The sequence below is a fragment of the Trematomus bernacchii genome, unplaced genomic scaffold (genome assembly GCF_902827165.1).
Source record: "Trematomus bernacchii unplaced genomic scaffold, fTreBer1.1, whole genome shotgun sequence".
Taxonomy (NCBI): Eukaryota; Metazoa; Chordata; class Actinopteri; order Perciformes; family Nototheniidae; genus Trematomus; species Trematomus bernacchii.
In genome coordinates, this window is record NW_022987608.1 from 942,750 (window position 1) to 1,014,838 (window position 72,089).

Sequence of the window (72,089 nt, forward strand, 5' to 3'; positions counted from 1 at the left end):
AGAGAGAGAGAGAGAGAGGGAAAGAGAGAGAGAAAAAAAAGAGAGAGATGACAGAGTAGCTCACACATAACATAATAATAATAATAATAATAATAATAATATGTAATTAATATTATCATATTAAGAGAGAGATCATCAATGTTAATGACTTACTATTGCTATTATTGTTGTTGCTGTTGTTAAAATGACATATTACATACAACAGGAGGAAGGAATCCTGCTCACCTATGGCCAAGTGGAGTCTATGCCCGAAACACTGGAGCCTCATCCATCCATTGACCTCAGCCGGCAGCTTTATATTTGCGGCATTGTCCGTAGTCATACAGACGAGTTTATCCTCTTTTAACCCCCAAGCAGCCATCGCTTCCCTCAGTCCATGGGCGATGTTTTGCCCCGTGTGGTCTTCAGGGAAAAATGCGGTTTGGAGACACTTTGTCTTCAAATTGAAATCGGCATCGATATAATGAACTGTGAGGCTCATGTATGGCTCCATGGTGCGGCTAGACCATAGGTCCGTTGTGGTGGCAAAGTAGTCAGCTGAAGCCACATCTCTCTCAACTTCCCCACGGCATTTGTCATATAGCGCAGGCAGCGCAGACCATCGCGTAACGCTTGTCCAACGTGTTGACAAGTTGCTTAAAGCCCTGGTTGCTAACAGTGCTAACTGGGCACATATCTTTAGCGATGTGAAATGTAATGGCACCTGTAATATCTCTGTGTCTCTGCGAGCTCGTCGCGTAGGCCATTGCTCTGTGCAATGCGTCCTGAATCGATGACTGTGATGATGTTGTGGATGAAGTCGAGCGGGCATCTTTTTGGTCTGCTTTTTGTTGTATTATTGCCCCGTCGTATTGCACTTTGTGGTTGTATTTCAGATGATTAAAGAGATTGGTTGTGTTAGCGTGTGGTGCCAACACAACCTGGTAACAAATCCTGCACTGTACTTTGTTTTGCTCCACGTCGGACTCCTGAAAGCCAAAGTACTTCCAAATAGTGGAAATAGTTTTACCCTTCTTTTTAACGAGTTGCTGCTCTTGTTCTGACATCTTCGCTCGCGCTGAACACTCACACATGTCACTCCCACGTGGCCGAGTGGGCTTTTAGGGAGGGGCGAAAGCGCACCCAGCAAAATAATCGTATTTTGTCAATTATGCTGTTTTCATAATCGTCGCAAGCCATAATCGTAATCGCGATTAAAATACGATTAATTGCACAGCCCTATGCTGAGCCCTGCACTCCCCTGGCAGAATCCACCATCTGCACCACACCGGCATCGCTATTAATTGTGCCATTAATTGTGCCATTAATTCAACATTTATTTTTAAATGGAATTGGAAATGAAAAGGAAGAGAGCTCAAATCTGATACTTAATACGAGTAGCCTATGTGTAGCATTTTGCAATGCATAGAAGAGAAGACAAAGCTCAACATTTGTATGACAAATAAAACTCAGCTCAGGGGCAGTCATGGACGGTAGGTTTTCCTACAAAGAGAAGTAGTAAACTCAGCCTCCATTGATTTTCATATCAAATTAGCGTGTTAATAAAATAAGCTATCATGGCTTATACTTGCATATCTAAACAGAATCATGAAAGCATGTTGGTAGAGTCAGGCACACGAGTCCGTTTGAGTGTGTGTGCCGGTGTCTGAACGCTCACGCACTGGTAGCTAAGTAGCTAAGCTAACTGTCCCTGCTGTTAGGCTACTTAGATAGCATTGTTATGGATCTAAAGTTAGCAAAAGCTAACTTTCATAGCACAGCTTTGCTACAGCACAAACAACACAAATGATCAATACTTACATATATTTTCACTTGTATTATAATAATTGAAATGTTGGTTCTTCTGGGGGTTTTCTGTCCGTGCTCAGCTACCGCAGCTTCACTGTCCAATCGCTGGAGGACTGGGCTGTCACTCAAAAACGGAGTAGCCAATGGGGATGCACCCCTGAAAGTCCAGCCCACCTGGGGCGTTTGTGTCAGAATCAAAAACTAAAAATGAAGGAGCGCAAACGAGAAGAGCACCAGCGAGAGCAAAAGTCTGATCATTGAGAAAGAAGCAAAGACAACTGCAAACAAAAAGGTATGTTAAAACAAAGAAAAAAGAGTTATAGTTTACATGATTACACAAATGATTTGTTTGCAACTTATAGTTTTATTTTTTAAATTAAATTAATTTAGCTTGACTCAATTTTTTGTTCTCTTAAACTCTTAGTTTTGCTTGATTCTGAGAAAGTGTTGCTTTGTCTTTATGACACAAAACTAATCCCATACACCTTCCCTATCTCTGTACTGCGTTTGGGTCCTACTTTACTCAACACTGACAGTTCTGGAGCCTAGCGGCCCGTCCACACGGCAGCGTGCGTTGCTTCGACGGAGACGCTTCCCATTCACTTTGAATGGGGTGACGTCAGGCTTTGCCGAACTGCATTGTGGTTCTGTCGCGTTGCTTTGCCTCCATTGCTCGCTTCGAAAGTTGAGAAAAGTTCAACTTTTCAAGCTTCGACGGAAGCGTCAGCCAATCGGTGCACCCGAGCTGCTTGTTGATTCGGGGTGACACTCAGACCGAACCCCTCCTTTGTGCCCAAGAGCCTAAGGAGTGTGTTCAGGTCGAGGGCTATTCAGTTGGGGGGTTTTAGTCTTCCACCCCATGGTGGGGCGAGGGAGGCTAAATTTTACCTCCTCTGCCCGGTGCGCGCGTTAGCATGTTATGTAGAGAACAGCTGTTTGTGTGCTTCGGGGGTGGGGTAACGGGAAAAGCTCTGTCCAAGAAACGCCTGGCAGGCAGGCTCTGCGAGTGCATTGCACATGCCTACAGACAGGCGGGGAGAGCCTTCCCCACGGGGGTCCGTGCACACTCTACACAAGTTATGGCTGTGTCAACAGCCTTATTTAACGGCGTGAGTGTGGAGGACATATGCACGGCGGCATCTTGGTCAACACCAGGCCCCTTCAGAAAGTTTTATCTCTTGGACATGTCTGGCTCCTTTTCATCGTCTGTGCTTGCTGGGGCAACGCAGGACTGGTGAGGAGGGAGGGGGGCTGTGGGTCAGTGGGCATCTGACCCCCTCCCCAGACGTAATGCGCTTACGTTTTTCCCCGGGCCCCCGGCCCCGGGGGATGTGACGCGCACATGGGCCCATAGGGGCTGGAGGACTCTTTTCCCCCTGCTTTAGGGCAGGAGGGGGGAGTCCTCCACGTTATAGCACACCTCCGCCGGGTAAGCGCATCAGGGAGTGCTCTGTCAGCCGCAGCCTCTTTTCTCTCCACGGTTACGACCGAGGGAGAGGTGACTGAGGCGCAGCGGCTGCTAACCAGAAAGCCGGTCAGAAACAGTGAGATGGAACAGTGTTGTTGTGGGACAACAGCGCGTGTATACATCGGGAGCCTGTGAGAGATATAACGAGGGGTTACGTATGGTACAGAGGTTGCGCTAGACTTTTTCGCTGCCCGTCATTTTGACGGGCAGGATCGTAACATTTCCGTCAAAATCCAGTATTACCCGTCGGCCTTTACACAACTCTGACGAGGGGGGGAGAGAGAGCACGCTCGTGAACTGTCAACCGGGGGGGGGGAGAGCACGCTCGTGAACTGTCAACGGGGGGTGGGCGCACGCTCGTGAACTTTAGCGCCGTGTTATGCATGCCCACTGCACCTCGCGGGAGTGCGCACAGCGTAAAGCTAAAACTCGCAGACATTTCAATGATTTGTACGGCAAAGTTAGGTTTGGAAACTGTATTATTTCCTTTTTGACAGGCATGGGTTACACGGCATAACACCTGAGCCTCGCTGCAGGGAAGCTTTGGCGCTGTTCCGAGTTTGTTCTAATCTGTCAAAATGACGGAAAATATTCAGTTAACGCGACCACTGGTATGGTAACCCTTGTTATATAAACACAGGCGGAGCCCTCTACTCAGGGGCCCTGTCTGTCCTATGCTGCTTGCTGAAGAGAAGTAAATGATGGCAGTGAGGAGGCAAGGCCTCCTCTTATGCGGTGAGATCATAGACTGTATATATAAATGGACGTAGGGTCCGTGACGTCACCCATAGGATTCTGCAGAGTTGCCGAGAAGCCCTTAGTAGGCGGAGTCGGCCACTAACAGTGGCGTCAGAGTTCCACTCCCGCCTGCTCCAAATAAGGGCAAAGAGGCGGAGCCGAGGCGGGACCTGCTGCCACCGGGCTGGAAGTTCCAGAGCTAGCTGAAGCTACCAAGCTAGGCTAACATGCTCCCCATCTGCACACCGCCGTCGCATTTTACGTTTCTAAGGTAAGCGGACATGAGACTATTCAGCAAAACTATAAATAATAATCTAAGTTGAGTTTTTAGCATAATACTTCAGAATCTTAAAATCCCTGAACGTTTGTATGCAATTGTGCTAAATTAAACACTGGAATCAAGCAAATATTAATATGTTTGCATGACATTAGTTATTTATATTTTGCCATCACTTAATTATACGTTTAATACATTTAAGTTAAGCTAAGGTACATGTGATGGTAGCTAGTTAGTGCTCTTACCTGTGAGGCCTCCTCCAAACAGCATTATAACCAGACTGTATCATTAAAACTACAAGTACCAGTTCTAGATCCTTGACTTTAGACAAACAATTCAAAAGACAAAATGTATTTAAAGAACAATCTTTATTTGAAGGTGCCTCTTAACCTGGGATATTAGTTATACAGTAATAGTATTGACAATCTAACAAAACTGAGCAACTCAACAGTCAACTTTATATTTGTTATTGTCTAAAGCATTTATTATTTTCATTTTTCCCCTCTCATATTCAGGGTGGATGGATTGAGACAGCGTGGTGTCCAGAGAGCTGCAGAGACTTCAGGGAGAAACCTCCGTGTGATGGACGTCCTGTCTGTTGGTTTGGCCGGAGAGGACTGAGGGTCTTTCCTCTGTGAGGAGGACCAGGCCTGATGGAGGAGCCCATGCATAGCTGATACCACCTGATCAGGCCTAGTCTGTCACTTTATTTGACTAAATGTGTTTACTTATACATTTAATAGGTTTACATCTTCTGTCCATATGTGCTTTTTATTTAAAACATGTTTGATTAACTTTTGGTTCACATTTCAATAAATTGAATTTGTATTTGCACTCCTTTTGTCCATTATTCTTACTGAAAATGTTAGATTACACATTCACATCTGACTGAAGATTGGCCCCATTTATTTGCGTTGCAAACTCTGCGGTACAAGGTACATGTTGTGAAGCTCATAAAGTGAGGCAAATAGAAATAATCAGCTGATGGAGTGTAGATGTGGAAATAGGTGCATTCGATCAGCTGACTGTGTTTTCACAATAAAAATAGTTTCTTATGGCGCAGTTCCACTACAGCGCGGAGCTCGCTTTAAGCGTGCCGTGTCGTGCCGTTCCCGTTTCTGGTTGCGCTTCCACTAGGCCTAGTTACGGCCTGGCCCGGCCCGGCCCGGGGCCACTTTTTCACGTCTTTTCTGGCCCGAGAAAATTGTGGTTCTATCGAGGCCAACAAACAGGGCTGAGTCGGGCTGAGTATGCTAAACTAGAGAGAGGAGCGCTGGCAAGGGGGCTACAACTACAACAAGATGGACATATTTGACCGTGATTTAATTGTAATACACGTTTCAAAATGATGCCGAAGTAACAACATACTGATACCGGTTAGTAAAAACCATGAATTAATGCTTTGTCAAGTCTGCAGACAGACGGCAGGCGAAAAAACCTTTTAAAATTCGTGTTTTTCTAGATGGAGATTGGCTAAGCTAACGCAGTATATGCTCCGACCGTCCACACTCACAACAACGGCCTATACAGACATAAATAAAGCAGCGACTGTATTCACCATGACACAGGCAGTCTGTGGTGTGTACTTGTTTAACTTTTGTCGAGTTTCTGAACATATATAAGGAGCTGTGAGCTCTGAGTGCTAACAGCTAACGGCTGTGTTGTGTTTCTGGAGTTCTCATTGAAGATGACGTCACGGCTCCGCCTACACTGCGTTACTATAGTAACTACCCCAGTTCCTAAACTGTAATGGAAGCGCAGCATGAAGTGAGTCGGCCCTGTTAAGGCCAAGCCATACCGAGCGTGGCCGAGGCCGACCGTGTAGTGGAAATGTGCCATTAGTGAATGTCCTGTACTGGTCTTAACATCTCATAACATCAGCTTTTAATTTTTCTATTGGATGTTTTTCTTGACCCTCGGAGAAAGAGGAGATGCTGAGTCGTGTCTTTCAGGCATGTCCTTTCCTAACAAAAATTACAGGAAACATGAAACATATTATTGCAGAACAAGTGTGTTATTTATGAAAGAGGTGTGTTTGTGTTTATGGGCTGCAGATATAATTATTTTGTAATTGTAATGTTTTTTTTTATTTCAACAGTGAGCTACAAAGACAATCAGATTATGAATGAACAGTATGAAATTCATCAACATTGAAATGTATTTTATTATCAAAATAATATTTAACAGTTATCAAAACTTAGTGCAACTGTAGAAGCTTGCTCTGTTGTCTCACTGAAATAATCACTTTTACCACGTTTTTACAGACAATATTGAGAGATAAATAGCAGTTGTCACTATGCGTTAAATATCTTTGCCTTCAATACATTAAATTAGAAAGCTGACAGTCATATTGCTTGTTAACATCTAAATGTAACCCTTTGCATGGAAAAAAACCCTCAACTTCACTGATGTGTAGGTGATGTAGTATTTAGTATTGTTTAATGGAATGTATAGCAGTGTATTAAAGTCAATACTTCATTTATTTAAACCAATTTCTTGATTCTTTGTACATTATGAAAAAAGAGTATTTGTACCTGTGCTGAAGTTCACTGCTGTGAGTAGGGTGACCAGGTCCCAACAAACCAAATGTGGGACAAGGAGTATGTTTGTGTGGGACAATGTGGGACACCCTCTCAACACCCCCCCCCCGTTGAAAATGTACTAGCGGTGATTATTTGCGGTACCGAGGTGGGCCGGTCGAGAGTCCCGGGCTGATTTGTAGTCCCAGTCCGCCGCTGCCCACGGGTAAATGTCTTCCCAGTCTTTGTTGTATGTGCATCTTCTTCTTTTCTTAGCTGTAGTTTCAGTTTCCTCCATTTTCCATAACCTGCTGCGTCGCCTGCGTTATTGACTTTCATTGTTGTTGTTTGGCAGGGCCGCGGCGGTGTGTGTGAGTGAGTTACTCTCATTGGTTAACACTTGACCAGCACCCGCCGTGTCTTACAGTTTGATTGACAGCAAACACAGCTCCGTGATGATAGCCTTCCCTGCTTTCTCAACAGCCATTGGATAAATCTGATTTTAGAAAAGCGTTTTAGCCAATCAAAATGAAATATGCGGGACATCGTCTCAATTTGCGGCACGCACCAAAAGTCGTGAAAATGCTGTGCAGTCCCGCGCAAAGCGGGACATCTGGTCACCCTAGCTGTGAGGAGTCCAGTGCTGTCTCTCACTCTCTGGTCCAGCCTGTCTGCATCACCTGGACACTTTAAACAAACAGATATATATGTAAAGAACCATGTGTACAAACAATATAACTTATTATCTTCTGTTGAACATGTTGGATTGTGTATTGTCCGAGTCAGGGTCCTTTTTATTTTACTGTAACTTTGGAAGTTGTGTTACCAATGCTTACTGTTTATTTGATACCAATTTGGTAATGGAATTAATAAAAACAACAAGGTTTGGGTTCGTTCTTCAGGTGACTGTGATGTTAACGTGTAAGCTCAATAATGAACTCCAGCTCAACCAACCATATTGTAATATCTAAGTAATCATCTTGAAATATGACATTAATAATTGTAATATACACACATCTTATTGTGAGGTTGATTTCACATACACTACTTCGACGTTAGCTTGTCTACATACTTGAGCATAGCCAATTTAAATTAACATTAGCGATGCATACAGTTCCTACCTACATAATAAAATATCTCTCTAAGTTACAAGGATGACCTTATTTTATCAACCTCAAACAGAAGCCTTTTGTTCTACAGTATTATCCCACTTAACGCTTAACACTTGCCTATTTCGTTTTAACCTTTATATATACTATGGTTTTAAGTTAACTTGGAGGCTAAGATTAGCATCGTTAGCACCGATGTAGCTACCACTCGCTTACACGCTAACCCAAGCCTTAACATTCATTACGTAGCTGATTGAAATCATAAACACATAAATAAAGTACTCGAATTTCACTTACCGCAAAACGGCATTCATGCACCGTCTGTTTTAACCGCAGAGCGAGTCACAATAGTCCGATATATAAGCATGAAGAACAAACAAACACGGCCGGGGTCAAGTTGTGTTCCCTGGATGAACTGAGCAGGCAGAGTCCCTGTAGCTTCACGAAGACGGAGCAGCTAGCAGAGAGACAAGAAGCTAACAGCAGCAGTCACTTGACAGAGCTGTCACTCAATGTGACCACGCCCTAATTTATGCAAAAACTTTAAGACCTAATATAAATAAAAGGGTCATGTTAGAAAACAATTCACTCACAGATTCATAATCATGAAGGTGGAATCTAACTATATACATAATAATATTTATTGCATCCAGGGCTAGAACCTTTTTTTTTCTGCTGTGAAATTGGGCATTTTAACATGGGGGTCTATGGAAATTGCTCCTTTCTGCAGTCATCGCCTATCGGCCAATATATGAACTGCAGTTTGTGGCACTTCCGTATTGGCGTCCCGGCTCTTCCCCAGAGTTTGCCGCTTGGGTGAGATGCGCGCGCATTCAGGTAGGCCCACCATGGGGCCGGCTACGTCTAGAAAGTCTCAGTGAAAGAATGCTTGTATGATAGGATCGAGGGGAGTACCCATAGAGTCCAGTAGAGGGCTCCGCCTGTGTTTATATAACAAGGGTTACCATACGTAACCCCTCGTTTTGTCTCGTGAAATATGATAGTCTTGTTATGCTCAAGTTTAATGATCCCTTGACACCCTCTGTAGGAGTAGAATACCTCTGCTACGCGCCGTTCGTTGGATGAGGCTGGATCTCTATTAAATTAAGAAAGGAATTGAAAACACCGGAATCAAAGTTATAACAAATTATCTGAGTTTACTTCTAGTAGGAAACCAAACACATATACAAGTTATACAGAGTACTCGAGTACCCCGGGCTTTTAGATTTGTGATGCGATGCGGATAAATGCATCGGGACCAGACAAACTCATCAAACGAGAAGAAATTGGACTTCAAGTTTGTGATTCGATGCGGACACAGATATCGGAACCAACAAACTCACCAAACCCAAAAGCAATTTTACACACACAAACGTCAGTATTTCTATCTGTCTTTGGGGCGGAGATTTGTCGATTCTTCCTTCCCACTTTTCTCCCAAGCGAATCAGAGAAGCCCTGGGGAGGAGCTGTTTAAACTGACCACCTCCTCCAAGTGTCCTGATTGGCTGGATTCGCTTCTGGCCGAGGTCAATCAGAGTTTCGAACAGAGTGAGACCCCAAACCACACTAGGTCAAAAGTCAATTCTTATCTCCGTCCCGATCTCCCCTCCCTACCTTTTCCAGGGGATCTTTTCTTATTTTACGATGTCTTTAACGACTTAGAAACAGCATCTGGCTCTTAGAGATGATAACAGCCAATGTTGGTGTGTGAAACACAGAATCTCTAAGTCAGTGAGTTTAAAAGTGAGAATAACATTCTTTTTCTAAGTGATTATCAAAACCCGTTCAAACAATACATGTTTACTTCAATACAGTGTAGAATCATATCTTCTTACTTCACCTCCCATTACTTCCGCTACAGCCCCACCCCTGATTGTTTGCATCTGTCTCATTACTTCATGTTTAAGTATACACATTCTCCCCTTGTCGTACCAGTTTGTCTTGTCCTGTCCTCCTGTCTGTAATGTGCATACCAGCAATTGTTTTTGTGCATCAAGCCTCTTCCTTGTTCCTGATTTTTTGTCTTAACTAACTTTTGCTCCTCATACTGACACATTTTTGTTGATAGATAATGTTTTTATCGTAATTTATCACCTCATTAAGAGTGTTGCTATTTGTTGGTAGACTTATCCTACTTTGGCATTATTAATGACCTTTTATATTTCAGTGGCAAGCCATTAGATCATTACATTACATTACATTACATGTAATTTGTTAGACACTTTTATCTAAAGTGACTTACATACATTCAGTACTGTGGACAATCCCCACAGGAGCAATTTGGGGTGAAGTGTCTTGCCCAGGGACACAACGACATGCTGACTGCAGTGGGACTCGAACTTGCTACCCCCAGATTCGAAGTCCAGCACACTAACCACTGAACGAGGTGTAACTAAAGTTTTATTTAAGTGTTATATTTCAAATCATTAAACAAAATCCTCAAAGTAACTAAAGGTGCTTTACTGACATAACTTTTCATGGCGACACTAAAAAGCAACATTATTTCTAAAATATGCTTAGCTTTCAAAATTACTTGACCAAATGACATGTGATCTCTACAGTTTTTGCATGATGGCACATTTTATGATGCTAAAGTCACTGGATGAAAAAAAATCACTGAATTAAATTGATATGATGATGAAAAAGTCAATTGGTTTGTATTATTTGTTTGTTTATTTTGTTAACTTTCTCGGCATGCTGTGTTTCCAGGCAACCAGCAGTCCTTTTTCAGAAGAAAAGACAGTATCTCTTTTATTTGTAACAGGAGACAACAATAACATGAACAGGGCCTGCCAAGATTAAAGTATGTGTCTGGGAGTGTCTCTCGAGGAGGAAACAGACATTAATAAAGCTTATTATTTTCAAGATTATCCAAACATCCTGGGGTTTGTTGTCTTTGCCTCCAGGTGGTTTCAAATTCAGGTTTTACAGTATCTACACATACGCATCAGAATGGGAAACTTTCTATTGTTTCACTCCCTGAAAGCAAGGCCATTGTCTCCTGGTGTCTTTCTTTTTCAGTTGTGTTTCCTAAATGCAATAATGACTGATGCTAGACCTATTCATGTTTATTGGACCACCTTCTCCTTGTAAAAATGTAACATCCCCTCAGCTCCTTATCATTAACAGGCTGCACGAGCTACACACTTGCTGCATTCAATGACTTTAGCCTCTTTTATGACTTTTCCAGTCGCAGTTGATTAGAGCTTTAAATTAAACATTTAGCATTACTATGATACATCATATAAAACCAGATGAAGCTGATGACCTGAAGATTGGCTGTGTTTTCATTTTTATACCCAGGGTCTGTTATAGTATAGATGTCGGATGGATGCTGTGTATGCTTTAGATCAGCAGATGGCACTCTCATGTCAGTAAAATGGACAGAGCTTTGTGTATTTCGACAGGACGTGACGGAGCTGATGTGCTTGCCTTTCAGTTTATCTTAAACCTTTCAAAGAGGACAACTTCAGTCATCGGGATTATAAGAACTGGGTCTCAAAGATAAGCCACATAAAGGGATTTCGTTTTTGAAATGTATTTGATGGACAAATGACACATGAATTGTCTTTGACACTTAGACAATATGAATAACAAGGGTGCATTTAATGCAATATTCCAATTGTATTTACTTGGACAAGTTGCCAGGCATTACAGTGTGAAATCACTTTCACATGTTTGTCAGATATTGCTGATAGATCTGAGATATTGATGCATTGTTCCATGAACACCTTTTATCTTTTATTTCCTCTCGGCTTGAACTCTTATGTGAAAAGATGTATTAATAATAAAAAATGAACGGCACAAGGAATAAAATGTTCTCAATATAATATGATATATAATGAAGGATGACTGTGAAACATACACAAATACGGCTTATCTTAAAGCTCCCATGTCATGCTTTTCCGGTTATTACCCGTCCCCTTGTGTGTTATGAAGGTTTTTATGCATGTAAACGGTGTGCAGATTCAAAACCCTCAAAGTACACCCTGTAGCGAGTAAAACTCGAACACAGAAAATACCTCCCCAAAACGCCTCGTTGGAGATACGTCACTGCCCATTTGAGTCTTCCATTTAGTTCCGGGTACCGCCTGATGTCATGCGGTACCCGGAACGAAATGGACCAATCCCGAAGAGCTATGGCCACACCAGCAGCGGCGTGTTCCTCCAGAGGTTCGAAGAACCGGCATTTCACAGACGAAAGCTTCCAAAACATTGCCCAGTTTGAGGCCGGATATGCACAGCTTGTTTGGACCGTTTGGAGCAGGGGAAGATCTGGGTACACAACCTGTAAGTTTGCGTTGTTATTTGTGTATTTATCAAACAAGACTGTTTAAATGTGTAAACTGTGTTGGACTGCTAAGCCATTGACACAGTGCTAACTGTGCTAACTAAGTTGCTAGAGTTTCCATATATCAACTCTAATATCAGCAGATGGCCTTGCATACATGTATCTCATAGCAGGAGAATGTGCATTCACACACAAAATACCTATTGACAGTATACTCCGGGTGATTTGCCGTGCGGTCAGTCGCGAAACGTAATTACATTATAGCTGGCGTAGCGTGTATGCAACCGATCTAACACACGGAGCTAGAGCTAGGTTTGGTCGGAAAAACATTTTTGTGATGCTACGTTGCTAGCGTTTAAATATATCAACTACAATGTCAGCAGATGGCCTTACATGTTTGTCATGGCAGGAGAATGTCTGCAGTCACACACACGGAATACTCATACAGTATACTCCGGGTGATTTACCGTACATTGTGACAGTACATATACTGCATGTATAGCTAACGAGGCTAGCTGTATGCTAGCGCAAAACAATGTATTCATGCAAGTTACATTGTATGACAGAACGTAGCAGAATACCCGTATACGATTGCAATTATAAACACGTTATTGCTAGCCTAATATGAACCACTAGCTTTTGTTCATAGTAGTTGTATTACACTGCATTATAGTTGCCTTTCCTCCAAGCTAACGTTCATATCGTGTTAGCTACCAAGGTAAACAAAGCTAGGTTAGCATATTAGCAGGCAAGCTGTTCATTACACTCCTACCACAACTACTACTAACGAATCTAAAACAACTAAGTTTCTCTAATATTTTGTGATTTGCATTTGATTTCGTCCAGCCAGATCCTGGTGGACAATCCATGACGGGGACGGGACTTCTACTACTACTGAGGCCTCGTGCTAAAAGGCACCGCACCGGCTGTGCGCAGGCAAGATGCGAGGAGGAATGGATGATATACTGTGTGTATATATGTATATTTATGTTCATTTTGTACATTTCTAAAAATAAAGTTTAATGGAAATACTTAGTAGGCCTATCCTTTCTTCCCTGAATTATTTGCCCCTATAACATATCATTCATATATAGCAAACCATGATTTGATTTCTCATCAAACAGTAGTAGTTTATTACAGGTAAAAATAACTTACTCTTTGTTATGACCGGCTCGTAGGCCACAACGGAAAGGCAAGGAGACATACACGAGTTTACAAAACCACGGCACATTTATGTGGGAAATGCAGAGATAGGTGGTCGAGGGGAGAGGAGCGCTGAGTTCGTCCTTCTGCAGCCGCTTTGGAGAGAGACTCCGGGCCGCTGGGATTAATAGCACCGGCTACGGAGGTGTCCGTGATCGCGCTGATTACCCTCTTCAGCTCCACCCCACCGTAAGCCCTGCAACACACCTGCACAAAGGCCCTGGGGCCGTCACACTCTTCTATAACAACAGTTGTAGGTTCAGTTCGGTTAGTTAGTATAAAATATCAGCTGTACCGACGCCATTATTACACTGATGTTCCCCGAAAAAAGCGGGCGGAGCCTCTCTGGTGGTTGACTAATCAGAACAGAGTGGCCGAGCTGACGGAGCACACTAGGCTCACAGGGAGGGGGGGGCAAGAGCTCCAACGAGTCGTTTAGTGGAGAGAGTGAATACTGCTGAATACACATGCTTGACAGAGATGCTGTATGCGAAACCAATGTGAGTTTGGAAAATTGCACAGTATAAATCTATTTTAGTATACCTCAACAATGTAATTATGATCAGTGGAAATGGCCATGACATGGGCCCTTTAACCTAATTGTTATATCTAATATTATTTTCTAAAACATAATGATGCACTCTGGGATGTATACTGGGATTTTAGTTTTTTTTGGCAACTTTGCATGTAAACGCTCACTGTTTATTCTTCTATGATAACGAAACACACTATAAAATAACAGTCATCACACGTCCTGGTTTATGAGATTACTTTGCAAATAAAAGTGATTTTTCTCCACGTTTCCAAGAATATTGAGGATAACAGAATCCGCTTTGGCACACTTGAAAGCTTCATAAACTCATCCCTTTCATTCCAAGCACACATAAAGACGGTCTGCCAAGCCTCATACTACCACCTAAGAAACATCTCCAAAATGCGACACTCCCTCACCAAACCGGATGCAGAAAAACTGGTCCATGCCTTCATCACCTCCCGCATTGATTACTGCAATTCTCTGCTTGCAGGCATTCCAGCAAAAACCACTCAGAGACTACAATATATACAAAACTGTGCCGCCCGGATACTCACAAAAACACGCAAATCAGAGCACACCACCCCCATCCTTCACTCACTCCACTGGCTCCCTGTAACACACCGGATCAACTACAAAGTCCTCATAATGGTCTTCAACGCCATCAACCACACTGACCCCACCTACCTACAGGAACTGCTAACCAGACAACATTCCCATACCTCACGCACACTCAGGTCAGACAGCTCCAATCTCCTGGCTGTTCCGTGGACAAAACTGGTCAGCATGGGAAACCGTGCTTTCTCCTCCCTGGGTCCACGTCTGTGGAATCAGCTTCCAGAGAACATACGGACCTCAGCATCACTCTCAGTTTTTAGGAAATGCTTCAAGACCCACCTGTTCCACACCGCATTTTACTGACTGTCCTTTACTTCTTTTTTTTTTTTTAAACCTTCTATGCTCTTAACCTTTTATTTTTATTTTTATACTGCCATATTTTATCCAATATGCTCCTTTAGATAACTTTTTACTTATTGTTCCTTATAGCTTTGTGAAGCACCTTGAGATGACGTTGTTTTTAAAGTGTGCTATATAAATCAAATGTATTATTATTATTATTATTATTATTATAAAATCATGGCAGCTTCATAGCAGAATAATAAACCAAATCTATCCCACAATGTTCTCTCTGTGTAGCTCCGGTGAGGTTGGGAAGCGGTTGCAGCTTATAGGCAGTTATAATGTGTCTATCTGGACTTGTAGGGGCTTATTGACCTGTCAGGTGATAATATTTTACAGCCAATAGTAAAACATAAATGTTGCTACAATTCCCAACATGCCTCTGAACTCAGATCAGCAGGAATAATGGCCTCCAAATCAAACCCTTGATGAATTAGAGGCAATACAGTCCCAGAATGGCAGAGGTCATGCACTGGATGAAATTAGCTGAGTATTTTCAATTTTACCTTGGACCTAAACTATAATAATAATAATAATACTACAATAAGACAAAGTGCAAAAATACCTCTAGGAATAAATGCTTTCTAAAGTCATTGAAATGTAATATGCAGCTTGGAGAGATGCTCATTTTTAAAGCAGCGCAGAGAAAGCCTGCCTCCTTTAATTTACAAAGTGAAAGATTCGTTCCCTGCACTCACACATTTCTTACTGCATACCCATTTCTGGTGAGATGAGATGGGAATGTGATGCAGAGCAAGACAGGAAGTAGGGATGCCAATAGCTTTATCCAAAAGACTGCATCTTCTGTGAAAAGGCATCTTAGCCTTAAAAAACTGTAAGGTTTTTTGATTTAAATGCAGCTCCCAGCTAACTCTGATTCAAACAAACTTGTCGTAGATGAGAGGATACCAACATTTATAAATGAAACACGACATTTATGGATGAATGGCCACCATGGCTGTGAGCTTTGTATCTATTTGGCTGATGAAACGTGCAGCTTGTGAGTTGATTGATGATTATTTACTGTTGCCATTCAGCTTAAATACCACACAGGAAAGGTGCTTTGGAACCTATACTTATTGAAAATAAATAACCTGAGAAGTGTAACTTAAATTCAGAATCCTTTAGTTCACTCTGGCTTTAAACTTTTCCACCACATGCGGTATTCAATCATTAATATCACTTTAAGGCAGGGTGACCTTACCTGTGTTTTAAATTGAAACGTAGAACCAGCTGAGTTTTTAACTACCTTAAAACGACAAATGAATAACTTATAAAGGCTTTGATGATGCAATAATTTTATGGTAAGAAGGTACAAGATGCAAGGTTATTATAATAATCATTCTACATATTGGTTTATAATGAAGTGCTATAGTTTCAGTCCGTTTAGGCACCCTACAACAATAGCCACAATCAATCAAGAACACATTGCTGACTTATAACCTACCCACCATTATACTCTTCTGCACTCAATGCACTGAGCTAATCCAGTACCTGATGTATGTTTGCAAACACCTTTTTAATTTATGTCCACATAAGCCTACAACATATGAACCAGCCCCATCATGCACAGTATAAGACAAAAGACATCAGCGAATGTTTACCTAAACATTACAAATGAAAAGTAAAAAATGACTGTAGAGAGAAATGCATTTTCTAGGGGGCACATTTCATCCATGGCATCTATAGGAATATATGCACTTTTCTTGTTTTAGATTTTTTTACTTTATAGAAATGACATGGCTTCATGACATTTGTTATCACATGTGGTGTGAAAAGAAACCTTCGAAAAGAGTCAGAGACTGTTGATATCATTATTTAATTGAAACTTAACATCTGAAAACACTTTATTTAGGTTTCAATTTGGAGGCATTTGTTGTTTAGTTTGGAGGAATACCTAAAATGTTAAAGATTCTAGGTACCTGAGCTCCGTTCACACTTCTTGGAATCTTTTTTTATTTATACCATATGCTTTGCAAACAGGCAAATCACAGAGATCACAGAGGTATTGAAGTCACTATAGACTTAAATAAATCATTCATGGTTATTAAATGTTCTCATATCTCTCATTAGTTCCTCATCTAAACCAAATTCAGTTTTACCCAGAAAGAGGATATACATACAAGGAGATGAAAAACCAGCAACTGGGTATATGAGGAAACAAGATTTAGCAATAATGACACAGAGTTAACTCATGTAGATATGCACAGACACAGCAGCAACACTTTATATATAATAATATTTATAATTATATAATATATATTTGAGAGCATTAGGCAAACTCTACAAACAGAAATAGGCCGTTGTAATTTAAATGAAGAAGAATAAAAAGATTGACCACCTTCAATGAGTCCTATTCAACTCAAGACCCAGACTGTGATGCTTAAAGGTCCCATGACATGGCCATTTCTACTGATCATAATTCCATTGTTGAAGTCTACTAGAATGGACTTTATATGTCGTTGCTGCTACTGCCTTGTGGCTTGTATGCTGCTCATGCTCTTTCTGCATATCATGTATTTCTGTTTGCCATGTATATAAATGTTATGTTCATAAATGTTGTATGTGACGGGACTACGGATGGAAACTAGCTCAAAGCTAAAATCCGGCTCATTTACATTTAAAAACATTATTTTGTTCATTAATGTGCACTGTCCCGGTTCAAATAAACAATTAAATTAAATGAAATTTACATTGTTCAATGTTCCAAAATCACATTGGTTTTCTCATACAGCATCTCTGTATAGTATGTGTATGCTCCTGGGGGTTTTTAATCAATCTTATATTCAGGTTTATCGGGTATTATTTATGAACTATTTTGTGCTATGATAATGTGCAATTACGTATCTGCCACTACGTTTTTTTTGCACTACTAAATACTGTTAATATTTACATTAATTATGTCACCACCATCTATGTTTCCTGTAGTTATTTAATTGCTCTTTTTACTGCACTGTTAGTGTACAGTTTTATTTAGTCGGAATGCTGATACAGCATTCCAACTATCTGTTATGCTACGCACGAAATTCTTTATTATTCCGCCGGGTTATTTTGCACCTCTTCTTCTCCCACATTCCACATCGCAGAAACTCTGTTCAAACATCAAAACGTTCAGCTCGGTCGGGAATCGATGGCTATTACATTTCTCATTCATAACTTTCATAATTCCAGAGATACATCTCTCATCCCATAATTCATCACATTTTTAACATGGAAGTCAATGGAGAAACTCTTCAGACTTGAACAATCTTCATGCAACTTCAACTGCTGACTGCTCCTTCATACTTTCACTCTGAAACCTCATTCCAACTTTAAAATGTTACACATCTTTCTGACATTATTCATGTAACACAACTTTTAAATCTGATTCGTACTTTTAGAGATATTAAACATTGTTCAGACCTTGGTAAAGAGGCCTTCTTCAGATTTTAGAGTGTGTGATGTCACATCTAGAGTGGAGGACAGATTTAATTTTGCCTTCATATTTTCTTTTAAACCTGCCATAATTCCCAAACCCTACATTCCTGAGACATAATTTTTCATGAGGAATGTAGGAAAACATCTCATAGCTTGAAAAATAAAAAAAAAGTTAAAGGTAGGGTAGGGAAGTTTGAGAAACCGGCTCGAGATACACTTTTTGTTATATTCCATGGAATGCTCTTAACATCCCGATAGCAATGAATATTCTAAGTGCTTTGACAAAAAATCCATAAAAAAATGTCATCTGTGGAAGCCGTAATACTTTAAAAAGCACGACCAATCATTTTAGCCGGCCCGGCTAAAATAACTGGATGGCCTACCTGCCTGTCAGCCTTCCATCTGTGCACAAACTTATCTCGGGCCCTCATTGGTCATGTGCGCGTTCGTGTGTGTTGGAGGAGGGGCTCTATAAGGAAGTGGCAGATTTTCTCCGGTTGTGTATTTTCAAATTCTAGCGATCTCGAGCCGGTTTCTCAAACTTACCTACCCTACCTTTAAGCAAAAAAAATTAAACAAAATGTCTCTTGAGGGCATGAAGTGACAACAACTTTCAACATGTCTCCATTAAACCCCATTGTAAGTTCAGCCTCATCTTTCCCCACCACAGCAGCCGCACACCTTTAGTTAAACTGCCAAAAAGGCCACATTATTAACCCGAAAGTACACAAAAAGTACACCGCAGATGCTCAAGTTCCTTGACATGCTTCACGCTTTGAAATTTCACCGATATCTGTTACGGTTCTTCAACAAAACGTTCACATGTAAGAGGTTTATCTCTCATTCAGAACAATGAAAATGCTCTCCTCTCACTGATTACTGCACATCACCATGGGAACCTTTGATCTCTGGACACGTCGTTAGCTCAAATATAAACACCTGTGTCATGGAACACGATGATGTCATAACTCCAACTGACATAATTAGAGCAGACTTCAGATAATGGTTAACACAGCTCTACATCAAATCTGATGTTACGTAATGTGGTGTTACTATGGCAACGCATCCCTCGCCATAAAACAGCAGCAGACTTCAGATAATGGTTAATGGTCCTGCCCTCAACAGCTCTACGTCAATTATGGGGTGTCATCATATGCCGTTTCCATGGAAACGCATCCCTCGCCATAAAACACGATGTCGCTGTAACTCCAATGGACACGGTCCGATCGTCCCCCAAACTTTGCTTGTATATCACCGGTCCATGCCTCAACAGCTCTACGCCAAATCTGAGACCTCACCATAGGCTGTTGCCATGGAAACGCATCCCTCGCCATAAAACAGCAGCAGACTTCAGATAATGGTTAATGGTCCTGCCCTCAACAGCTCTACGTCAATTATGGGGTGTCATCATATGCCGTTTCCATGGAAACGCATCCCTCGCCATAAAACACGATGTCGCTGTAACTCCAATGGACACGGTCCGATCGTCCCCCAAACTTTGCTTGTATATCACCGGTCCATGCCTCAACAGCTCTACGCCAAATCTGAGACCTCACCATAGGCTGTTGCCATGGAAACGCATCCCTCGCCAAAAAACACGATGTTGTCGTAACTGATATGAAAATTGTCAAAACACCACCAGACTTCAGATGACAGCTAATGGTCCAGCCCTCAGCATGTCTATGTATCATTAGTGAGTTTTCCTCAAAAGCTGTTGCCATGGCAACGCATCCCTTGCAATAAAACACGATATTGCTATAACTCCTATGAAAATTGTCAAAAAGTGCTAAAACTTCACATGTGTGCTAACAGTCCAGCCGTGAAGATATCTACGGGACAGTTTTGAGATTTCTTCAAATGCCGTTGCCATGGCAACACAATGCTCGCCATGAAACACGGTTATCTCATAACTTCAGTGAAAATGCTGCAAACAACCCAAAACTTCACAGGTTTGGTAACGATGCAGCCATCAACATATCTAAGCTTATTATGGGGTGTCATCAAATACCGTTGCCATGGCGACATATCATTCACCATCAAGTTAGTTCAATAGTTTGCAGTTCAAATATTCTGCTGCTTTTCCAAGCCTTTTTACTTTCTTTTCTTCTCTTATCACACATTCAAGCCCACAGTGTTCATGTATCATTTCAATCTAAATTCGTCACTTTCTTCTTACACATTACATTTCAGCATAGCAATTCAGCGTCAGCCTTTCAGCATAAAGCATTCCCACTGGCAATTTCTTCAGGAATTGCATTCTCTAGTTATCATTATGCTGCTGTGTTTATTGTATTTTTTTAATTCTGGCACAGTAATTTCCTTCGGGATAAATAAAGTATTTTCTTATCTTATCTTAACTTCTAATTTGCAGATGAAGTCAAGGCAGGCAGCACTAGCAGTTGAATATATCTACTATAGAGGATTGTCAAAGAGAGGCTATATGATCCGAAAAGTAGAAAAACTAGAAATGTTTTAAAGGTCTGATGCATTTACAAATATCAACTCAACTCAAAGGAACCAAATTTGTGAAAACAGTCGGTCTGCATATAACTCTCTGTCATGAAGAAGTGATTTGTCGTGATAGAGGGTAAGAGAAATAAAAGAAATGTAATAAAACATTATACTTTTGGGTTACTGTTGAATTTCCTGAATCAGAGACTTCTCTTTGAATTGCCTTGTGTTGAAAGGTGCTATATAAATAAACTTGCCTTGCCTTCTCCCTTTTGTCAACCACTTCTCTGTCAGGGTTAGTTTAAACATGTATAGGGTACTTTTCCCACTTTAGTTCCGATATAGTTCCGAAATGTCGCGTTCATACCAAAAAGAGCCGGAACTAAAATTAGTTCATGAGAACCTTTTTATCCCCTTTTCCGTCAGTTTTCTGTCCCTGCTAGAGAGCAGGTACTTTCGTGGGAGAAAAAGGTTCCTATGTCTGATTGGCTGGGTGGATTGCAAACCACGCCCCGTAAAACTCCCAAAAAGTTTTGTGAAGCCGCCATTTTATTATCCTCGCATTAGCATTATTAGCATTAGCATTAGCCCAGCGCAGAAACGCAGAGAGACTAACTTATGGCAACACAAAAGAAAACATGGGAGCGGTGGAGATGAGGAGGTGTCGGCGTTCTGGCGATTTACTCGGAAGGCTTCAGTAGAAGCTGCTGGGAGTCCCAGCAGCTTCTACTGAAGCCAGTCCCCAACTCCGGGGACTTCCGGCCGGGGACTTCGGGTGGCAGTATACGCCATGAAGTTGTTTGCGGCCTGCCAGTAAACCCAAAGCAGAAGAAGAAGAAGTGACGTCAGCGGCTTCATTTGCCTAATCCTCCCCCAGGGACTTATTCCGGTGTGAATGCGATCTGTACTTAGTTCATGAGAACTAAAGAGTTCTGATTAACTAAGTTCTGATGAACCTTTGTGGGAAAAGTACTGCGGTGTGAAAGCGCCTCTTGCCATTACAAAGTTAACCTGTATTCAAAAATGTAATCAGTGACCTCATGCAATGCCAATAAATACAAGAGAAAATAGATATCAATGAGATGTTTTTTAAGTGTATTATGTAAGGCCACGTTTACACGGAGTCGGCTCAAGAAACGTGTCCGTCCACACGAGACCGCTCGACCCGCTGGAGACGCTGTAGTACATATGCCGGGCCTGTAAGTGGCGCAAGATTTATTTTCTGTCTCCATTCATTCTAGTGAGCCGAGAGTGGGAGCTTGGGGGGCGGGGCTTAAGGGGTGCATGCTCTGTGAGCGCACATACCATGGATGTATAATAAGAACTGGATACAGCGTCGGAGGCGGGGTCTCGTTCTTTCCTATGAGAGCTGCTCATTGGCGCATGATGACAAAATGGCCCAACTTTTAAGAGAGCGAAACATCACAGATTACCCATCATGCCTGGCTGTCAGAGCAGAAGAACCCGTATGTGCGCTCACAGAGCATGCGCCCCTTAAGCCCCGCCCCCCGAGCTCCCACTCTCGGCTCAGTAGAATGAATGGAGACAGAAAATAAATCTAGATTTGGCTTTTAGTGCATTTTACAATTTTAAGGACCTAATGATTATAATAAGGGCTATAAAATAGTTCATACTGGGTAGTTTATTTAGTTTAAAAAAAATTATCCGCTGATTTACAGACGTCTCTTTCTCAATGTTAGTCAATGGGGAAAAGTCTGTCTGGGCCCAGTGACGTCACGGACTGATACGGAAATTGTAGTACCGCCGTTTGGACACAACGAATATTTTCATCAGAGTCCGGCGCACTTCCTGGGGGCTTGGCACATACGGGTTCTTCTGCTCTGACAGCTAGGCATGATGGGTAATCTGTGACGTTTCGCTCTCTCAAAAGTTGTGCCATTTTGTCCTCATGCGCCAATGAGCAGCTCACATAGGAAAGAATGAGACCCCGTCTCCGACGCTGTATCCAGTTCTTATTATACATCCATGGTTTGGCTCCCAAGAGCTTTTCCTCCGCAGATCTACCCACCTTGGGAGCCGTTATCGTTTGAGGGCTCCGTTTCCGCGGTTCCGTTACGGCCTCGTGTGAACCGTCCATACAATAGAGAACTGTAGCGGATACAACCCGTTTCGTCTCCGTGTAAACGTGGCCTAAGACAAGAGCCTAAATTAATTTCCTTTTATCACACTCATGGTTTAGTTAGTTTAATATAATTTGTGAGGGTTTAATCTATACCAAATAATCAAAGTATTGTGTGTCAAAATCTGTAATCTGTAAAGTAAATAGTAAATAAATCTGTAAAATTGTACATAGAGTAGTAAAGGAGTAAGACATATGCTTCCAAAACGTAGTAGAGCAGAAGTATAAAGTAGTTTAAAATGAAAATATTCAAGCAAAGTACAAGTACCTCAAATGTATTTAGATACTTTCCATCACTGATCAAATCTGAGCCAACAGAAAATGCTCCATTTTAGTTTAATACATACAGTTAAACTCACACACACTTTCAGCATGGATTTAAAAGTCCATTATTACATTTGTATTTGTCTTAGTTCTGTTTATATCTTAATGACAATTACAAACACTCACTGCAGACTTGAGTTTCCAATGAAATCTCCTAAATAACAATAAAAAAAAGTATATAATTGCATTAAACTCTCCAAAGTACGACACACGACCAGGTGCGTGAAGGCAGCACACACCTGTCACTTATTAGGAGTCCAAACAAGCCTCGACTCTGAAAAACACAACATGCTCTCCTTTGCTGGAATAACACAGAAAATGTAAGATATAAATACGTTAATATTCAGTATTATCTGACTCAAAATCAGAGAATTAATCCGCGTTTGTGTTTCCAGGAACTCTTTAGAGTTTTCCTTCATCTTTTTCATCCTGGTGCCTCACACCATATCGTTTGGTGAGTAGCGCACATGTGACACAGTGGAAGTAAATAGTAATCCAGGTTTTGTTGCATTTTGGAGATAATTTGAGTGGTTTTCCTGCAGGATGGTGCCATGATATTTCCTTCTCGATCTGCTGGATGGACAACAACCATGTCCTGGAAAGGTGAGCGCGAGGAAAGCACGTTCTTTAGTCGTGTGCACGTGCAGTCTTCGTTACAGATTAAAGAGACTGTGTGCTAATCGGCAAATCTGGATATATAGTAAAACATTAACATATCATATAATAATGGTTAAATCGGCATACATAACTTCAATGTTACTCCTATATTTGTTTCCTATGTATTTACGTAGTATTTTTTTACTTCTACTCCAATACAATAACCAGTTTTTATATATAAAAACCCATGTACAGTAGTATACTCGGTATTTTCACAAAGACTCGTGTATTTAATAGTGGTAAAGACAGGATCATATCATATTCTATGATAATATAATGTAATTCTCGTTTTTCCTATTAAGTACTTTTACTTTTTATGTAATAAGTACTTAAAGTACACTAAAGTAAAAGTACTCGTCCTGCACAATGACCCATTTCAACACAATATCAAGAACAGAAGTATAAATGTACTTCAATTATCAAAAGTACAAGTACTCGTTATGCAAAATGGATATTTTCACCGTATTATATTACTCATATTATCCTGTTTTTATCCAGCGTTTTAGTTTTGTTTGTCAACGTCGACCAAATTTAGATACGAGAAATACTGTGTAGATTAGTACTACAGTACTGCATTATATCATATGAGCATATCATGTGGTTTTATACGTACAAAGTGAGTGTTAAAATGGATGTAGTGGAGTAAAAAGTATGATATTTGCCTCTGAAATGTAGAAGTGTAAAGAAGCTTTAAATGGAAATACTCAAATTTAAAGTACAATACTTGTGTACATATACTCAATAGGGTATCATTAAACATGCTTTTTTCCATCTTCTCAGGCAGGATGTGAACATATGGCTGAATGACACCGCATTAGGAAACATCAGGAAGGAGGGGAAGGTCACCTCTCTGACAGTGTCTCCAGGTGTTGAAAACAAGCTCACCCTTCAGTTTGGAGGCAACGTTGAGGCATGGACTTTAAGAATTAGCCCACGTAAGTATCTTTTTAAATATCCTAGCATACTAAAAATCAGTAGTTTATTAAATGTGTTTATCTTTAGGGACAAGGTTCACTGAGATCAGAGGCCGGCAGAAACCCCAAGAGAAACCAACAAGTGCTACCAAGGTACTTCTGATATATCAAAATACAATATTATACATTATATATGTTAGATTCTGTACACAGTCCAGCTCACTCTTGCTAACTTGTTCTTTCTTCAGGGGTTCTTGGAGATGCTGAGCACCACTGAAGTGTTTGCATGTGAGAATAGCACATTATTCTTATACCAGGACGACCACTTCTTCCTTGCAATTGGTGAGATTATTATTTTTGTTTATTCAGTTATTTATTGTATTTACATCTCGACCAGACCTCAATTTTTATAGAGGCCCTGATATGCTTATTTCCAGGTGTATATCAGTATGTACTGTCTCTACTGTGACAGGTCTCCATGCTTTAATGGGTTTATTAACACTGCTTTAAATTGACTATGCCTTTGTTTGACTCCAACTGCATTTCCGTATTGAGGTTAAGTTTCACGATGTACTCAGGTCTTGTACTTGAGTAGAAGTACTCCGGTTACACTGCTTTAAATGTACTATGTCTTTGTTTGACTGCAACTACACTTCTGCTCATCCCAGGCCACACTATGCGTTTCCCCATCCAACTGGAGTCCAGGAGTCCCTCCATGCTGCTGGTTTCCTGGGTGGAGAACCCTCCATCATCATCCAGTCTCACTGTGAATCTTTACCACAGTGAGCTGGGTTCATATAACACTCTCAGCAAGGACACAACCACAGACAACCATTACCGCTTCACTGCTCTGGAGTCCTGCAGCAACTACGTGGCCTGTGTGGAGACTCAGACCCTCACCTGCCTTTCTACTATCACCGGTATGTACTCAGAGGACGGAGAAGTACTCAGGACTTGTACTTGAGTAAAAGTAGAAGTACTCAGATCTTGTACTTGAGTAAAAGTAGAAAAACTCAGATCTTGTACTTGAGTACAATTAGAAGTACTCAGGTCTTGTACTTGAGTAGAAGTACTCCGGTCTTGTACTTGAGTAGAAGTACTCCGGTCTTGTACTTGAGTAGAAGTACTCAGGTCTTGTACTTGAGTAGAAGTACTCCGGTCTTGTACTTGAGTAGAAGTACTCCGGTCTTGTACTTGAGTAAAAGTAGAAGTACTCAGATCTTGTACTTGAGTAGAAGTACTCAGATCTTGTACTTGAGTAGAAGTACTCAGATCTTGTACTTGAGTAGAAGTACTCTGGTCTTGTACTTGAGTAAAAGTAGAAGTACTCAGATCTAGTACTTGAGTAAAAGTAGAAGTACTCAGATCTTGTACTTGAGTAAAAGTAGAAGTACTAGAGTGTAGCAATACTCTGTTACAAGTAAAAGTCCTGCATTCAAAATAAGTAAAAGTAGAAAAGTATTATCATCAAAATATAGTTAAAGTACCAAAAGTAAAAGTACTCATTGCACAAATTGCATTAACGTTAATTAGCATTAAATAGCATTATAGCCTATGCAAACAATGCAGTTAAAACATTGCTTGGTTTATTTGGACAATCTTGGAGTGTATTTGGGGGCTATTCTTTCTTGCATTTTTAGGATCTGAAATGGCAGTTTTGACCATATTTGTACTCTCAGTGGACTGATTTTGAGTTGATTTTGAAGTGTTAGACTACGCTTTATAATTTGTATTTGACAGATAGCTTATATTTTTTAAATTATAACTTAAAGTGGACCTATCATGCTATATTTAAATGATATATTGTAGGGCCATACCTATATAAGGTATATTTATACGTTCAACAGATCATGCATTTTTGCCATGCCTCATTTCGCTCTATGTGCTGTTTGCTGTCTACGGGTCTGATTCTGCTGACCACGCCCCCCTGCAGGAGAGGTGAGCCGTGCTCTGATCAGCTGCTGGGCTGTCAGAAGAGGGGGAGAAAAAGAGATCTCCGTCCTCCGTGTTTTATTATATAGAGTCGTTATTCATTTGTTTTAAAGCTCAATAAATAACAAAGAAGACCTTTGACCGGCACTTTTCTAATTTTGTCTGGAAGATTTAAACTTTAACGGACATCTTGACCGGCGAAAGAAACTGAAACTGAAACTCTGCCGCACGGTCCCCTCGTTCCTTGGAAGAGGCGGAGAGGTGGGTGTTTGTCATCTGCTGGTGGACTAACCGGAGAGAATTACAGTGCTTGCCTCGACGGGGAGGGATTGCATTGAATTAAAGCAGCGGGAGCAAACGCTTGCCTCGGGGAGGGAGAAAGAAAGCCACAGCGGAGAATAAACAGAAGGGTAACCATGGTAACTATGGGCGGGAAATCTTCTTCGCTGCTTTTGTGGCAGACTACCACGCCACTTACAGGCCTGGCATATGTACTCCAGCGTCTCCAGCGCTTTCGAACGGCAATGGCCGTGGCTGTCTCCTCCTGATTGGTGGAGTTGGCCCAATAGCCGTAGCGCCACTGTCCTGACGTCAGGACAGTGTTCAAATCTGGATCAGTTTTTATCAGATCCGTTGCAGCCCCTTTTTTAGAGATTTGGGTATGGAGGAAAATAGAGAGGGTTGTGTTTTCTGACACTTGGTGAGTTCCCTGGAACACCGGGGACACGTATTCATGTATAAAAGACGTACAAAAGTGCATTTTGCATGATAGGTCCCCTTTAATAAAGGATAAAAAATGCCTAACCGTTTCTGTTTCCCACCAGACCCAGACACTCCCAGAGACTTCGAGGTGACGTTGTTTAACGGCAGCAGCATGTCGTTGGCCTGGGATTGTCCTGAAAACAACAAGTTGTCCTCCTTCCTGCTCACCACCTTCCACCTGGACGGTTTGAACCACGTCACGGAGGAAGTGCTGTCGCTGCACAACAAAAACGACTTTGTGTTCATGTTATCGAACCTGGAGCCGTGCGGGAGGGTCAGGTTCGGCTTTCAGACCGTTTGCCAGAAAGGGATCGAGTCCCGCTACAGCAAGATGGTCCTGAACGATGGAAACTCTGGTGAGACCTGCACCAAATGGGCTCATTAGACACCACACAACAACAAAAACAACATGAATACGCTGGATATGGTCAGAGGTGGGAAGTATTGGAGTACAAATACTTCGTTACTGTACTTAAGTACATTTTTCTGGTACTGTCTGTTCCTCAGCTCTCTCCAGCATCGAGGCCCTGCATCAGTCATCGTTCGGCCCCGATAAGTACACCCTGATCTGGGAGGTGAGGAACACGTCGTCCATCTCCTCCTTCAGAGTCCACCACCAGGGGGAGCTGCAGGGCTCCACGCTGAGCACCAGCTTCACCGTGGGGGGGCTCCTGCCATGCCAGCAGTATGAAGCCAGGGTGGAGGCGATGTGTGGAGACGGAGTTCTCATGAGCTCCGAGACAATCACAGCACACACAGGTAATGTGGACGAAAAGACACATGCTATTGTTAATATGCACACTTTTATTGGCCATTTTGAGTCCTTTAATAACAGTCTAACTACGGTGCAATACGGGTGTAAAACAGGTCTAACGATGTTCTACCATGGATGTAATTACAGTGTGATATTGGTGTAATACTGGTCTTACATAGATGTCAAATGGAGCTAATTACAGTGTGATATGGGTGTAAAACAGATGTTAACAATGGTGTACCATGGGTTTAATGACGGAGTTGTATGGTTGATATAATGGTGTAACATCTGTGTAATTACAGTGTAATACTAGTGTTACATGGATGTAAAATCGGGATAATACCAGTGTAATACGGGTGTAAAACAGGTGCTAGGATGTTGTATCATTGGTGTAATAATGGTGGTTTAACATTGGTTTATAGTGGATTAGAATAGGTGTACTACTGGTGTAATAATGGTGTGGTGGAGCTGTATTACAGTGTAATATGGGTGGAGTGTAGAAAAAAAACAATCCATGAATTTTCCAAAATATTAATCTGTGATTGCCAATTTAAAAGTTAAATGATGGCGATATTTATCACTTCTTGGCTTCTCAGGTGTTTCAATGCAAGTTTTCACTATTCCTTGAGTGTTATACAGTACCTATCCTTCTTCATTTGTATTTTATTTGTATTTACTTGCACTATTTTATTTGTTTTATTGTTTTGCACTGTTGGAGGAGCCTGTGACCTAATATGTTCATTGACATAACTACACTGTAGCTATGTATACATGACAATAAAAGCCTTGAATACCTTGTATGTTCTGCTTCTGTGTGTTTCCAGGCCCTCACGGTGTTTCTGAGCTCAGGTATCGCTCCAACGACTCCACCGCTCACTGGATCCCAAACAGCGCCCATCATGAAGCCGTGGCCTTTCTATACGAGTTGTCTCTGGAGAACGGCATCACCATCCAGAGCAGCAGAATCACAGATACAGAGCTGAGTCTCTTTGGGCTGGAAGAAGGAAAGAAATACCTGCTGGAGTTGTGGGAGGAATGTGGCGTTCAGTGGGAATCGGAGCATTCCCAATTGTTATTTGAGGGACGCAACATGCCCTTCGAGATCCTTGGGAGGGCGGCTGCTTCATCGCCTCTAAACCACGGTTAGTCTGAAGTCCCATCAACACAACACAGTTTAAAGGGGCTAGCAGAGGTGGTGGAGTACAAATACTTCGTTACTGTACTTAAGTACATTTTTCTGGTATCAGTACTTTACTCCACTACTTGTTTTTCTTCTTACATTTTGAACCCAAATACCTGTACTTTCTACTTCTTACATGTTGAACACAAATACCTGTACTTTCTACTTCTTACATGTTGAACACAAATACCTGTACTTTCTACTTCTTACATTTTGAACACAAATACCTGTACTTTCTACTTCTTACATGTTGAACACAAATACCTGTACTTTCTACTTCTTACATGTTGAACACAAATACCTGTACTTTCTACTTCTTACATGTTGAACACAAATACCTGTACTTTCTACTTCTTACATGTTGAACACAAATACCTGTACTTTCTACTTCTTACATGTTGAACACAAATACCTGTACTTTCTACTTCTTACATGTTGAACACAAATACCTGTACTTTCTACTTCTTACATTTTCCAAACAGGCTGGTTCCTTTAGTTTGAATGTGTGTTTGGTGGCGTGATCATTATTATTTAGAGTCATTGCGTGCCTATTGATTTGAACACGATCCGTGTATCCATCATTTCCTGGTCTTCTCTAAAGAAGAGGGACCAATGAAAACGTTGTCATGTTGCCGTTGTTCAGCATGGAAACATTCATTAGCTAACAATGACATTATTGTTCTATTAATATAAAGGGAGGTCAGGTACTCTTTAAAACAGCTGGTAGTTATGGGTACTTTTTACTGAAGTACATTTCAAAGCCCTCTTTACTTTTACTTGAGTAAAGAAGTTTAGTCAGTACTTCTACTTTTACCAGAGTATTTTTAAACACGGGTATCTGTACTTCTACTTGAGTAAAGTGTTTACTTTTGCCATCTCTGGGGGCTAGTTTAATTTGATTTAATTATGATATGAATCAGAAACAGGTTTATTACCAGGTATGTTGACACGTACGAGGAATTTGACTTGATGTCGTGGTGCAAACATAAAAGTATAACAAAAATTAAAAACACAGATAGAGAACTAGTTTAAGAAAACAATAATAACATAAAAAAATATAGTAAAATATAGCAGTATTTGCATAGAAATAGAATGGAATAAAATATGTCCAGTAATACATTTAAAAAAAGCAGATATTGTGAGATCTTGCAAAGAATATAATGCCTTTATTATACGGTTACATGCCGCTTTATAGAAGCACGTTGTCCATAAACTACATGTCCCACAATGCATCTCGTTTTGTGACATGCGCACTGAAGAGACTTGCAATTATTTGCTCTGCTTTCAGACGTAGTTAATTATGAATGTATTACCCTATCCGATAATAATCCAATGCAGAGGCAATAAGGTAATAACACATTATTATATATGTATTTTTATATAGTCTTAAAGTTACAACCGGCCCTTTGAGTGCAACCATAATGCTAATGTAGCCCGCGATGAAATTGAGTTTGACACCCCTGATATTCATGATTTGTTGGTGATTATCTTCCATGATAACCTGCTGTGTTTTTGTATGTTTCCTGTCGATCTGATGTTAGATTTCTCCATCATTGGTCTCAAAATGGTTGTTCCCTGGTCTCTACCGGAGGATCTACTGGAAGACGATTCAGAGCCGAGAGCGGAGATGGGAAACATTTTCAAAGATAAGGTGGGAGGATAATTAACGGTTAACATACTTTAGTCACTGTCTGTCTGCAGATCCAGTTTTCATACTAATTTTAGAGCTCAATGTATAAAGAAATTAAAGTTCACTTTTAGTCCAATTTCTTCATGCAAACATTTATTTTCTGAACTAAGTTTCATCTTTACTGATATGTAAAGAATACATTACAAACCAAGCATATTTTCTTCTTAATAGATTTATGTATTCTTGCCCTTTAGCATCACCATTAGCGACATTAGCCCAGTTGTTAGGTAGGGACTTTACTTTAACCACTTCAATTCCAACTCTTTTTGTTCCTTCTTTTCCATCGGCTCTTTAATCTTTTTCACCCATTTTATCTTATTTTTCTCCCTCTTCCTCCCTTCCTCTTCACCCCTCTTTCCTCTTTTCCTCTTCTCAATCTCCTCATCTATTATCTCCTTGTTTTGTACATTTAACGTTTTTAGACTGTAAGTGTAAATATGCACTGTGGCAGCGGGGTGTGGTTAGCGCGCCGGCTACTGGAGTGATGGGAGTGGCTCGGCCGGAGACCAGACAGCTGGCCAGAATCAGGCAATCAATCACTCAATAAAAGCATGGTGGTAACCTGGTTCTGGTCTCTCTTGCAGTAGAGGCTGGATCCTGAGAGGAGGATCCCCGGAGCCGAAACAGCCTGTGTTATTTGTTTTGTGAACTTCCCCAGTCTGGCAATAAACGTCATTTTATTTTCACCACACACCTTCTCCTTCCGACAATGGTCCCTGTACAGGCGCCACTGTGAGCATTCTTGCTCACAGTGGCGAGCTGTGAGCTTTTACCACTCTTATTTATTTATTTGTCTATTTTTTACTGCAGTGAGAGTTGCCAACAAAATGTCGTTGTACTTTGTATGATGACAATAAATATATATATTCTTCTCTTCTTATCCCCTCCCCTTCTTCATCTGTTTCTATGCTTCAGCTGGAGGAGTTGTTAAGAGATTTCGTTCCTCCGGCCCGCATTGAACTCGCCACCTTTGAACCTGCGGACGACCCGGACAAAACAGAAGTTCTCTTCATGTCTTTTGATGCATCCAAAATTGACGAAGACATTCCCCTTCCTGTCGAGGATCAGCTCGACTACATTCACTCCCTGAACAGAAGCGACTGGATCATTACAGATGGCGTCATTCACTGGGACGGTGGGTGGAAAACCAGCTCAAAACATTAAAGGTCCCCTATTATACTGTTTTTCATCAAAATACTATAGGTCTCAGATATATACAGAACATGTCTCTGATTGGCTGAAACACCAAGCAGATCATTGCAGCATCCCATAATCCCCTCTGTTTCAGCCCTGTTTCAAAAGTGCTGATTGTCTGTTACTTTAGATGAAAATAGGGAGCCACTCCCCACGCCCCTCTGAGAGATATTTAACACAATGGTGCTCTAGGAGGAGATTCAGGTGATAAGGTGGGGGGGGGGGGTTACCTTGGTTGCTGATTGGCTAATGGTTACACTAGCCAAAAAAAAATCGTTATGACATCACAAAGTGGCCAAAATCTGATCAGCTCATTTTCAGACAGGTTTTTATATAAATGGATCGGGGAAAAAGAGAGAATCTTTTTTCCTGAAACTTTCAGATTCTCTTTCCACAGAGGGGACACATGTTGATGTAGAAGAGACATGAAGAAGAGGGGACACATGTTGATGTAGAAGAGACATGAAGAAGATGGGACACATGTTGATGTAGAAGAGACATGAAGAAGAGGGGACACATGTTGATGTAGAAAAGACATGAAGAAGTGAATTTTGCATAATAGGTGACCTTTATAATCTAAAATCTCTCTTCTTTATCTTCTTGGCTTTGACTGTTTTTCAGGTCCAGATGTGTGTGCTTCCTTCCAGCGATATGTGTGTCCGCCTGATTCGCTGTGCATCAACACCTTTGGCTCGTACACCTGTGTGTGTAAACATGAACACTACGATGTGAGCTCTGTGTCGGAGCCGCTTCCAACTTCAAATCCACTCTGCGTTGGTAAACCTCTCAAAGTTACTTCCTATCAGTTTGTGGTAAAATCGTTCTCAATCTAAATGATATTTTTCTAATGTAACTGTAAGGGCAATGGTGGAAAAAGTACTCGGATACTCTACTCAAGTAATAGTACTTATACCACACTTGAAACATACTCCATTACAAGAAAAAGTCCTGAGTTCAAAATGTTGCTTAACCCTCTGAGACCCACAATAGGACATTTCCGTTTTTGTATATTTTTGACTTTTATAAATGATCATTTTTTAAAGTATACTCAAGTGTTACACATCCCAGAAATCAGCACAACCTCGGGTCACGTTATATGTCACTCATTAAAGACTTCTATACACTATATAGTGCCCATAAAGCAAAAAAAAGAGCTTGAATTTACAACTTATTTTATTAAAACAGAACTACTAACCATAATATTGTATGGTAGAAAAAGTACTCCGATACTCTGCTTAAGTAAAAGTACTTATACCACACGTGAAACATACTCCATTACAAGTAGAAGTCCTGAGTTCAAAATGCTATTTAAGTATTATCGTCTAAATGTACCGCAGAATGGCTCTTTAAAAGTGTCTTATGATAAAAAATACATTTTCTAATTTTTTTATCTTTAGAAAATACATGTATGTTGTTTTTTAGTGGGAATGCTGACACAGCATTCCAACTATCTGTTATGCTACGCACAAAATTCTTTATTATTCCGCCGGGTTATTTTGCGCCTCTTCTTCTTCACATTGAACATCGCAGAAACTCCGTTCAAACATCAAAACGTTCAGCTCGGTCAGGAATCGATGGCTATTACTTTTATCATTCATAACTTTCATAATTCCAGAGATACATCCCATAATACATCACATTTTTAACATGGAAGTCAATGGAGAAACTCTTCAGACTTGAACAATCTTCATGCAACTTCAACTGCTAACTGTTCCTTCATACTTTCACTCAGAAACCTCATTCCAACTTTAAAATGTTACACATCTTTCTGACATTATTCGTCTAACACACATTTTAAATCTGATTCTTACTTTTAGAGATATTAAACATTGTTCAGACCTTGGTAAAGAGGCCTTCTTCAGATTTTAGAGTGCGTGATGTCACAGCTAGAGTGGAGGACGGATTTAATTTTGCCTTCATATTTTCTTTTAAACCTGCCATAATTCCCAAACCCTACATTCCTGAGACATAATTTTTCATGACAAACGTAGGAAAACATCTCGTAGCTTGAAAGATAAAAACAATTAAGCAAAATGCCTCTTGAGGGCATGAAGTGACAAAAACGTTCAACCTGTCTCCATTAAACCCCATTGTAAGTTCAGCCTCACCTTTCCCCACCACAGCAGCCGCACACCTTTAGTTAATCTGCCAAAAATGCCACATTATTAACCAGAAAGTACACAAAGTACACTTCAGATGCTCAAGTTCCTTGACATGCTTAACGCTTTGAAATGTCACCGATATCTGTTACGGTTCTTCAACAAAACGTTCACATGTAAGAGGTTTATCTCTCATTCAGAACAATGAAAATGCTCTCCTCTCACTGATCACCATGGAAACCTTTGATTTCTGGACACGTCGTTAGCTCAAATATAAACACCTGTGTCATGGAACACGATGATGTCATAACTCCAATTGACATAATTAGAGCAGCAGACTAATGACGTGGTCACTGGAGTTTAACAGAGTGGGTGTTTCTCAATCGCGAGTAAAGCTGCTTCAGAGCCACTATTTCAAGCATACTACGTCATCGAGTGCCGCCGAAGTACTGTTCCAATCTCCAGTATACTTGGAAATCTACCGAGCCCGGCGTACTCCGTTTGGAGAAATATCGAGTCTGCACATGAGTAGACTTTGCGGTCTTAAAATCCCCACAATGCTTTGCGCACGGACCAATTTCCCCAAATCTGTGGCGGAAGATGTAAGGCGGGGCCTCTCATATGACGCACACTTGCTAGCGTGTTCCACACTTCGTTTTCCGAATGCCAGGAAGTATTCTTGACTCGCTTCTGAAGCAAGATGCTCGGCAGACATGTGCTACCAAGCAAGCGTACTCGCGATTGAGAAACACCCACTGTCTCAGCCTATTCTTTTCCGTCTGATGGAGACTTCATACTGACTTCAACATGTTCCACATATTTTAGACATTATTGGTGATGTATGCTTTTAGTTCAAAAGTTTTCAGTTCAAATATTCTGCTGCTTTTTCTTGCATTTAGACTTTTGTTTTCTTGTTCTTATTTCACATTCAAGTCCCCTCTATTCATGAACCCTTTAAAGTACTCAGCCACACCACTTATATACCAGGTGCGACTGTTGCTATGTGAGTTAATCTTTCAAATACAAGGTTGCTTGTTTGATTCAAGCTCTTGTAGTCAATATGTCAAGGTATTTATCCCTAACATTTTATTAGCTAACTAATGACACACACTCAGAGGATCTAAGTATTGCACATCTTAAACATGACTCTTATAAATCACTTTTAAAACCAGCGATGCACTACAGTGTCTGCTTTTCTAAAATAGAAACTTCAATGTTCACATCTTTCTAAATGATTCTACTTTTCAATGACCTACAAATAATCCTAATAATAATCCCATTTTCAATCTTCCAACTGTTCATATTTTTTGGTCAATTAACAAACCTGTTACAAATGTGTTTAACAAATTTGAGCCTTTGCCACATTTATTTGATCACCATGGAAACCTTTGATCTCTGGACACGTCGTTAGCTCAAATATAAACACCTGTGTCATGGAACACGATGTCATAACTCCAACTGACATGCTCAGAGTAGCAGACTTCAGATAATGGTTAATGGTCCTACCCTCAACAGCTCTACGTCAATTATGGGGTGTCATCATATGCCGTTTCCATGGAAACGCATCCCTCGCCATAAAACACGATGTCGCTGTAACTCCAATGGACACGGTCCGATCGTCCCCCAAACTTTGCTTGTATATCACCGGTCCATGCCTCAACAGATTTACGCCAAATCTGAGATCTCACCATAGGCTGTTGCGATGGAAACGCATCCCTCGCCATAAAACACGATGTCGCTGTAGCTCCAATGGACACGGTCCGGTCGTCCCACAATCTTCACCTGTATATCACCTCTCCATGCCTCAACAGCTCTACGTCAAATCTGACATCTCACCATAGGCCGTTTCCATGGAAACGCATCCCTCGCCATAAAACACGATGTTGTCGTAACTCCTATGAAAAGGGTCAAAACAGCACCACACTTCAGATAATGGTTAACGGTCCAGCCCTCAACAGCTCTACATCAATTATGGGGTTTCATCATATGTCGTTTCCATGGAAACGCATCCCTCGCCATAAAAGACGATGTCGCTATAACTCCTATGAAAATGTTCAAAAAGTGCTCAAACTTCACATGTGTGCTAACAGTCCAGCCGTGAAGACATCTACGGGACAGTTTTGAGATTTCTTCAAATTCCGTTGCCATGGCAACACAATGCTCGCCATGAAACACGGTTTTCTCATAACTTCAGTGAAAATGCTCCAAATGGCCCAAAACTTCACAGGTTTGGTAACGATGCAGCCATCAACGCATCTAAGCGTATTATGGGATGTTATCAAATGCCGTTGGCATGGCAACAGATCATTCACCATCAAGTTAGTTCAAAAGTTTGCAGTTCAAATATTCTGCTGCTTTTCCAAGCCTTTTTACTTTATTTTCTTCTCATCACACATTCAAGCCCCCAGTGTTCATGTATCATTTCAATCTAAATTCTTCACTTTCTTCTTACGCATTACATTTCAGCATAGCAGTTTAGCGTAAGCTATTCAGCATAAAGCATTCCCACTAGCAATTTCTTCAGGAATTGCATTCTCTAGTTAATGTTGTTATTTTGTCAATATGGAGCACATTTTAGATAGTACTGAGAAAATAAGTAGTACATATACTACTAAAGTAGTGTGTGGCGCAGTGGACTAGTGCGTTGGTGTTGGGATCAGGGGAGCACAGGTTCAATCCCCACTGCAGTCAGCATGTTGTTGCGTCCCTGGGCAAGACACTTCACCCCAAATTGCTCCTGTGGGGATTGCCCACAGTATTGAGTGTAAGTCGCTTTGGATAAAAGCGTCTACCAAGTAATGTAAATGTAATGTAATGGAGTAAAAGTACAATATTTCCCTTTTTTTTTTGTAGCAGAAAAGTACCCCAAAAGTACAGTACTTGAGTAAATGTACTTGCCACCACTGTGTAAGGGAATACAGTTTTGTTTGTATCTTACATTTCCGATCTGTAATTTTTTTTTGAAATTACAAACATTTCTTATATATATAGGGGATCCAATGACATTCTTTGACTCTGACCCTTGTGTTTTGAAACAGAGAAAGGCCTTTTCAGCCAGTGTCTGAATAAATTAGTGATCTGCGCGATAGCAAAACCGTTCCTGACGTCTTCCCTCGGGGGGAAGGTGGACGTGAGGCTGAACGATGGCAGCTGCGCTATGGAAGAGAACGAGATGTTTTACTACTTCCGCACCCCACGAAAAAACTCTGAATGTGGGACTGAGAGGCGGGTGAGTGGGAATACAAATATATTTATATATTACTAAGTGATTCTTTGGAGGGATATGCACGGCAGCATTTAGCACTGGAGATAATGAATACAGAAACAAATCTTGACGTTAAAAAATGTTATTTTCAAATACCAGGTTTATTTTTTTTAAATATTCACAAAGCCTACATAAATAAACACATCTAGGTACATAGATTAACTACATGACAGATGACAAATCCATATTACAAATAAAAGAAAGGATACATTATTAATACTCAGGTATACATTAATTCTATTCATTATATTGTTCTATACTCGACCCATTTTCCCCACCTTTCCTCAAACATAATTGTACAGTCATCTCAGTTTATTCTACCTTTTTTAGAAGTGTGACTTATGAGTTAACCGTTTGTGTTTTTGTAGGTGAACAGATCCCACATCGAAATAAAAAACACTCTGAATGTGACTTTGAGCAAAGAGCAAACCATCAGCAGGCGGGATCTTCTGGTCGTGTGGAAGTGTGTCTACCCTCGACATTATGTCCGCAATGCTCAAGTCAGGGTGGGCAAGGAGTGGTGAGAAGAATGTCTTTATATTTAGTGTCTCTTTGCCTCATTTAGACGAGAAAAGATGGTTAAATAGGACATATTCTGCTGATGTTCAGGTGTATATCAGTATGTAGTGTCTCTACTTTAAAGAGTCCTCTCCTGCTGATGTTCAGGTGTATATCAGTATGTAGTGTCTCTACTGTGACATGTCTCCATGCTTTAATGTTCAAAAAGCTCTTTATTTTTCTCATACTGCCTGTGCTGCAGCACCTCTTTTCCCCCTCTGTCTGAAACCAGAGCCCAGTCTGCTCTGATTGGTTAGCTGGCCGGCTCTGTTGTGATTGGTCAACCGCTTCGAGATGTCACGTACAATGTGTTGGAGCACTAGAAAAATGTAGAAAGGGCTAAGGTCCTTATTCTCTTGATATTGGCATCACCCAACTGAAAAAAAACCTGTCGAACACTTCCTGAAGAGATTCCTAGAGGTAAAACAAACGGGTCTCATGGAGGCGTTTCAGGCCCAAAATTCGATATAACACACTACAGCAGGGGTGTCAAATTCAATTTCATCGGGGGCCACATTCGCATAAAGGTTGCACTCAAAGGGCCGGTTGTAACTATATATATATATATATATATATATATATATATATATATATATTACATTATTGCCTCTGAATTGGATTATTATCGGATACGATAATAACTTAGTAATTAACTACGTCTGAAAGCAGAAGTCCAGGGCAAATAATTGCAAGTCTCTTCAGTGCGCATGTCAAAAAACGAGATGCATTGTGGGACATGTAGTTTATGGGCAACCTGCTTCTGTAAAGTGGCATGTAACCGTATAATAAACGTATTATATTCTTTGCAAGCTCTTAAGGGGCCACATAAAATGAAGTCACGGGCCGGATTTGGCCCCCGGGCCTTGAGTTTGAGACCCCTGCACTACAGGGAAGGGTAAACCCCCAAAAAGCACAATATGGCCTCTTTTAATAAACACAGGAAACCTCTACAGGGTGTCCACGGGGTCTTAAAAAGTATTAAAAGTTGATACCCTTAATTTTCGCTAAATTGATTTATTAAAAAGTATTAAACGGCATTTTCCAAGGTATTACATTTTGTAGCTTGTTTCCAATAAGTATATCAATAGTCCAAAGAGGTTGTATTCTACAGTGTGCCTGAATGTAATCATTGCGTAGGTGTGTAGTGTGATTCTGTGTAGTTTATTTATGGCATCCCGTTGGATTTGACGTCATCTGAACAGGACATCGCACGCTCACTGCTTGATAGCGCGCGAAGCTCCGTTTACGCTGGTTGTTAAACAACATCGTTATGGGGAAATGCAAGTTTGCGTCCAAATGGTTGAAAGATAAGGAGGAAGGACAATCAATACTGTATATAGCAAATGTGAGGTAAAGTGTGTCGCCAATGTAACCGGTTAAAACTCAAAGTGGCGATGAGGTCTTAAAATGTATGGAAAGGGTCTTAAAAGGTATTACATTTCACTTCAGGATTCCTGCATATACCCTGCTCTAAAAACATGATTTCCTCTCTTTTAGGCTCTCCTCCATCTCCCTGGTGGAGTTTAACTCCTCCCTGCAGCTGGGTCTCACCATGACTCTGTTCACTGATGAGTCCTACACATCCAAATACATCCAGGCTGTCACCATTGCACCGGAGGACAATCTCTTCCTCCAGGTGGCGCTGCAGAGCGAGAACTCTTTTGCTGCAGATGTGTTCCTGCAGGTGGAGTCGTGCTGGGCCACGGAGAGCACCGACCCTCAGGACAACATCCAGGGTTTTATTCTTCAGGACGGGTGGGTGAAATGTGAAAGAGCGTACACTTTCTTAGTTTTATTTCTTAGTGCAGTGGCATGAAAGATCTAATAAGTGTTATTGTTGCTTTGCACACTTTTAACTAAGCTTTATCAGCAGAGGTGGGAAGTAGTGGAGTACAAATACTTCGTACTTAAGTACATGTTTCTGGTATCAGCACTTTACTCCACTACTTGTTTTTCTGATTACTTTTTACTTTGACTTCTTACATTTTGAACCAAAATACCTGTACTTTCTACATTTTCCAAACAGGCTGGTTCCTTTTAGTTTGAATGTGTGTTTGGTGGCGTGATCATTATTATTTAGAGTCATTGCGTGCCTATTGATTTGAACACGATCCGTGTATCCATCATTTCCTGGTCTTCTCTAAAGAAGAGGGACCAATGAAAACGTTGTCATGTTGCCGTTGTTCAGCATGGAAACATTCATTAGCTAACAATGACATTATTGTTCTATTAATATAAAGGGAGGTCAGGTACTCTTTAAAACAGCTGGTAGTTATGGGTACTTTTTACTTAAGTACATTTCAGAGCCCATACTTTTTTTTTCTTACGTTGTCCTCTCTTATCCTCAGCTGTGCTGTAGATGAAACGTTCCACTGGCTTTCCGTTAACGGCCAGGCACAGAAAAGCAGATTCTCCATCCAGATGTTCAGTATGCCCAGAGGACTGCCGCTCTACATCCACTGCCTGGCCAACATCTGTGGACCCCATGAAGACTGCACAAAGGTAAACTGAAGGGTCGCTTCAACCCAAGGAAACGTCCAATATAACTTAAAAACGACATCCAGATGTAGTATTACCAGAAAGTTCTACCAGTACTGAAGTATACCAATCAGTGTTGTGAAGTAACTAAGTAGATTTATTCAAGTACTGGACTTTAGTAACATTTTGAGGGACTTTACTTGAATATTTCAGTGTTTTCTACTTTGTACTTCTACTCTTCAGAGGTAAATCTTCTACTCCACTACATGTATTTATTACCTTTAGTTACTTTACAGATGTGGATGAATGATGTGAAATATAATCAAGTGTTAAATCAGACTTTCGTTCCACCTGGAGTAAATTCACAAGCTACCCTGCAGTATACAAAGTCATTCAAACTAGCTGCACCTTTACCAGCTTTGAGAACACTTTAATGATCAATCATTATAAAACATATCATATATATTATTCTGAAATGGACCAATCTGCACAATGACTACTTTTACTGTCGCTACTTTAACTATACTTTGATGAGAATACTTTTCTACTTTTACTTGAGTCACATTTTGAATGCAGGACTTTTATTGTAACAGAGTATTCCTACACTCTGGTACTTCTACTTTTACTCAAGAACAAGATCTGAGTACTTCTACTTTTACTCAAGTACAAGATCTGAGTACGTTTCCCACCTCTGATACCATAACACATTGGATTGGTTATTATAACTCACGCATGAAATAACATTTCACCGCAGTGCTAGAAGTGACATATTACATATAGGCTGCTGTTTGGAGGATGCATGTGAAATATATAAGCGTGTAAATGTCATTGAAAATCACTAAACTGAGCCTGTTTTTGTAACAGAGTTGCAGCAGCGAGCAGCGGTCCAAAAGGTCAGCGAGTCAGAAGAGGAGAGACGGGAATCGAGCCGGCATCGTGTCCGCTGGTCCTCTGATGGTCAATCAGAGGGGGACGTCAGGAGTCCCACCGTCTTATTGTGAGTTTATATGGAGGAAGCTGAGCAGAGGATACGTTACATGAGGCGCTTTCACACCGGAGTACTTTTCCCCGTACTTGTCCCTTTTAGTTCCGATAGTTCCCGGGATTTTGCGTTCACACCAAAAAGAGAATTTAGTTCATGAGAACTTTTACCCCCTTTTCAGTCCCTGCAAGAGAGGTGGTACTTTCATGGGAGAAAAAGTTCCAATTTCTTATTGGCTGGGCGTATTGCAAACCACGCCCCGTAAAACTCGGGGCTGGGAGCAGCTTCTACTGAAGCCAGTCCCTAACTCCGGGGACTTCCGGCCGGGGACTTCCGGTGGCAGTATACGCCGTGAAGTTGTTTGCGGCCTGCCAGTAAACCCAAAGCAGAAGAAGAAGAAGTGACGTCAGCGGCTTCATTTGCCTAATCCTCCCCCAGCGAATTTATTCCTGTGTTAACGCGATCTGCTCTTTAGTTCCATGGGGGAACTAAGTGCTGGGAACTAAGTGCTGGGAACTAAGTGCTTTTGTTGTTGTATCATTTCGGCAAGTTCCATTGTTTTTTCACTAGATTTTAATTAATGAATGAATGTACATATACTGATAGACCTTCAAATGTATCTCTAACTGTTTTTTGTTATCGTTGGTGGTCTGATTAGTTCAACATACAGTTCAATGAGAGGTTGCACTCTAAATGCAGAGTTAGAAATTGACTTGTGTCCATTTCCTTTCAGGGGCAGATCACATGACGATGATCGCCATCGTTGCTGGATCAATCGGCTTTTTGGGAGTAACTGTCCTCACCATGTGTGCAACCAAACCAGTCATGACTTATTTTGAGCGACTACGACAGCAATAAAGTGTTTGGAAAAGCATCTGTGAGTGTTAATCATGAAGACTGTGAACTGTATTCATGCAGGACGGTATGCAAGAGGTGGTTTTTCCCTTTCCTGTAGTGTGCTATATAGGTTTTAGTGCATGTAAATGGTCTGCAAAGGCTTAAATTCCAACGGTTCCTTCAGAGGGATTTTCTTAAGTCTGGGAATTTGCCATTCAGATAGGTTATGTAAGAAATTTGACATTTTCTTCACAGATTACATTATATGAGATTTAGAGTCTCTTACCATTAGGTTACTTCTCATGTATGAGTGAAAAGAAATGAGAAGGTAAACACATTGGCTAAACAATGACTAAAACAAGGGTTAATTGACAACTAATAAGTAAAGTAGAGGTTAAAACTATCAATAAGGAGCTAATTTGTCAACTCTTTGAAAGAATACTGGGATGTAAGTGGCACAGGAAGACGTCTTTATAGATTCAAAGGTTTTAATGTCATATGCACATAAGCTCCAGCGTAGAAATGGCATTGAAAATCTTATGAACCGAGCTCCTCCAACAATGCAACATAGTTATATTAATAAGATACAAAAATACAAATACAAAAGTCTGCAAGAAGTCTATAAGATATGGGTAAAGGTGGAAAAGGAAGCGGGGGACAAAAGGACACTTCTGCTACAGTGTAGATATGTCAATGAAAAACTGAAGTCAGGCTCCTCCAACAGAGCAACATGAACATTTGAGGCCTAAATGATTAGCCCCCCAGGAGTTATGGAACATTTTCCTAAAATTCTTCCCAATGTTTCAAGCATTGATACAACTTGATATAATCAAACATTCACCAGTGCTATTTAGTAGCATTTGGTATATTTTGGAAAATAAAACAAGTTTTTAGGCTTGCTTTATATCAAATATAGTGAAAAATTGGTTGGTCAAAAATATTAGCCCTAATGTGAATTTTTGCTTTCAAAACGCACCTAATCGACCAATCCGCTTTCAAGCCACACCTGAGCATTCAATCAGCATAAAAGGACTCCAAGAAACAGGCACTTGAATACGTTATTGAGAGGGACTATACTACTACTCCTACTCACCATGCCAAAGACAAAGGAAATCAGTCTTGAGCTCAGAAAGAAGATAGTGGAGGCTCATGATAAGGGGGAAGGCTATACTGCTATTTCCAAGTGCTTCACAGTGTCTAGAACTGCTGTACGTTGGTTGCATCATTGCGAAGTACAAGGAGACAAATTCTGTAAGAAACAAACCTAGGCGTGGTCGAAAGCGCAAGATTTCAAGAACTCTGGAGAGGAAAATAGTCAGATGTCAGCAAGAAACCCCGGACATCTGCCAAGATGATTGTTGCTGACCTGGCCTCTTCTGAAGTTGATGTTTCAAGGAACACAGTTGTGAGGGCTCTTCATCGTGGTGGGCTTCAGGGCCATCGTCCCAGAAGAACCCCTTTACTCAAAGAGTGGCACATCAGAGCCAGACTGAGGTTTGCCCGTGAACATTTGAAAGGTAAAGATGAGTTTTGGAAGTCTGTGCTTTGGTCTGATGAGACTAAACTGGAACTGTTTGGGCACATGGATGTTGCTTATGTTTGGCGAAGAAAGGGAGAGGCCTTCAACCCTAAGAACACATCATGCTGTGGGGTTGTTTTGCAGCCAGTTGTTCGGGTGCAAGGCATCATGAAAAACTTAAATTATGTTGACATTTTGAGGGATAATATGAAAAAATCTGCTCTTAGTCTTCGCTTAGGACGTCGCTGGGTGACCCAAAGCACACATCAAAATTGGTCCAACAGTTCCTAAAGGACACCAAAACCAAGGTGCTGGAGTGGCCCGCACATAGCCCAGATCTTAATCCTATTGAGAATCTGGCGGGTGTTCAAAGTGAATGTCCATGCTCGCAGTGGCGTTTCTATGTGTACAAAACTGGGGGGGCAGAGAGAGGTGGGGGGGCAGAGAGAGAGAGGGGGGGGGGGAAGAGAGAGAGAGAGAGGGGGGAGAGAGAGGGGGGGGGGAGTGTCAAATTACATACTGAAGACCACACTGAGCAACACTGTCAGCTCATACATTTACGTACACTGTGTACGTAAATGTACGGTACACAGCGTGGGGATGTCATATTGTAATGCACCTTAATACATAAGTAAAGGGCACCATCACAAAGCAATTCTTAACAACAACAACAACAACCATAATGCTTTAGCATTAAAACACCATAGACTGTAAATATAAGGAAAACACAGACACTCATCACAGAGGTCACAATATCAATCGATCCAGCAGAGGCAAAACACAGAAGATCAACAAAATATATGACATAAATGAACTTACCAAAGCTGAAGGCTCACTTGAAAAGAAAAGCGGCACGGCGGTCCTTCCTCTGACAGAATGTTTCTATCACTTTGGGGATGAAGTCCTGTAGTTGCTGGATCAACTGGCTTTCAATTGAAAGCATGGCCAATGCGTTAAGTCGCGGCTGTCCCATGGTGTTGCGAGTGAAAGTCTTTATCCTTTTGAGGGTGGAAAAGTTCCTCTCTGACTCGGATGTCGTCATCGGAGTTGTTACTATTATTTTGACCAAAATAACAGTCTCAGCAAACGTATCCTCCAAGTTGTTCTCGTGAATGGATTTCAACAGAGACAGGGCAGTGTTTCCAGTGTGAAGTTCACTGTGGCGGTAGAGCGTGGTCAGCTCAGACTTCAACTTCTCCTTATTTCCCAAAGCAGGCCACAATTTCACTGCGCAGTCAAGCTCAGGTGTAGGAAATGACAGGACATGCTGTGGGAAGAATGAGCTGTCAACGAGCTTTGCAGCGATCAAATGGTCACTCTGTGAGAACCTCTGTTCCACCTGTGAGATGACTGTGTCACATGCCTCCTTCATTACCGGCGCTGTGCTGCTGACTCGTCGGCCTGGCTCGTCTGTTCCATCATGAGTGGTGGCGGCCAATGCATCAGTTTGCTGCCTCATTTTCTGGACATTTTCCTTGAAGCGGCAGAGCGCGCTGTTGATCCCAGGTGCATCGATGGTTCGTTTTTGCAGAGTGTTGTATAAAACATCCACTTCTGGCATAAGCAACGAAAAAAACTCCAGGAGCTGCATAAATGCTCGGTCCCGCAGTTTCTTTGACAGGCCGTATGCCTCACTTATGGTGACCGCATCCCATCCTGGTTGTGTGCGTATATGCTCCATACACTGAAGAAGTGCTTCTCGGGTCTCCCAAACCGCGTTCACAGTTCTGCTTTTAAAGTTCCATCTCACAGCCGGTGGCCGTGGTATGCGTCTCTGTGTTGCCTCTGCAAGAGCTGCAACACGTTTTGGAGCACCGGAGAAAAAAGTGGAAAAAGCAGTTAGATCTGCAAAAAACACCTTGAGGATGCTCATCCTTGCTGAACACAGTTGCTGCAGGGTCAGGTTCAGTTGGTGGGCGTAGCAGTGAACAAACTTAGCGTTTGGGTACGTCTCCTTCATGACCGTCTGTACCCCGCGCACGTTACCGCTCATGACGGCCGCCCTGTCATAGGTCTGAGCGATTAGCTTTTCTTTCAGCTTCAGGGGTTCAAGAACAGCCTTGATGCTGTTAGAGAGACCTACACCAGTTTTGTCCTTTACTTCCACAAACTCCAAAAAACGCTCTGTAACTGTGAGGTCAGGCATAATGTATCGCAGCACAATCACCATTTGCGATTTACATGAGACATCGGTTGTCTCGTCGGCCTGAACGCAACAAATGATGTGTTGTCCACTTGCTTGGATATTTCCTCCCTGTACACATCATACATGCAGTCCAAGAGTTCATTCTGTATGGTGCTTGATGTCCCTTTGAAAACGGGCTGAGCTTCGTAGTGCCGTCGAAGCCTGGAATCGCCCTCACACATTGTCTCGAAAATTGACCTGAATATCCCTGGATTCAGAGAGTCCGCCGACTCGTCGTGTGGCCCCGCAGTGCTGTCTCACATTTCCCACACAGTTTAATACAGGTGATGATCCGACCCAACACGTACCTGTTTTCTTCCACCTTCCTATTATGATCATCAATGCCGCGTCTGTAGGCGCTGTCAATCTGAGCTGCAACATTCACCCTTCCCAGTAATCCCAATTTTACGGCATTTTCCAAGTGACTGTTGCTGCTCTCATGCTTCATTGTCCTCTCCGAAAGATGCTTTAAGTCCTTGTAACCTGTCCTCGACCAAGTACCTTGATCTTCACCAAAAAGCAGGCAAGGAAAGCAAAAGAGGGAATTCTTCTGGATGCTCGCCGTTAGCCATTTCTTTTTAGCAAACCACTCAGCATTAAACCCGCGGTTCACTTTGCCCGCAGTCTGGACCATTTGGATATCCGGTGGATGGTGGGCACCGAGGCGCTTTACCTCCAGTTTCTCTCCGAGACTAATGCGGCTTTCACACCGGCGCTTTTCACTTTCTAGCTCCTCGCGAGAGCTTTTCTGGTTCAGCTCCCGTTTCCCTTTTCAGCTCCCGCTCTGTTCACACTGCCCAGAGCTGCCGCTGCTGCGTCATGACGTCACAGTTTACGTCGCTGATTTTCTCCCACAACAACAACGGGCCGGGGACTGCATCGGGTCGTGTTGCTTTTAATCATACGAAGCCAGATTAAATTAAATAACGACTTCTCCAACCTTATACTTTTCTCCAGAGTGCCGTGGTTCATTGTTTATTAATGTGTTTCAGCGGCATTTACCGACCGCTGCAGTGGCTGCACTTCCACGGGAGTTTATTGTCCCGTTAGCTCCGGGTTAGCTCACACGGCTCTAAAGTATTCACTGTCTGACTGTCACACAAGCAGCTGATACATATCCCCAGTTCCCCTTAAGTGAATGTGTGTCAGTCTGAATTGACGCTGTTTGGTGTCAGTCTGAATTGACGCTGTTTGGCATCACAACGCTGTTATGAAAGTTTCTCTGGTATAACATGGGTGATGTTAGCATAGCAACCGAAGCTAAACTGACTACTTGCTAAGCCGTTTTCTATAGGCACATTTTACCGGCGTATTTTTCATTATGATTCTACTTCTGATAGTCGGACATGACAACCTGTGCAGCCCATGTATCTCCACAATGATCAATAACAGCGAACGGATGGTCAAAGTAAGGTTTCCTGCACGCCTCGACGTAAGCGACGCCGCGTCATAGCTCCGAAGCTCTTGCCTCTGGACCGACAATTTTTTGGAGCTGGAAGTGAACCGCATTCCGGAGCTATGACGCGCCGCCGCTGCGGTGTGAACAGGAAAAACCGGCGCTTTTCAGGCTCTAGCTCCCAGCAGGAGCTGGAAAAGCGCCGGTGTGAAAGGGGCATAAGTGTCTCAAATGTGTGCTCCAGTAAATGGTCAACTTCATTCATTTTCTTTCCGTTTTTTACTTATTTTTAACCGCTGGTGATGTTAGCTATATGCTGCTCTCTCGTCTCCTCTTCACACTACACGTGACGTTTCGCAGCACTGCACACGTGACATATTTACAGCCAATCAGTTCTGAATTATGTGAGATGACGTATGGTGGGGATGGCACCTCTGTGCCCCTTTGGTCTTTTTTTTTTTGCCACACACATTACATTGAAAAATACTCTGAGCATGCGCAGTGTAGTTTTTACAGTCACCGTTCACTTAAACAGTGAGAGGGAGGGTGTTGCGTGAGACATTATATTCAGCAGAAGTCTCCACGTTTGCAGTCAACCAAAGTAGTTTGTAAGTATGCTACGGACAGAAAACACACACGACCACATCGCTCAGAGTTTGGCCTGGAGTACGGGCCATTTATTGAATCTGCGCATGCTCATTAGCATGACCACGTTTCTTTCACTCAGGCACATTCTGATGATGTCATACACATGAACTGAAACATGACTTTGTTCTTATACAAATATGCTTAACAGAGGGGCACGATCAGGTTTTGTCCCACATGGCTCAAAACGGCACTGTAGATACTAATTAGAATATAACGTAACCAGATGAGTGATTACAGCGCCCGGTATCATTTTACACACATTTGTATCACACAGATGCAGGACTTGCACACGCCTGTTATCTAATCGACAGGTCCGCACGCACTCTCCAGCCGAAACTCTCGTTTTATTAATTTAAGCATTTTCTTATTAATTTATGCAGACACACCCCCCCCCCAAATGCAATACCAGCCGCTCAATGCGCAGTGCATTCATTCACAAAGTAAATCAGGAGACCTTTAAAGTTTTATGTACACATCAAAGTATCAGTAGGCGTGTATGAAACACATGAATTCAAAAACAATTATGTACAGAAACATTTGCATGCGATCGTCCACCTTCTCTTCCCTTCCCTTTCTAACACACGGCAAGTGCAGCAACAGTCCTCGTCTCTGTAATTAGCTCAGTCCGTAGTCCAAAAGTAACTAAAAAATATAAACAATCTCATCTATTCAGGTGAAATCGCCAGCCGCCTCTGAAGGGAAGCCAGAAGCAGCTGGCTTCCCTTGGCATGGCCCTGACCAATCACAGGTTGGCAGGGGCATCACGTGGGCCTCATCTGATTGGTCAATCCCTCAATTTTTTTCACCAAGGGAAGCTCGATCCGACTGGCCTCCTCTCGCAACAGTGAATGCAATCTACTGTTTCACCATAACATCTAGAGGGGCGCTGATTGTTTCACTCTTTGTAAAATACTCAATGAGAGTGGGGGAGAGACGGGCCGGCAGCAACACACAGCAAAGGAGAATTATCGAAACAAAACAAAGTGTTTTTATTTATTTATTTAAATTATAACTACAATCCGAAAAAACAGGGGAAGCCTGGCTTCCCTTGGCCTCCGGGAGAAAACGCCACTGGCATGTTGTACAATTCAGATGCCGTGAGATAGACAGAAGTATGTGTGTGTGAATAGACATGGTATGAGCAGCTTAAAACTGATATGATACTCTTTCTCATGGTTTCAACATTTCTCCAAAGTGCATCATCTTGATTAGCTTTAACAAAGCTTCTAAGCTGGAGGTATTTAAAGATTTTCTTTTTTATCAAGATCGAATCCAGACCTCATCTCTACGATCTCAAAAACATCATGACAGTCTGCCAAACAGAGGTCTTCATCATCATTTTGGCCCAATCCCAAACCGCCCCCTACACCCTACCCCTACACACCACGCGTTCGCACGGAAGGTCCGCCACATTAAGTGCTGTTCCAAATCAATGAGTGTGGAGCGGTGTGGAGGGGGAGTGGGTTATCAAGCCATCAAACCCCGAGTCTGCATCGGTGCTGACTTGAGACCAGTCTCTACCTGACCGGAGTCAACGCTGTGTGTGTCCGTCAGGAAACACGCTGTTTACAAACAGTTCCAGCAAACATCCACTGATAAACTGCGATGTTAACAACCTCATGATAACCTCATATTTTTTTAACTTAGGATCGTACCTGTGTTTAGTCTAGAAAAAGGTAAATGTGTGCATTTTATTATAAAGTTGTGTATATTTACAGACTGTTGCAAAAACTAAGAAGCTTATAAACATCAGGTTTAAAACTAATAGAGCTTTACAAAAAAGTAACACAATGAAAGATGTTTGGAGTTTTATTTTAGTTATTCATTTTAATGTTTTGTCTAAGAGATGCTGATTTGAAACCGTTGTTACAGTTACGGCATTTCCTGTTTCTGTCGGAGAGAGGGGAGTTTGTCCCAAAGCTTGCCGCTGTATTTACTCCCTCCATCTGACAGGAGGGAGCCTCATTGAGCTGCGAGTGTCACTCCACGGAGTTCACTCCGTCACGAAGGGGGAGTGTTATGGAGCTAATTTCCTGCCATAACTCCACAAACAAACTAAACAGGTTTTACAAATGCCTTATGATTCACTAACAAACACAATGTGGTTTGCAAATACAAAACACCATCTACAAACTAATGAAAAAAGAAAAAACGTATCTATCAAACAAACACATAACATTTTTCTAATAAATCATGTTTCAGAGACAAATTCAGCTTAGGTTTTACAAGTACACAACTTTTTTTTACAAGTGCACAAATTTGTTTTACAACTACAACACTTTGTTTTACAACTACAAAACTTTTTTTTACAAGTACAAAACTTTTTCTTCTCACGGCGGAATATTACTGCCAAAAGTCACGTGAGTGAGTCACGTGACTTTTGGCAGTAATATTTCGCCGTTGCTGGCTCATACACAGTCACACATGCTCACTCACACATGCTACACGGCAGCAGGGGGCGCTACTGAGTCCATTGGGAAGACGGGAGGTTGAGCAGAGCATGGAACAGCCCTTGCCAGTCTGATGACAGGTGTTCAATGAGTGATACAAATATTTTTTACCACAAGTTCTTAATAAAACTGATACTGTTGGACTCGGTACTAGTTGACTGCTACCAGAAATAAAAGGAAGTACTTTACTGTGTACTTTGTGAGTAATCCTCTGTCAGAGTCCCCTCCATAGTACATAATGCAGGGCTCTCCAACACGTCGATCGCGAGCTACCGGTAGCTCGCGGGCAGCTTTTCAGTAGCTCGCTGCTCGATTATCGATTATAGCGCAGTAAGGTTGCTTATTGATTTTTCGGCCGCGGCTGGACAATAACGTTTTTTTATTTTAGAATTGTTTCTGTCACACGAATATCAAATGGTCGGTGACGCAGAGATCATGGAACAGACGTGACAGCAGCACAGCGACAACACACACGGAGCAGTCTGCTTTCTCCACCAACACCAGTCCAGAACTAACAGCAGAATGACCCGCTCTGAATCAGGCCCGTGTCGCTGCGGCTCAGAGACACACAGGGAGGGATTTGTGTTTTTTGAAAAACACTCGTTATCGTCATGTCAGGTTTTTGGTGGATTTAATTAAGTCTTGGATTGCAGAGTATGAATGTCCTCTTGCAATTTTCAGTTGATATATACTTGTGTAAAGTTTGTGAAGGCAGGAGGAAAGCTTCCGCGATCACCGTCTCCTCTCCGTTCCTCCAAACCCCGCCCCCTCCCTGAAAATAATGAGTGACAGGCTGATAGTGACCCGATAGAAACTTTATTATTCACTTAATCACTGATTGAGATATGATGAAGCTAACCTAATCTCATACATTCATGGGATTTATGTAACAGTAAGACAGAGAATGCAAGTGTGCACCCACATGCACTATTTTTGTTTTTATAATGCTATTGTAAATACTCCTGCTGTGTTCAGACTCAAGTCCTGTGTGTGATGCCACATTCAAGACATTCAGTATCTTTTTTTTAACAGAAGACCGTTGCTAGAAGCTGCAGCTAGACTGCAGAAGCATTCGTTTTTTGTTTTTGAGGATGGAACCATTTTCACACACAGATATAGGGAGGCTAGACCTATACAATTAATTTATTATGGTTTATAATTTAATGTCAAGACGAAGAAGAAGAAGAAAAAGATGGCTGAACAACTGTTCAGTGTTAATCCTGTGGAGATCTCCAAAATAATGTTCAGCTTAGTCTCAGCAAAACTCACAACATTTCTGGAGCCTTGTAGACCCAGAAAACTATAAGAACATTCACCAAGCAGCACTGAAAATGTCTGCTTTATTTGGTTCTGTTCTACATACCTTTGTGAAGCAGCTTTTTCTGACATGAATGAAATCTAAATACAGAACAAGACCGACTGATGAACATTTAAATGACTCTATTAAGTGAACCTAAGTGGGTCCAGCATACACCTCTATGGTGGACTGCATGCAGTGCCATTCATCTCACTAACAAAAGAGTGAAATGCTTGTAAGGTGGTGATTAAGGACACTTATGTGAATGTTCAGTGATGTACTTATTATGTGGGCCATAATAATATGTGAGAAATCTTCGTTTTCTTGGACCTTATTTTTGATAAGCTTTAGGTATTGCAATTTCACACGTGTACAAAAGTATAGCTTAATTCAACTGATGAGGGCTATGTGAATAAATGTAAGCGATGTGATGCAAGTAGCTCTTGGCCACTTTCATTTTTTGAAAGTAGCTCTCAGATGAAGAAAGGTTGGAGACCCCTGACATAATGCATGTTTTTTGCTATCTTTGATGAATGATAAAAGGGTCATTCCAGAATTGGAGGACAATTTAGACACCAACATTTTTGAAAAATGAACCTTTCATTTTATTATTTTTTGTTATGTATTTAGGAAAAACAGATAATAAACCATAAAAAAAAGTGATTTGCCCAGCTAAGGCATCAAATGTATATTTTCCAATGAAGAATTAACCCTGTTACTCTAAATATAGTAACAGGGTTGCAAGTAACAGGGTTGAAAATCAATGCTAATTTTAGCTTTAACCTCAGGAATTAATGCTAGCTGCACAATGTAATGCTATTGTCAAGGAATGGACACACTTTATATTATATTTATATTTATATATATTTAACAAAAGAAAGATACATTTGAAATTAATTTGTTTTTGTCTCATAATTTGAGTAACAGGGTTGCGTTTGTATGAGTGCCACACTCCTTCAAGAGTGACAAGATTGGAAATATATTACAAATAAAAGAGAGGACTTAGTTTTGGTCTACCCATGGTAGTAGCACATGGCTTGCTGATGTCCTTTCCACTGTGTCATGCGACAAACAGTTTTTTCACTTCCTCTGCCAAGCTAAAAAGGTTTCGGTAGGGTTGCGCGCATGTTGAGGGACACACCTTCTGTGCAAAATTACTGTTATTTAAAATGTGTTTATGATTTAACAAATTTATTTTACCATTACAAGACACATATATCAATAGAATAATACCAAAAAAGTAAATAAAAACCCTATTTTAAATGTTATAGTTGACATGCAAGTTGGTCACCAAGAAGCTGGGACAAGAGAAAAGGGCAATTTTAGGGGGTGTTCGAGAGCTATTTGATATTTTAAATAATATTTTGAAACCACTTTTTCTACAACTTTATATGCATCTTGTCTCAAGACAAGTATATTTAACACAACAAGTGCATGTCTTAGCTTTTTGGGCGTGGATTATTAGATTTTTTATATGGGGGACATGAAATGTCCTCCAATTCTGGAATGACCCAAAAATAAAATGTTACCATTAGTTCTTAATGAAATTGATACGGTTTGACTTTGTATTAGTAAGCCTACTACTAACAATACATTGAAGTACTTTTACTGTGTATTTTTTGAGAAATACTCTGTCAAAGTCCCCTCCTGAGAACAAAATCAAGCCACTTCTTCTAAGTTTGATGAGGGAAAAAAATATTTTTTGGGTGATTTAATGGGTGATGTAACATTAATGACAGACATAATATGAGGTCCTTGGCACTCTAGAGGGGTCATTTTGTGATCATGGGGCATCACCCTTACAGCATCAGGACAATATCATATGGAGTCAGATACTGGAAGTGTGCTGGAGGCGTTAACTGGGACTGATGGAAGGATGAGGCTGATGAGACTGAAGAATCTGCGAGGAACGAACTAGCGGCAGAGGAATAATTATATATTAAAAGACAGCAGCATCATAAGAGGGCAACCATGTGACAGAGTGTGTTACTTTGCTGAAGGATATTTGTGACCAGCTATCCATTCCAGGCCAGACTCTAAAGACTTTCCAAGGTGTGAAAATGCTGCTGCCGGAGTACTGACTGGAAGTATTGCTGATATCATGTCTGCCATCCTCTTAAAATACTCTGTCCAACAATATCAGTCTCAGGAAGAAATGTTTTTTAACGCTTTTTAAAAGAAAAACATGCATTCTTGTACTCAGGAGGGGACATTGACAGAGGATTACTGGAAAAGTACACAATAAGTACTTCATAGTACTTGTGGGGGTAGTTTCAGTAGTACTGAGTCCAACAGGATCAATCTCACGAAGAACTAATGGCAACAAAAAAGAATTCCCTCATCAAACTTAGCAGAAGTGGCTTGATTTTGTTCTCAGGAGGGGACTTTGACAGAGTATTTCTCAAAAAATACACAGTAAAAGTACTTCAATGTATTGTTAGTAGTAGGCTTACTAATACAAAGTCAAACCGTATCAATTTCATTAAGAACTAATGGTAACATTTTATTTTTATCATTCATCAAAGATAGCAGAAAACATGCATTATGTAGGCTACTATGGAGGGGACTCTGACAGAGGATTACTCACAAAGTGCACAGTAAAGTACTTCATTTTATTTCTGGTTGCAGTCAACTAGTACCGAGTCCAACAGTATCAGTTTTATTAAGAACTTGTGGTAAAAAATATTTGTATCACTCATTGAATATAGCAGGAATAAAAATGAAAAGCAGCTGATTGACCGAGTGCAGAATCGCTGTATGGCGGACTGGGACTACAAATCAGCCCGGGACTCTCGACCGGCCCACTTCGGTACCGCCGGCCCACCTCGGTACCGCAAGTAAGCGGCCCACCTCGGTGGTGCCACAAGTAAATACCGCGAGGAAATTGTCGACGGGGGGGAGGGGGGGTGAGCAGTGACTTATCCCGGCCCACTTCAGTACCGGCCCATCGGGATTCGTCCCGAACGTCCCCTGGCTGTATATATAGTTTAAATCTCCTTAGTTACAATGTTGTCCATTTTAGACAAAGGCTTATTATATTTACAGCCCCTAATAAAATTTATTTTCTGGGCTCAATATGTGTCTTGGCTGTTTTCGTTGTGATCGCTAAATTCACCTTGTTTATAATATTATCACTATAACACCTGTCATCAGACTGACAAGGGCTGTTCCATGCTCTGCTCAACCTCCCGTCTTCCCAATGGACTCAGTAGCGCCCCCTGCTGCCGTGTAGCATGTGTGAGTGAGCATGTGTGACTGTGTATGAGCCAGCCAAGGCGGAATATTACTGCCAAAAGTCACGTGACTCACTCACGTATATTGTGTATTCTGCCGTGAGAAGAAAAAGTTTTGTACTTGTAAAAAAAAGTTTTGTAGTTGTAAAACAAAGTGTTGTAGTTGTAAAACAAATTTGTGCACTTGTAAAAAAAAGTTGTGTACTTGTAAAACCTAAGCTGAATTTGTCTCTGAAACATGATTTATTAGAAAAATATTATGTGTTTGTTTGATAGATACGTTTTTTCTTTGCAAAACTAAATGCATTAGTTTGTAGATGGTGTTTTGTATTTGCAAACCACATTGTGTTTGTTAGTGAATCATAAGGCATTTGTAAAACCTGTTTAGTTTGTTTGTGGAGTTATGGCAGGAAATTAGCTCCATAGAGTGTGTAGGGGTAGGGTGTAGGGCGTGGTTTGGGATTGGGCCTTTGTGTCCCTTTGACATCTGCTCTTCCTGTCACAAAACAGAGATGATGTGTGTGGTTCTTTTATTTATTTATGTTTTATTATTTATTCTACTATTTCACAATTAGACAGTTTACACATCCAAAAAACAAACAAAGGTTAGTAGAAGCAGGAGGCAGAAAGCAGAGTTTATACAGAGGTCGCCCTCCTGTTGCAGGATAAAGTAAAAAAAGATAATTCCGTAATTCAATACTCACACAGATAAACACAATTCTAAATATATATACACATGTACATACATACACCCATTTGCAGGGTGAAAATAAAATAATTAATTAAACAAAAAATTCCTACAAGTCCATGTTCAGATAACAAGACAGTTTCATTTCTCATCCTATTTTTACGTAAACTGATAATTAAGATAATCATGATAATAGTCATTGTTATAGTATTTATAATTATAATTAATATTATTATCACTATTTCCATTATCATATAATCATATCAACTTTTTTTAGTCTATTTGTAAGTTAATCCAATGACCGGATAACGATACAAAAAAGTGAGGGTTTGACAGAGAGAAAGGATGTCTGTCATCTGATACTGGCGCATTGATGCAACTTATAATGCATCCTTTGTTTGGGCCATAGCCAGCACTGGTTTTACGGAAGCATAAAGCAAACAACTCCTGATCCAAATCAGAGAAGTACATTCAAACCTGCCTCTTGATGATTCATGCAGACACTCCAGTGGTGCACATATTTGAAGGTGAGCTACTTTTAATAGCGTTATTGTAGACGTGTTGGAATTCTCTTTGAGTGTTTCACGGGACCAGAGAGGGACCTTGGAAGAGAAAGTGGTAAGAATTCATGTTTCTATAAAATAACCTTGAACAATGATCTAATACAAACGTTATCTTTGTGTTTTAGTCACATACAGAATCACAGGTATTTCTACATTATATTCCATCATGACTTTTTTTTAAATAAATAAGGGAAGGGAACTGTAGCTTATTTTTCTAATCCAATTTTTATATTTTTTGCTGTATCATGGTAGCACTCGATGGGCAACTGATAAAGAATTGTACTTTTTAAAATTCCATTTGTCTATTTATTGTGTAAAGCAAGAATTTACAAAAGAAAACATTTTAAGTGAAACGTATTCGACGACAAAATACACGTTTGGTCTAGTTTTCCCAGATGTATTTGGCTGATTTCAGGAATGTATAAAAGCGCCTCCATTTCAGGTTATCACCTAAGGCAGAAGTAGTGTGTGTGTGCGTGTGTGTGTGTGATTATTTTTTTCTGTTACACTGTCTTTAGAGAAAAAAGTCCTCAACGTTTCAAGTTGAACATTTTCTTTTATATATCTTCTCGACTCAACACAAAAGGGTTCAAAAGTGCTTTGAAATATTTGTGTCATGTTATAATACAGCAGAGACGTGTGTGTGTACCCACATATAGCATTTGTCTACATATATTAATATTTACTATAAATTGTACACTAGTCCCTTAAATACCAATACTAAAACCAAGAGTACTTAAATGCAGAGGCTATTTTGTAATATTATGAATATATATATTTTATTGTGCTTTGTTAACGTGTGGTTTTCCTTAGCTCTAACATTACGATTTGAAAGGCAAAATAAACTCTGACAAAAGAAGAAGAAAAAAAAAGGAAATAACGTTTTCCTAAAAGCAGAAGAGATATAAACTTTACTTTATTTTCATTACCATAAAGAGAGTAGGCGTTATTTATACTGGGGACGGTGCTGTCATTTCTCCACCACTTTTGGAAATGGCCAATTTTGTTAGAAATGTTCTGAAAATAGCACAAAGAATTGTACGCTTTGACAGAGGCTGCACAAGAGGACATCTGGAGGACTGTCCTCACTTTCTGGGCGTATGTCTGTTAACCCAACACGTTAAATATTAGTAATAAAGGAATAGAGTATAGCTTTGCAGCAGCGTATATGCTTACAACAAAAGGTTTAGTAAGCATTGTTTACGGGTGGGGGGGGGGGGGTGCTTAATGCAGTTTTATTTTTATATATAAGAAAGTGTCCCCACCACTTTTTCGAACAAAGTGCATACACCCTTCATAACATTTAAATTAAAAGCCACGCCTTGATGCTTTGTGAAACTGTGCACAAAAGGCCAGGGTGTGTTTTGGCAACATGGGTAACATCAACATGAAGGTCATGGACATTTCCCCCACCTTGGTGAACAGAATGTTCTGGTTTTAGTTGTTGTGACGTGCCCCTATCCTGTTCTTTTCTCTTGTCCTTTGTCTGACTGCAGATAATCAAACACATCCCGGCCGCATGAGAAACATCATACAAACCAGACTGATGGCATTTTGCCATAAAACTTTACCTAATTTAGTTCTCGTCAAACAGGTCTGCAGACATTTGAAGGGTTGGCTACGTTTGGTTTAGTTTTTCTAGATTTGTTTTGGCTTATTTTAGTCATTTCTAAAACCCAATATACTGTAGATAACATACTGCGTAAGCATATTTGTCTTATATAGTTATCATCAAATATTTATTGAAATGCTAAAGCTGCCGTGATGTGGAAAAAACAGACAAACAGGTGAATGTTGCTCAGTGTTGCGGTAATTCATTCTCTCTCAATTTTATTATATGGTTATATGCTATGACTCAAATAAGTCTATAATATCAATAACAATCTGTATATAATAACAATAACAATCTGTATATATACATACATATATATATATATATATATATATATATATATATATATATATATACTCTGGGAGAACTGGTTTTATGGGGAGCCCAGTCTCCATTTGAAGTTTCTATTTCCTTGTACATTGAGAAGAGAAACTGGGCATGTTTCTATAATATCACTGTGGTGGAAATTCCACACTTAATCACCTTTTGGTAAGAAAGGAACAAATCTACAAGTTTAAACCAAGGTTGTGTTGTTTAATGAAAAGATAAAGCATTTAACAGAATCTATTTCCAGCTTGAAGGACAGATAACCCTGCACCAATGTGTGCTACAGAGATCTGAACAGAAAAGCAAGCACTTTATTCTGGAAAAGAGGAAAAGGGAAGGTCTCAGCCAATCAATTTACATTAGAGGCTATTGAAATGTTGGCCAGATGAGAAAAGTACATGGTAATTACAAACCTAACATCAATATGATAACTTGATAACAATGGTCAACAGCTAAACAGTCTAAATTGACTTGTGATATATTTCTACAATAATAACAATCAAATGCTTTTTTCACTGGCGTCAGAAATTCCTCCTTGAATGACCCTGACACACCACAGTTCAGGAACTTTTAACTTTTAAATTGATTACCTGTGTCTTTGGTCATGGTCTATATTTTTTCTCTCTTCAGATGGCTGTTGGTAACAGAGGAACTCTTCAAACTGCATTTATTGGGTGTGTGTTGGTGGCCTGTGTATTATTATCATACACATATTATGAATATCATCATCATACAATCCATAATGTTCTAAAAGAAGTCTTCAAACAACGTAGTCCAATGCCTCCACAAACAAAGAGGTAAAGTGTGTGTTTGTGTGTGTGCGTGTGTGTGTGTGTGTGTGTGTGTGTGTGTGTGTGTGTGTGTGTGTGTGTGTGTGTGTGTGTGTGTGTGTGTGTGTGTGTGTGTGTGTGTGTGTATCGCATAAGGCTGTACTTGGCACTATGACTGATTCGTTGTAAGCATGTAAATGTCTCATGATGTCATAAGTCCTGTTTTCATATATAAATAATCAGGACAAATGCACAAAAGACTTGTGTTTGTGCAGAGCCAATGACAGCCAATGTTAGATATGTCCAAAACGATGAGAGCCAATGTGTCCTATGTAAGGCTTTCCACAAATGATGGGGCGCGAGAGGTGGGCGGTACATCAGTTTTATTTCCATCACCTGTGTCTCATTCTGCAAAACGAGAACTGCATCTGTGAGGTTTAACTCTCTGTACAGGCTGCCAATTGAGTCACAAAAACGACATGTAAAGTTCAGATTAAAGGAAGTCTGAGTTTAAAGATTGGGTGTTGTCCAGGTCAGATGTAGGGGGTACAAAGTTGGGAAGGGTACATTGCCCCCTCCACTTCCCCTGGTTCCCGAAAAACCTTTCTTTTTCACCCTAATTACATAACGTGGTTACAATAGGCGCTTTCACACCAAGTACTTTGCCATACTTAGTTCATCAGAACTTAGTTCATCAGAACTCTTTAGTTCTGATGAACTAAGTCCCCGGCCGGAAGTCCCCGGAGTTGGGGACCTTCAGAGTAAATCGCCAGAAACGCTGACACCTCCTCATCTCCACCGCTCCCATGTTTTCTTTTGTGTTGCCATAAGTTAGTCTCTCTCCGTTTGTGCACTGGGCTAATGCTAATGCTAATAATGCTAATGCGAGGAAAATAAAATGGCGACTTCACAAATCCTTTTGGGAGTTTTACGGGGCGTGGTTTGCAATCCACCTAGCCAATCAGAAATGGGAACCTTTTTCTCCCATGAAAGGGAGTACCTCTCTAGCAGGGACTGAAAAGGGGGTGAAAAGGTTCTTATGAACTAAGACCCCGTTTACACGAGGACGATACGGGTTGTATCTGCAGCATAGTTTCTCTTGCGTATAGCCCTTTCGTTTACACAAGGCCATAATAAAACGATAGAAACGGACCCCGCAAACGATAACGGGTCCCAAGGTGGATAGATCTGCAAACGGAACGCTCTGGGGGGTCCAAACCAGTTTCAAAACAGGTTCGGGTGTGGTCAGAGGACAGCACAGCTGCACTCAGAGACTGCTTTGACACTACAGACTGGGACATGTTCAAGCAGGCAGCCACATACAACCATCACACCGACATACAAGAATACACAGAGACAGTCACGGGCTACATCACCAAATGCATTGACGATGTGACACAAAACAGAGCCATCATCATCCGGGCTAACCAGAAGCCATGGCTGACAGGGGAGGTCCACACGCTGCTGAAGGCCCGCAACATCGCCTTCAGAGCTGGAGATCCAGCTGGGCTGAAAGCAGCCAGGGCTGACCTGTCCCGTGGCATCAGGAAAGCAAAACAAGAATACACCCGAGAAATTACAGGACATTTCAAGGATAGCGGGGACTCACGGAGCCTGTGGCAGGGCATAAGGACCCTAACGGACTACAAACTACCGCCACAGACCTGTGACAGTAATACCTCCCTGCTCAACAACCTCAACGGCTTCTTTGCACGTTGTGAAGCACAGAACAACACACCTGCGCAGAAAACCACCGCCCCCACCGACGACCAGGCTTTGCGTCTTTCACCAGCCAGTGTGAGGAGCACACTGCTGAGGATTAACCCCCGCAAAGCTGCAGGACCTGACAACATTCCTGGTCGTGTGCTGAAGGATTGCGCGGAAGAGCTCACAGATGTCCTCACAGACATTTTTAACATCTCCCTGAGCCAGGCTGTTGTTCCCTCGTGCTTCAAGGAAACCACCATCATTCCAGTGCCAAAGAAGTCATCTCCATCCGGCTTCAACGACTACCGCCCCGTCGCACTAACTTCCACCATCATGAAGTGCTTCGAAAGGCTGGTCATGAAGCAGATCAAATCCACCCTCCCCCATCGCTGGACCCGTTTCAGTTTGCCTACCGAGCTAAACGGTCCACAGAGGATGCAATCTCCTCCGCTCTCCACCTAGCCCTCACACACCTGGACACTAACACTAAGGCTAAGACTAAGACTAAGGACCCATATGTCAGAATGCTATTCATAGACTTCAGCTCAGCATTCAACACCATCATCCCCCAGCAGCTTGTACAAAAACTTACAGACCTGGGCCTCAGCCCCTCTCTCTGCAACTGGTTGCTGGACTTCCTCACAGAGAGACCACAAGCTGTACGGGTCAACAACAACACCTCAGACACCCTCATACTGAGCACGGGGGCCCCCCAAGGATGTGTGCTCAGCCCCCTTCTCTTCACTCTGCTGACGACTGCAAACCCATCTTCAGCACCAACCACATCGTGAAGTTTGCAGACGACACTACTGTGGTGGGTCTCATCAGCAACAACGATGAGACTAACTACAGGAAGGAAGTGAACCAGCTGGCCCTGTGGTCCCAAAACAACAACCTCTTCCTCAACCTGGAGAAAACAAAGTAGATAGTTGTTGACTTCAGGAGAACCCACCGTCGACCCCCTCTCCCCCTGACCATCAACGGCGCTGCTGTGAGGCAGGTGACCAGCACCAAATTCCTTGGGGTGACCATCACTGATGACCTCACCTGGAAAAACAACACCACCGCACTAGCGAGGAAAGCCCAGCAGCGCCTGTACTTCATCCGGAAGCTCAAGCGAGCCGGAGCATCACCCCCCATCATGCTGTCCTTCTACCGAGGCGCCACCGAGAGCATCTTCAGCAGCTGTATCACGCTGTGGTTCGGAAGCTGCACCGCCGCCAACCGCAAGAGCCTGCAGCGCATAGTGAACTCTGCCCAGAGGATCATCGGTGCCTCACTCCCCTCACTACAGGACATATACAACACCCGCCTCACCCGCAAAGCACTCAGCATTGTGGGTGACTCCACCCACCCCTCCAACAGCCTCTTCAGCCTCCTGCCTTCAGGAAGAAGGTTCCTCAGCCTCAGCTCGCGCACCTCCAGGCTGGGCAACAGCTTCCTCCACCAGGCGGTCAGGATGCTGAACCTTCTCCCCTCCCTCCCCCTCTCTGACATCTCTCCCCTGAACACTCCACCCTGCCTCCGACCTTTCTCCCCTGCCCCAAATGGTCCTGGACTCTAACCCCCCACACACACACACACACACACACACACACACACACACACACACACACACACACACACACACACACACACACACACACACACACACACACACCACACACACACACACACACACACACACACACACACACACACACACACACACACACACACACACACACACACACACATTATTAACATTTTAAACTGTATACCCCGGTTATCTAGGCCCTTTGTTTTGTTTAATGTATACCATGTTTATCTAGGCCCTTTTTGTTTTTTGTTTGATGTATATATGTCTCACTGTAGGACTGCGGGAAACGATATTTCGATATTTCTGGATGTACAACATGTAGAATTCTTGACAATAAAGCTGACTTTGACTTTGACTTTGATAAGAGGCACTTCTGAAATTGCTCACTTTTTAACAGAGGTTGTCAAATGGTTTAAACTGTTGTTCTTGACTGGTAAAATGAAAAAGAAGTAAACTGAGTTTTCACTTCAGCACTTCCATGTAACACCCACCTTTACAGATTGCTGCCACCGAGACATCTTCCCCCACCTGGTCCATGCACATGTGCCAAATCTGCAATAATCCTTAAAAACTCTCTGTTTGATGCTGAGTCTGAGGAGGTGGAGCAACGCCGACATAAGGAGTTCCAACAACACAAAGCCAGGTTGGCATGGGCATCGACATATAATTATAGTTTAAAATATCCAGCATCTTTGCACAGCACCTTTTTGATTTATGTTTTATGACTCTGACTCATCCTCACTAACCCTCCTATCTCCCCACCAGGACTGAGTCAGTGTTATCCACACGGCTGTATGCTCCGTCTAACTCTCCCCTGCAGTACCCTATCCAGGGTTTCAAAGTACGACCTATGACCTCAACTTTCATCCCAGGTATGCTACACCGTACGGTATGTCCTTTCATTACTCTGCATTATGACCAGTGCTTGAATTGGGCCGGTACTCACTGGTACGCAGTACCGGCACTTCTGATTTGTACCCATCTGGTACCGTTACTTCTTACTGAGTACCGGCACGGTGCCGGTACGGCGGTACTCAGTACTCAGTAGATGCGTTATGAGGTGCCGCCGCCGCCGCTTTGCCCGCCTCGCCCCCGGAGCAGCAGTCTTCGTCGCCCCAAACACCGCCACCCCTCGGCGGCCCACAAGTGCCAGAGGACCTCGGCAAAACAGAGCCTGCCCAGGTATATTTAAACAAGTTCCCAACTCGCGTGTACAGTGGGGTAAGGCGCTCATTTTGCAACTCATGGTTCAAAAACAGAGATTGGCTGGAATTTCCAGTAAAAAAGATGCCATCTTCTGCTATGCCTGTAGACATTTCGGTTCAAATACATCTAACTCAGATGCCTTCACCACAATTGTACCAGAGTACCAAACGCTGTCTCCTGGTACTCATCTGAGTAACTCACTAAAAATGAAATACTATATGACAGTAAAACAAGAATAGAGTTTAAAAGGGGAGTGATTTGTAAATATCCATAAAGAAATAGAAAAATCTGTTTACAGTTCTGTTTCATATGGATGTTGAGAGATGTATCCATAGATCTCTTAATTTTTCTCTCAAAGTGCACCAGATTTATGCATTTAACTTCAATATTTAAAAAAAAATCTTGTGTTAGATCCACTCCCCACTTATAAAAATAGCACTTTACCCCTGCACCCCCTCTAATCTCAGATGCACCCTGAGTCATTTTGTTTAAGTACAGTGAGCCTTTCTAAAATATACAGTAAAGAGACAAACCCACCAGCATTATAGGATATACTATATGACAAATTCTTGATTTTGGGCTGTATAAATAAATTGACTTGAAACAGTTGCTGATTTAGAGTACTGGCACCTTTTTTATTCCAATTCAAGCACTGATTATGACACAACAGAAGGCTGTGTTGGGTGAATCGTGGCAAAATACAATACAAAAATTAAAGCTGCGAGTATTGATGAGCGGATCTTCGAACGATCTGCGCAGGTTCGCTGCATCATTATCAGACCTGTGAAGTTCTGGGCTGTTTGGAGCATTTTTACCAGAGTTATTCTAAAATCGTGTTTTATGGCGAGCATTGTGTTTCCTTGGCAATGGCATTTGACAACATTTTTAAACTGACACTTAAGGCACGGACACACCAGGCCGATCATCGGCGTCGGTGGGCGTCAGGCCGACGATGAGCGTCGACACGCCCTACTCAGATTGGTGTGTCCCGCACCGTCGGGTCTTTTCAGCCGTGCCGACGCCTTTTCGGCCAAAAACCGGGCAGTCGGCCAAAGGCAGTCGGCAAAACACGCTATTTGTTGTTTGTTTATATCACGCAGTCTGTTCTTCTTCTCTTGGTTATCACACAATCTGTCTTCCGGTTGTTGCCTCTTTTGAATGACGAATACACACTACCGCCGCCTGCTGGTAAGGAGAGTTATTGCCACTTGTACGTGCTTCTTGGCTGTCGGCTAAAGTCTTTGCGGTGTGTTCCAGTGCGACACATGGCCAAAACGCAGAGACGCGAGGCGACGCAACAGTCGGGGTCCGTCTGTGTCAGTTCTTTGGGTTCAGATTGGTGTGTCCGGGCCTTTAGACGTTGTCAGGGCTGGACTGTTAGCACAAATGTGAAGGTTGGGGCCTATTTGAGCATTTTCATAGGAGTTATAGCAACATCGTGTTTTATTGTGAGAAATGTGTTGCAATGGCAACAGCGTTTAAACGAAAACTCACAAGTGGCACAAAAACATGATGAGGGCCGGACCATTAACCATCATCTGAAGTCTGGTGGCGTTTGGACCATTTTCCTTTGAGTTACGACAACATCGTGTTTTATGGCGAGGGAAGCGTTGCTATGGAAACGCCATATGATGAAACCTTAGATTTGGCGTAGAGCTGTTCAGGGCCGCAGTGTTAACCATCATGTGACGTTTGGGGGCGTTCGGAGCATGTCAGTTGGAGTTATGACATCACTGTGTTCCATGGCGAGGGATCGCCTAGCATCGAGCAAACTTGAAAATGGGCACCACTTCGTGGAAACGCCGTGTAGTGAAAAGTTTAGATTTTAGATAACTTTTCATTCCCCTGGTCCCAAGACGCTATTTTCAAAATTTGGAGTCGATCGTAACGCCAAATTCAAAATGGCCAACTTCCTGTACGTTTTTGTATACACCTTTGCAAATTTCTTTCATTTATGCGAAAGTGAAAGTGGGGGGGTTCACGTTCAAAACGGAAGTGGGCGTGGCTTGCGCAATTTTTTACGCACATTTCTGGAACCCATTACATGTGTCTATTTTCACAATTTCTTACGCGTGTGAACAATTTGGTCAGTTTTCATATATGTTGCGGGGGTCAAAAGTGCGTTCAAAGAGGAAAAATAATAATCATAATAATCCTATCGATATCAATAATGTAGGGAGCTACCTGCTGTCATGATTTCGGCGCTTTTTTCTGTGCTTTTGCCCATCGTTTGTACTGTTTTGTGTGTTTTTGGCAGTTTTGTTTGCAATAGGGTCTTTGCCGACCTCTGGTCTCAGACCCTAAAAATGATCAGGAACTAGTGAGGCAGGAAGCTGGATTGTGATTTTTGGCTTGGTTTGATCACGCCCTGATATATTTGCATTATAAAGTTATGTACAGGTTATGTGAGTCAACAAAGCCAGAGGTGAATGAGTGCACTTATGTAACTGGCTGGAAGAGAACTCTCTGCTCCATAGTTTCTCTTGAAATAAAACCATGTTGTACATTTTACTCATACATAATCTGTTTCATATTTAATACTCCATATTTCATATATTTTGAATATATATATATATATATATATTTGTATATATATATAATATCTGCATGTATATTTTCTATTTCGACATGTATATTTTCTATTTTCTATTTTATTTTATTTTATTTCTATTCTTGTATATTTTGTAGTTTTGTTTTATTGTAAAATGCCTTTTATGCTGCTGTAACAAAAACAATTTCCCAATTAGGGATCAATAAAGTACGATCTATCTATCTATCTATCTAACTGGAGAATATGAAAGCACATTTAATTTTCATTTCAGGTCTAGCACTGCATGCACAACAAAGAAGCACCTACACGGTTGGTGTGATCCCACAGATACAGCTGATCTACTTCAGAGAAACCTGGGCTAGTGTTTGGCCGGTTCATACAAGATGGCTGCTGAGAGTTTGAACATATAATTTAAAAACATGTAATATGTATAAAACATGCCACATGTAGAAAACATTGATGGTATTATTATTTTGCACTTGATTTTGAAGTGAGGACGAAACAGAAAACAATACCGTTTGATGACGAAGGCAAATATGTGTCATATTAGAGTCACATGAAAATGATTTATGTATTCATAGAAACGATCAGATTGTACAGCAGCCATCTTGGTGTAGTTCTTGGGCAAAGGGACTGAAACCTAACTGAAAATACCGGGTACAGGTCCTGAAACTGAGAATCTTTGAAAGCCTATATTCATTGGATTTTGAATTCAATTATTTTGTAATTCTTCATCTTATGCCAAAAGTCTTATTGTTCCATAATTGTATTGTTGCCATATTGCTGGGAAAACATTTATTTCCCCTGAACATCCAAAGTTAAAGCTAATGAATATTATGAAAGAGACTTCCCAATCTCCATGGTCTTTCAAACATTCTTTACCAATTGGACTGACTTTAGGGGGTGTAGCTGTTGATTTCGACGCTGTGTGAAATGGCTTTCTTTAATATCTATAACATTAATAAATTATAAAAAGTGAACAAATGCATTCAAAAACAAATTGTTTCTGAAATCCTGTTGCCCAACCTGAACTTTTGTCAGACTTCTAACTTTTTCACAAAATCTCAAAATACAGATTTTTTTCTCAAAATTCCGACTTTTTCTGAACATCTTAAAATCGACTTCATTCTGAAAATCGCAGAATTCAGACTATTTCTCAAAACTTTGACTTAAAATGTAGACTTTTATCTTCAAATTCTGACTTTTTTGTAAAAATCTCAAAGATTCAACTTTTTTCAGAAATGTAACACTTTTTCAGAAAATCTAAAAATATATATTTTTATTTAAAGAAAATCTCGGAATTCTGACAGAAATGTCTCATTTTCTGACTTCGTTCTAAAAATGTGGACTTCCTTTCAGAAATGTCTAGGGATTCTGACTTTTCCTCACAATTCTGATTTTTGAAATTTTTAATAAAAATCAGGGCAACAGTTTCTGCACACCAGCATTGAACAAAGAGTCCTTGCAATATATAAAGTTCACATTGGATTTGATCATTATCTGATGAAAAGCACAGGTTACCCGAAATCCTTTGCAATGAAATGCTAACGTTTTTCTGAGTAGGACGCAAAATAATTGATCTTTATTTTTTCAGCCCATCTATTTTTCCAAACTTTTTCTTCCTTTCCTGTTTATCTTGATGTATAAATTAGAGATTAATGGTACATTTTCTTTATTGGTTAAAATAAATGATGAAGATTGACGATTTACTGAGGTGTGTCGACTCTAGGTCTTTTTGGAAGTGTCCAAAGGAGTCCTGAAAACAGTGATTCCAGCTGGAGGAGCACAGGTCCATGGTGAGATTTAACTAAATCTGACTGGTTAAACAAATAAACAAACAATATCTGACAATGGTTGACGTTCTGCATTTACTTAAGTAACTTTTCAGACCAGATTTAAAGTAGGATCAAGTGCATCATTGCTAAATTCTGTGCACTGTCTGACAGTTAGGAAGCCGTACCAGTGATTGTTTTTTAAGAGGCATCTGAATGTAGCCGTAGCGTATGGCATAGCCACTCAATAATTCAAAATAACCGAATACAAATATTATTGTAGTTATATAACGAAGCATCATTCATTTTTGTCCATGTGTTCTCTCTTTAATATTGTGGAAAAACACAACAGGTAATGGTGAGAGCCGACTGATGATGGAGTCCAGCAGCCTGGAGACCCTCAATGAGCTGCTGGCTGATGTGACCTATACCAGCACTGTTTACCACATACACACCGGAGACCTCGGTATGCATTTGAGACATTACAAATAATCGTTATTTAGAAAAATGTTCTTTGCAGAAAGGAAACTCACAAAATAACATGCATAAAACCTATTAGACAAAATGAAATCAAAAATAATTGCAAAATCATAAAGTTATCAATGCTTTGTACAGGTTTGTTTTTATAAATGTTTGTTTCCGTGTGTGTTTAATCTAGAGACTTTTAAATGTGAAAGTGTGCCCACTAATTGCTTTTACTACCTAATGTATTATCAGTGAGACACAGCTTAGCTTTCCTCTTCTGTTCTCAGCATCCTTCCAGTTTGAGGACCATGAAGGTGTGTTTCCCATTACCATCAAACAGCCTCAACCTCCAGTCCTGTACGACATGGGAACAGGTGGGAGTTCACTCACCGTGGGGATAAAACACTAATTTATTTATGGCAGGAAGCAGCTGCTTCTCTTCTTTGTGGGATATACATTCAAGCATCAATCAGTGAGCCATATAAAAGCTAAAATGCTGTATAGTATATTCCGGACTACTTCACCAATCCTGTTAATGTTGACCAATGTAAAATCAGTTACCGTTGAAATAATCCATACCTAATTCAAGACACAAATTGAATAGATCTGTCAGGTCTGAACACGTAAACAGAACAGCCATGAGCTAACAGCATGGACAGTGGAACTCATGATGTCTTCATGTGTCTTTTCTTGAAAAAACTCTTCTTCTTTTTATTTCAGATATCAACTCTCAAGTCACCATCACCACAAAGACGTTCCTGCGCTACCCAGAACTCAATCGGTTGTTGAAAAGCATCCGGCAGTTCTATAAAGACATAGAAGTCATCATCGCAGATGACAGCTTTGTAACAGAGAAAATTACTGGTGGAGATCATACCAAACATTTCATCATGCCTCCAGCACAGGTACATTTAAAAGTGGCACTATACAACACAAATGAGCATTACATGGAATTTGGCTTTAGAAAATAGAAAAGGCAGTGAGTTAAAGGTAGGGTAGGTAAGTTTGAGAAACCGGCTCGAGATACACTTTTTGTTATATTCCATGGAATGCTCTTAACATCCCGATAGCAATGAATATCTTAAGTGCTTTGACAACATATCCATAAAAAATGTCATCTGTGGAAGCCGTAGTACTGTAAAAAGCACGACCAATCATTTTAGCCGGCCTGGCTAAAATAACTGGATGGCCTACCTGCCTGTCAGCCTTCCATCTGTGCACAAACTTATCTCGTGCCCTCATTGGTCATGTGCGCGTTCGTGTGTGTTGGAGGAGGGGCTCTGTAAGGAAGTGGCAGATTTTCTCCGGTTGTGTATTTTCAAATTCTAGCGATCTCGGGGGCGGGTTCCCCAAACTTACCTACCCTACCTTTAACAAGGGGGGGCATAGGCAACCTGTTTTACCTCAACTGGACCGATTTATCCTCACACAACTTTGCAATATCCCTGGATGTTAGGGGGGTCAGAATTTGGAAAAGGTCCACTGGGCGCCCACTTTCTCCCATCTCAAAACTGTCTCTATTTTCAAGTTATTAACTGACAACGATGGTCCAATCATGAAATCATATTTTCCTCCATCAGGGCTGGTTTGCTGGCAGGAACCTGGCGGTCTCCCAGGTCACCACCAAGTACTTCCTGTGGGTGGACGATGACTTCCAGTTTACCAAGTGGACGAATATCGAAGAGATGGTGAGAGTGATGGAGGCGAACCCTGAACTTGACGTGGTAAGTCAAAGCAAGACACGGCAAGTTTTATTTATATAAAACATGAATAAAAAAAAACATGATGGATATAAATACAAGAATAATTAAAGCTGCGCGCAGCGATGAGCGGTCGTTCGGCGATCCGTGCAGGTTCGCTGTTGTCCGCACGTCGGCGCTTCACGCAGGTGTCTTGAGGACCCAGCCATTGCCAAATTTGGGAAGTTTCGAGCCAATCGGACAATGTCTTTAGGACTTACATCAGTAACATAAGCACTGTGTTTGTTTGCCAGTAATCTGTCGCCATGGCAACTGCATATGATGACACCCCATATTAGGCTTAAATGTCTTGAGGTCCGCATCGTTATCAAACATGTGACATTTTGGGCCGTTAGGAGCATGTTCACTGGAGTTATGGGAAAAACCGTGTTTCACGGCGAGCATTGTGTTTCCATGGCAACGGCATTTGACGAAATCTCAAAACTGACACGTAAATGTCTTCAAGGCTGGGCTGTTAACACACACATAATGTTTGAAAACGTTTTGACCATTTACACAGGAGTCATAGCAACAACGGTGTTATGGCGAGGAATGCCTTGCCATGGCGACGGTGTTTGATGAAAACTCACTGTTTTCATCAAACACCATTGTTGAGGGCCGGACCATAATCCATCATCTGAAGTCTGGGGCTATTGGGAGGATTTTCCGTGTAGTTACGACAACATCATGTTTTATGGCGAGCATTGTGTTCCCATAGCAACGGCCTATGATGACACCCAATAATAAATGTAGAGCTGTTCAGGGTCGGAGTGTTAATGATAGTCTGAAGTCTGGTCCCGTTTGGACCATTTTCCATGGAGTTACAGCGACATCGTGTTTTATGGAGAGGGATGCTTGCTATGGAAATGCCATATGATGAAACCTTAGATTTGGCGTAGAGCTGTTCAGGGCCGCAGTGTTAACCGTCAGCTGGTGTTTGGCAGCGTTCGGAGCATGTCTGTTGGAGTTATGACATCACCGTGTTCCATGGCGAGAGATGGCCTAGCAACTAACTTGAAAATGGGCGCAACATCACCACAACGTCGTGCGTTGAAGTTACGACTTGGATAACTTTTCATCCCCCTGGTCTGGAGATGCTACTTTCAAAATGTTGAGTCGATTGGATAAAATCCCTTGGAGTAGATTGTGAAAGTATTGGACGTGATAAAACGATTTTTTCCAAGGCCAAATTCAAAATGGCCGACTTCCTGTACATTTATAGACCTCCAAGAGGCTTTTTGGTTCGTCTCTGCGCAAATTTGGTTTGTTTACGTGAAAGGGGGGGGAGTTTACGTTAAAAGTGGAAGTGGGCGTGGTTTACCATTCAAACCTTTATAAACCAACAGCAGTATTTTGAAGTCAAGTCTCTGTCCGATAGGAAGTCAATTTAAAGACCTCAGAACTGGAGTGATCCACTTTCTAAGTGTTAGCGGGGACTTGAAGACACCATTACAGTAGTCGAGTCAACTGAAGATGAACGCATGGACAAGTTTTTCCAAATCCTGCAGTCAGAAGTCCTTTATTCGTAGATATATTTCATCAAGTTGCTAGTAGGCTGACTTTGTAACAGTCTTAATGTCACTGTTGAAGAGAGCTAAGCCAGAAGGAAAAGCTGTCAATCTACCGGTCCATCTTCGTTCCTACCCTCACTTGAGGTCATGAAGAGGGGGAGGGCATAACTTTAAGAACAACATTGTGAATTCAAGCTGCTAAAATGGGTTTTCTCCGGACGTTTGCCAATAATATATGCCTAAAAATAGCATAATAGGAGACCTTCAGGGCATCTGGAAGCTTTTTGACATCCTCCTGGATCCTGCTTTTTATATATAGTCACATAATCATTTATCTGTACACACACAACAT

General features: G+C 41.3%; 3 protein-coding genes across 4 annotated transcripts in view; 2 read left to right on the forward strand and 1 right to left on the reverse strand.

The window, feature by feature from the left end:
• LOC117483091 (zinc finger BED domain-containing protein 1-like) overlaps nucleotides 1–361 on the reverse strand; it is an 811-nt gene extending 450 nt beyond the window's left edge. Inside the window, exon 1 of the mRNA XM_034131253.1 lies at nucleotides 226–361. Within this exon, the coding sequence (XP_033987144.1) occupies nucleotides 226–361 (136 nt within the window). The remainder of the gene's footprint in view (nucleotides 1–225) is intronic.
• A 23,090-nt stretch (nucleotides 362–23,451) lies between these two features.
• On the forward strand, nucleotides 23,452–42,556 carry LOC117483127. Its single transcript, XM_034131319.1, has 19 exons — nucleotides 23,452–23,537; nucleotides 23,613–23,671; nucleotides 23,760–23,820; nucleotides 24,655–24,809; nucleotides 24,877–24,941; nucleotides 25,037–25,130; nucleotides 25,457–25,708; nucleotides 27,545–27,838; nucleotides 27,990–28,241; nucleotides 29,061–29,378; nucleotides 30,958–31,067; nucleotides 32,022–32,241; nucleotides 32,922–33,077; nucleotides 37,438–37,628; nucleotides 38,033–38,184; nucleotides 39,720–39,977; nucleotides 40,571–40,724; nucleotides 41,565–41,697; nucleotides 42,416–42,556. The coding sequence occupies exons 1-19, from the start codon at nucleotides 23,506–23,508 to the stop codon at nucleotides 42,538–42,540; spliced, it is 3,081 nt and encodes a 1,026-aa protein (XP_033987210.1). The 5' UTR covers nucleotides 23,452–23,505; the 3' UTR covers nucleotides 42,541–42,556.
• A 13,771-nt stretch (nucleotides 42,557–56,327) lies between these two features.
• Nucleotides 56,328–72,089, forward strand: part of LOC117483181 (beta-1,4 N-acetylgalactosaminyltransferase 1-like) — a 19,428-nt gene continuing 3,666 nt past the window's right edge. The window contains exons 1-10 of one of the 2 annotated variants that reach the window (XM_034131398.1): nucleotides 56,328–56,553; nucleotides 59,068–59,234; nucleotides 62,993–63,136; nucleotides 63,259–63,365; nucleotides 66,522–66,559; nucleotides 67,980–68,046; nucleotides 68,375–68,488; nucleotides 68,775–68,861; nucleotides 69,208–69,392; nucleotides 70,068–70,211. In XM_034131398.1, coding sequence (XP_033987289.1) covers nucleotides 59,068–59,234; nucleotides 62,993–63,136; nucleotides 63,259–63,365; nucleotides 66,522–66,559; nucleotides 67,980–68,046; nucleotides 68,375–68,488; nucleotides 68,775–68,861; nucleotides 69,208–69,392; nucleotides 70,068–70,211 — 1,053 coding nt within the window. In that variant the 5' untranslated portion in view covers nucleotides 56,328–56,553. The remainder of the gene's footprint in view (nucleotides 56,554–59,067; nucleotides 59,235–62,992; nucleotides 63,137–63,258; nucleotides 63,366–66,521; nucleotides 66,560–67,979; nucleotides 68,047–68,374; nucleotides 68,489–68,774; nucleotides 68,862–69,207; nucleotides 69,393–70,067; nucleotides 70,212–72,089) is intronic. The other variant, XM_034131397.1, reaches the window with a different exon arrangement.

Coding starts and splice junctions, on each gene's coding strand:
- LOC117483127 (XM_034131319.1), top strand. CDS start 23,506: ATGCTCTCCTTTGCTGGAATAACACAGAAAAT. Junction 23,672..23,759: donor GCCTCACACCATATCGTTTG/GTGAGTAGCGCA, acceptor GTTTTCCTGCAG/GATGGTGCCATGATATTTCC. Junction 41,698..42,415: donor AGGAGTCCCACCGTCTTATT/GTGAGTTTATAT, acceptor ATTTCCTTTCAG/GGGCAGATCACATGACGATG.